The following is a 63,038-nucleotide window of genomic DNA, read 5'->3' as shown; positions in this document are numbered from 1 at the left end:
TATATAAATATATATAGATAGATAGACTAGTGTGAGTACGTAGTTTCGCAGGGACGAGATTTTAGGGACCTTGGGAATAATATGTTACTAAGTTTGGATGTACTGGCAATTGTATACAAGAACTGTAACCATTCTTTGTATTCCTTCAAAGAAATCAATAAAGGATATTGATTGATATATCTTTCATTATTTGTTGTATGTTGTGTTATAACGTTTCTTGCTAGAGTGAAGCATTAGACGAAGAGTTCTTATGAACACTAGCTCATGATTATTCACGGCTTGTTATATGTTTGTTATCTTTCGTTGTTGCTGCTTAATTTGTAGCATTACTCTTCATTCATTATTTATCGGAACTCCTTGAATTTTTAATAAGGGATATTTTCATTTCATTACCTCTGTTATGTCTTTATTTTAGATTACAAGCCAGCATTTTCTTACTTTTAATTTGATCCATGCCTTTTCATTATATTCTAAAGAACACTCTATCTAGCGAGGAAATGAGAATCGAGACAAGCAGATCCTATGAGAGTAAGTTTGAGCACGATTACGACGTTCAGATGCACTATTATGATTCACCACCCAGACAAGTTGGCCAACAAAGAATCCCACCACCTTACCTAGCATGCTTGCTCTATAATAACCCAATGACAACCATAATTGTTATTCAGTTAATTTCTTTGTATTCTATTAAAGATAAAAGGAGTAGAATTGAAAGAAAAAAGGAGTAAAAACAAAGAGTGTAAACCGTAATAAATACATAGTACAGGGTGTGAAACATATACAAAATGTTGCACGTCTCACGGTGGTAAGGAAGCTACATGATCCGAGCAATCCCTGCCGTAGATTGATGCATGAATTTTTAATAAGGGATATTTTCATTTCATTACATCCGTTATGTCTTTATTTTAGATTGCAAGCCAGCATTTTCTTACTTTTAATTTGATCCATGCCAATTCATTATATTCTAAAGAACACTCTATCTAGCGAGGAAATGAGAATCGAGACAAACAGATCCTATGAGAGTAAGTTTGAGCACGATTACGACGTTCAGATGCACTATTCTGATTCACCACCCAGACAAGTAGGCCTACAAAGAATCCCCATCACCTTACCTAGCATGCTTGCTCTATAATAACCCAATGACAACCATAATTGTTATTCAGTTAATTTCTTTGTATTCTATTAAAGATAAAGGAGTAGAATTGAAAGAAAAAAAGGAGTAAAAACAAAGAGTGTAAAGGTAATAAATACATAGTACAGGGTGTGAAACATATGCAAAATGGAGCACGTCTCACGGTGGTATGGAAGCTACATTTTCTCGTTGCGAAATTGAACTCGTAAAATCATCGGGATATCTGGTCCAACTTCTTCCCCAAAGATAATCTCAGTTTACTTTTGACTTATAATTCTTATTACTTGACCATATATAGCTATGTGTGTATCTGGGACACATTAAAGTTGGGCTCGTTTGCTACGTTAGTTGAGTAACAGAAAATACATATGACCACGTCTAGCATTCAAACCTTTAGACCAAACCATGCAAAATCAAACAGACTACGTACTTCTATTTAGATCCCCCCTCCTTTGTCTTATTTCTTATCATATCTACTATTACCATTTACAAGCTTAGTGCTCCAACTCAATCGAGAGACAGACAGAGAAGGATTGAGGATTAGTTCTTTGCTGATGATTAAGATGGGGTTCGTTAGTGTCAGAAGAGAGTGGTGTGTACCATTGTTGCTTGTTATCTTGCTCGTTTCGCACTCGCAACCTCTACTAGAGGCGAGGCCTCTCGAAGAAAGCCGAAGGTGGGCGGAAAATAGCGATGGTCTTCTGAGTTCCTTGTCGAATAACCCCGTGCCGTCATCCGGCACTTCGCAAGGGACGAATAGCCCTAGCCCTCCCGGTGGATCGAGCTAGCTTACTTGATATGAGTGGAACTCGCTTTGTTAAGTATATAATGTCTCGGTTTTGGGCATAAAAATTAAATATAGTTATTGTATTATCTAACAACTGTTTGATTATAGAATAAATGAGATCTGTTCTCTTTTAGGTCGTATTTTACCTTTACTTCTGGCATTGTCCATAAAGTTTGATCGATCACAATAGAATTAAAAATAAATTACTTGGATCCATTTCTCTCTCTCTCTCTTCTCTCTCTCTCTATCTATCTCTCTCTCTATATATATACACGCACTAAAGAAAAAATTATTTATTACGTGGAAAATATTTGAAGAAATGTCATATCTTATCTCTAAATGGAATATAATTGTGTTTTAATCTAACCCTACGCAGACGATCTATCATCTCTTGAGATCATCTTCACCTTTTAGAGACTAATGGAGATCATCCCCCGACTTTAGGCGAAATATGTTAAATCGCTCTTAACTCTACACTAGATCCGAAAGAGTTATATTTTGAGGATCATTGAGGTTTAAAAACTTATTAGAGATTGAGTCATAAAAATCAGCGAATGATCTCGTAACTTCTTGTAACTATTACAGGTTTTAGTGATTAGTTTAAATTTCAATTTAGATTTGTTGTTTTTTATTTGGTTTGAGATTTTTCTAAGTAAAAATTTATGTTCGAGATTGTCTTTCATGCTTTATTTTTCGTATTTATTTTACTGATAGAACGTGATAGACCCATCTCCTAGGGTATATATATATAAGTTTTCTCTCGTCTCTCCTAAACCCACGTGATTGTCACGTAGATAGAATCAACAGAGTTTTCACGTGATATGTTAGTTAATATTTCTATACAATATATGAGATAAAAGCCTAAATTTTTAATATATAACTCAAGCAAAAAGAAGCTTAAAATGCCACAATCCATAAGAAGCTCCATGATATATATGTATACACCCCATCTGATACTAATTCCTACGTAGAGACTATAATTCATCTAACTTATTTTACAAGATAAAATAAATAGCTGAATTATAAATGTTGAAACTCTACCATCAAAAAATCGTTTGGCATGTGCAGCAAACATAATAAACAATCTTTTAAAAACTAGTGCTTCATGAGCAGTAAGCCCTTCCACCTGTAGTAGCATTGTGCTTGTAAGGTTTTGCCAACTCACTATTTTCCAATAATTCGACAACTTTCAACATTGCTCTTTGTGGCTACAGTCAATTGTTTCTTTAGCCATCCTTTTGCTCTCTAAACCTGTATAGTAAAAGCATTCAAAATTATATCTTTTTCACACACACACACACACATATATATATATGTTCGACAATTATTTAGATTTGGCTATTGAATTTGTGTAAATAAGATATTTTTTACTCTTAAATTAGAAAGATTAAGTCCTTACTAATGGACTAACTAGTAACCTTACGCATTTAGTGACAATTGAATCTTATTTTTATGGACGTAGGGTTTCTCAACTTGTAAACATCCTTGTTCACAAGATTAACTTATATAAAGCTTCTCCCAACTTGTACTACTGCATTTAAACTTATTAGGCAAGTTATAATTTACCTGTTATGATTTGATTTAACCTAAACTTAACTTTTGTATTTTAAACCTGAGCATATAACTTTCCAGCAGTCTAGACCAAATTGTAACCATAAACAAATTGCTAAGATGACTAAACTACTTTTAACATTCTCAAATTAAATTATATTTTTGTGGGGATATATAATCGAGTCTTTTCGCATGGATCTTTGTTAATCACTGATTAATAATTGCAACTTGATGTAGAACTCATAATGATTAAATGCTTAAGTTATAAATATATAAAAATAAATTAAAATTATGCCAAATCATAGGAGGATAAACAAAATGGAGCACGTCTCACGGTGGCAAGGAAAGTAGGAAACTACATTTTTCTCCATGCGAAATTTAACTCGTAGAGAATAATCAACAACCCAGAGTAACAGTCCATCGGTATTTCTTGTCCAACTTCTTCCCCAAAGATAATCTCAGTTTACTTTGAATTATATTATTTATTTCTTGACCATAACTATGGTCTATGTAACAGAAACTATGACCAGGTCTAGCATTCAAACCTTTAGACCAAACCATGCAAAACTAAAGAGACTACGTTCTTCTATTTATATCCCATCCTCCTCTGTCTTATTTCTTATCATATCTAGTATTACAATTTACAAGCTCAGTACTCCAACTCAATCAAGAGATAGAGAGAGAGAAGGATTAGAATTCAGTTCTTTGTTGATGACCGGGATGGGGTTTGCTAGTGTTAAAAGAGATTGGTGTATACCGTTGTTGCTTGTTATCTTGATCCTTTCACACTCGCAGCCTCTACTAGAGGCGAGGCTTCTTGAAAAGAGCGGGCAGTGGGTGGAGAATAGTGAGAGCCTCCAGAGTTCTTTGATCAAAGCCCCTGTGCCACCATCCGGCACTTCGCCTAAGACGCACAGCCCTGGTCCTCCCAGTGGATCGAGCTAGCTTACTTGATCTGAGTGGAGTTCTATATTATATAGATAATAATGGCTCAGTAACGAGCAAAGAAATTAAATGAATTATTGTATTCTCTAACAATTGTTTGATTATAGAATAAATGAGATCTGTTCTCTTTTACATTTTACTTTTACTTCCTTTTGGCAGTTGGCACTAGTCCATAAAATAAAGTTTGATCACCGTAGAATGCAAATATATATATACTTTAATGGAATATTCTATTTTATCTCTAAAAAATATATAATGGGGTTTTAATTTAATCATAGGCAAGCAAATCTATTATCTCTTGAGATCACATTTCGAAGGCTATTGGAGATCACCTCTTTGTTTTAAACGGAGCATGCTGAATCACTCTTAATTCTATGCATCTGCATCAGATCTAAAGAATTATATTTCAACAATCACTAAGGTTTAAAAACCTATGACAATGGCAATTATAGGAGTTATTCAGTTAATACTTTCAGAATTCTATTAAAAATACAGGGATAGAATTAAAAATGGTTCAAACACGGGTTGTAAACCGTAAAAACTACATACTACTACTGAGTGTGAAATAAAGACAAAATGGAGCACGTCTCATGGTGACAAGGAAGCTACATTTTTTTCGTTGCTAAGTTAAACTCGTAAAACCGCAATCTATATACATATCTGAAAAATAATCAAACAAAATTAGACTATGGGTTTGCTACGTAGTTAGTAACAGAAAGTATGACAAGGTCTAGCATTCAGACCGTTAGAACAAACCATAGGAAATTAGAGAGACTACGTACTTGTATTTATTATCCCCCCCCTCCTTTTGCCTTATTTCTTATCATATCTAGTATTACCATGTACAAGCTCAAGAGATAGAGATAAGGATATAAAATTTAGTTCTTTGTGATGACCAGGATGGGGCTAGTTAATGCTCAAAGAAATTGGTGCATAGCATTGTTGCTTGATATCTTGCTCGTTTCACACTTGCAACCTCTAGTAGAGATGAAGGACTCTCGAAGAAAATTGGAGGTCGGTGCCGAGTAACGAGAGCCACTTGAGTTCTTTGATGAAAACCCTGTGCCACCATCAGGCCCTTTGCCGGGACGGACAGTCGAGAGTACACTAACCCAAGTCAATGTGCCACTCATCCATAAAGTTATGTGTGCTACTTGAGCCTATAGGATCTCGACCCAAGCCTCCTTGACCTTACCATCCAACCAATGGGCACGTGAAGTACTGGAGCCCAAGCACGCATGTAGGCTCAGCTCAACTAGACCCCATTGGCCGGCTTGTTCCACATCTCCTCCACCGTTCTATGATTCCTCCTTCTCATCCACCTTGAGAAGCATAATGGCCGAAGGCTGCCTTTTACACTTGTGGTCAAGTGTAAAATGCTTATCACAATAAAATCAAGGAAATTTTGCATATGACACTTTGCCCTATAATGGAAATTACGGTTTACACCTTATTTTTTTACTATTTCTAAATCGAGACCTATGATTTAATAAATATGTATAGAAAATATTCTACTATTAGATCTATTAGTTAAACTTAACAAAACCCTTATGTTAACTATATTAGAAAGATTATGAAAATAGCCTTAACTAAATTATACTTACCAACCTATACTTAACTCAACCAAACTCAATCTAATCTCGTCTTACCCAATTCAACCCAACCTAACCTACCAACCAAAAGGTATTTTAGTTTTTTTTTAAAGATTAAAAATTTAACAGAATATTCTCATTTATCCAAATAGTTTGAGTTCAAATCTAATATAGAATATTTTCTGCATATATTTGCTAAATTATAAGACTTAATTTGTAAATAGTAAAAATATAAAGTGTAAATCATAATTTTGTTTAAATATACAGTGTTATATGCAAATTTTCCTAAAAATCAAAGGCTCTTGGCCATTTGGTCAACTATCTCCGCCAAGGTAAGCCTCCTATAGTTCACTCCCCGTGAATTCTCTCACTCTGTCAAGGGTGTTCATGGTGGTGCCTACGAGATGAGTTGTGCCTTGATGGGAAGCCCAACTGTAGGGCCTACCTAGAGTACTATCGTCCCGTTTAGGGCGCTCTTACAAATGGTTCTTCCTTTTGAAGCCAAGCTAAGGCTTCAATACAACCCTTGGAGATGCTTGAGTTTCTCTTCCATCATGGCACCACATGAGAAGGCCTTAAGAAGGGTCCATGGCCTTCATATCCGCTCAATGTTGGACTTGCTCCAACGAACATACTACAGAGCTACAAATAGGTCTAGCCTTGGTTCGGTCCGAGATGCATTTGAACTCCTCCTAGTAGGCTCGAACCATGATCCACTAGCCTACAATAGAGCCTCCTGAACTCTATGGGACTGAACCGAGTACACATAGTCATGACATTGGTTCACTAATACATGTAAAGGTGCCATTGGTTGCATCCCTTGCTTGCCTGGTTCGATTTGAACCTAAGCCATATTAGGCACTGGGGTTTTAGGAGCCACCCATAGTCCGTTGGATAAGCTGGGATCAGGTAGTGTGGATCATTGGACGTCGTGCCTTAGGAGGTGGACTGGGTCTTGCCCTAGGGGCACGTGCTTTTCCTATGGCACGATGGCCACAATTGTAGCCACATCCTCCTATGACGGTGCAACGGGTAGCATGGGTGCTACCAGTTGTTGTCCCATGTTTCCTGCGATAAGAGCCATCATTTGTTGCATAGTATTCTCCAAGACCTCCTCGTCTTTCTCATTTCTTCTACCATGGCAATAGCCCACTCCGATGTTGGGATCGTCTCCTCTTGTGGTGAGTTGTCCATTGGTGACAGAGTGCCATCGGCGAAAGACTCCCTCCTTGCTGACTTCCCTTGTGGCGTGTGCGAACATGCTTCACGTGTGGGCCATTTCGTCAAGAAGCATTGGCTCTAATACCATAAATGTAGTGGTTTGATTCGCGAGGAGCAACCGCTACGAATACTTGTGCGCAGAAAGCTCTCAAAATCAAAGCTTGAGAGGGTGGCCACGCATGCGGGTGGGAAGGTAGTGGTCAATGACGGAGTTAAGCTAGGGTAGGTGGAAGCTATATTAACAACTACTCCCAATGCAATAAAATAGCTTCATTCATTGAATAATGATCCAGTAGAGTGCACGCCACAGCTTTTATGGGCGGCTACCCAAATGAATTATAGAGACTCAGTTGATTAACTTGATTGGACTTGACTAGGTTGCCCCTTACTCGATGAACTTGGGTGCAACCCACACCTACTCTACCAAGTATGAAATACTGGTTAGACCCTTGGGTCTAACTAGTTACAATTGACTTAACAATTAACCAAAAAACTAATAAAATAAAATAGCAGGGTTCTTATTATAAACTGCAGCATTGAACCCTCATTACCAAGCTCCGGCTTGGCTTGGTCAGACCATAACAATTACACAACTCACCACCGAATCACCTGACACGTCGCATTTTCTAGACTCCAACGACTACACCTCCATTATCCTACCATTGCCCTACCTCTAGCATCTCGACCACCACCTTGCTGATGAAGGATCACCTAGCCTAATTCTTCTTAATTTCTCTTCCCAAGTAGTACACAATTTTAGGTTTTTTCTTTATTAATTATGTAATTTGTGAGATTCATTTCCTTGGTATTATAGAGGTTATGATTATTCTTTGAAACCCTACTATCAAGATATTCGTTGAAACCCTACTATCAAGATATCTTTTACCATGTATATCGTACATAATAAATAACCAATCACTTACAAGTCTTTCCACCTATAGTAGCATTGTGCTTTTAAGATTTTGCCACCACAATATTTTTCAATAATCCTACAACTTTCGATATTACCTTCAAGTACTTCTATAACCCTCATCTTTGTTACGTGAACCTGCATACTAAAATCATTCAATATCATCTCTTTTCTCTCAACCTTCTTCGTAGCATTCATTTTTCAACCAAGATTATCCATTAACTATTCTATATATCTACGTGACAACTATTTAGAATTTACTTTTGAATGAAAAAAATTCTTCCGCATAGATATGAACTTTCTTGACTCTTAGTAGGAAAAGATCTAGTAATTCTCCGTAAGATGCATAATATCTAAATCTATAATTTTATTGTCTAAAAGATACATTCTTCGAAAACTTATATAGATAGGCTTTTTTAAACATTGACCTAAAAGACGACATATATGAAAAGTAAATAAATTATACAATAACCAACTTGCTTTGCATGTACAAGTCCTTGTCAACACTAAACTCAGGCCCTTCCTCCTCACCAAACGACAGACGTGGACCATAAAGCATTATCATTAATAATAATTTTGCTTTCATGATAAACATGTGGAAATTCTCTTTCTTACCTTTTGGATCATAAACTTTGTCGTCTTAATATCCGTGTGGAAATATTTTCCACTCTTTGTTGATGCAAGCCAAAGATTGTCAACTCTATAGGGCTCAACCAAATAAAATAATAAGTTGGTTCAGACTAAACTGGACCCAAACTAATACAATAAGAAAATAAATAATTTCAAATATTGACTCAAATAGACCCATGGACTCGGGTTAGTTAGAACTCAATCTTGACCCCGACCGTGATAGTCAAACATTAAAAAGAACAGGACTAGAATTAAAAAATAGTTAAAACACGGGGTTAAACCGTAAAAAATACATAAAACAGGGTATGAAATATATAAATATAAAATGGAGCGTGTCTCACGGTGGCAAGGCAGCGTAAACCGCAATATAGATGGGATGTCTGGTCCAACTTCTTCCCCAAAGATAATCTCAGTTTACTCTGAATTATAATTCTTATTACTTGACCATATATAGGTTACGTGTCTAGCTGGGAAACGTTAAATATAATTACCCCTTTTACTGTATACAATTACCATACCTCCTCACTGACTGACGCTTTCTTCTTTAACAGCCAAACAAATGAAAACATTGGCACGGCAGAATCAATTTCCCGCATAAGAACTTCAAAGTTCACAGCTTAATTACTTATCTAGTTTAGTGCAAAAAATAGTTGATAATGAAAATTATAAAGACATTCGGGCTAAGAAGATCTTTCTGTTCCACCAGTCTGAAATATCCAAAGTGTCAAAACAGTGGCAAGGAGACTATATTTTCTCGTCGCGAACTTAAACTCGTAAAAACGAAGTTTTTATCTAGATAATAATGAAAAATCCTGCCCTAGCCCTCCCCGTGGATCAAGCTAGATTACTTGATCTGAGTGGAGCTCTACGTTAAATATATATTATTGGCTCGGTAATGGGTAAAGAAATTAAATAAAGTTAATATATTCTCTAACAATTCTTTGCTTACAGAACAATTGAGATCTGTTCTCTTTTATGTCTTATTTTATCTTTACTTCCTTTTGGCACGCGCGAAGTGTGTGTATTACCTAACGTATTCCCTCCCCTCATCTACTTTTTCATTTTACCCACCCGTCCATGTTCTTCTCCTTCTACACTCCACCTTCACTCTCTTTCTTCTCTAGAGCAACCGACGCCGGAACCGACAAAGCCCCAACACCGGAGCTGAGCCGAGCTGTTCCAAGGCCCCAAACCATTCTTGGTAAGCCCATTACCCTCTCATGTAGTAAATTTAATTTTTTGGTAGCTATCTTCTCCACCTCACCTTCATCGGAGAATCCCGTCGGTCAGCAACTTCGAGTCATTTTCTGAGAGTTCCGTCTAGTGGTCTAGGAGAGGTGGATGCCCTTCTTAGTGAAGGGGGGAAACCTCCATTGCCGCCGGCCATGGAGTGCACCCAATCGTCCTGTTGGCCACCCCGATCGATCGGTAGGTTGATCCCACTCCTTCCGTTGAAGGCGTAAGAATAATCTTCAAAACTCCACCACCTTGGGCTTGAGCTAGTGCTCCCCATTGCCGCCGAGCTCGAGTTCCTCCTCTTTTCCCTTTTCTTCCCTATCTTTTCGGTCGCTATCCACCATCGGGTGATAAGTGTTGTCACCGTTCCCCCTAGCCTCGAGGCTAGGCCACTGACACCAATAGTCACCGGCGATAGCCTTGCCTCCTTATGAGCTGTGGTTGGATCGCAGCCCACAAAACCCATTTCGGTGTGGGCTGCAGGTTGGACTGCAGCCCACAAATTATATGATCCGGATTTAATCGAATCAATTCACAGGGACATTGGACTCAATTAATTGAGTCTATATATCTTTTAATTATTTCATGATAAACTTTTTAGGCAAGTCAAATTTAGTCATTTAAGGCATTATGGCAAATCGAAATAAGTCATAACAGCCTTTAAGACAGGTCCAGTTAAGTCAAGTAAGCCTTTAAGGTAAGGCCAATTAAGTCTGTAAGCCTTTAAAATAAATCCTATATCAAGTTGTGTTAGCCTTTAGAGCTAGTCCTAGTGGGACTCATTGTAACGTACCTCTATATATGGAGGGGTTGAGCTCTTTGTTAAGCATCCAAGGATTGAGAATTAATTGATTTTAGTTATTTTCTTATTACCGTATTTACCATTTTATCATAGTCATTTAATCATCTTTATCTTTTTAGAAGTAGATCATAACCGTAGAACCTCTAAAGCTTCCAACCCTAGCCACCACCTTCCTCCAACAACCATCCTACCTTACGGCCAACCACCACCACCCTTTGGCTGTCTGTTATTCTTCGACGACCACCGCAACGTCGGATATTTACCATTCTGACCTATCTCCACTATTTTATTTTTAGCTTTTCATCTCGATCTTCGACTTAAGTAAAACCAGAGCCATTAGAACCCAAACTCACGAGGCTATCATTACTAAACTTTCATAATTTTCTTACGTTCGGATCAGTCCAAATCTAGTTCGTAATAAAAAAAACCCATTTTTGTGTGGGCTATGGGTTGGACTGTAGCCCACAACGCCAATTCTCGGTGGGCTGCGGGTTGGACCACAGCCCACAAAACCCCTTGTCCTACTGCATTGGGCCCTATCCCAATCTAGCACACCTCTTGGGCACCAGTAGTAAGCTAGGCTGAGCCTAAAGCCCAGCCTAGGCCTATCGGTGATGTTTTGGCCCAATAAGTCTCATTTCCCTACTTTTACCTTTTAATTAGCCTAACCACCTCTCTAAGAATAAATTCTTGTTGCCTAAATTGTGTAAATTTTAGGATAATATGGAACTCAATCTTAGGAAACCCTTTGACTCATGTGATTGAGCAAGATTTGAATTCTACCCTAGATAACCCCTTTTAAATAATATTAACTAATATGGTGAACATGGTAGAATTAATGTAGAGACAAAATATATCTACCTAGACCTAAGAGTTAAACCTAAATTATATAATAAGGTAATTAATTTTATTAATTTGCTAATCTTATGTATAACAACATCGCATGAGGAGGATGTGGTATCTCGAAGAAGCTAGCTAGTTGAGAAGAACTAGAGTATTGTGGATATCTCTAGGCGAGTAGATCTTATATGAGTCTAGAATGAATCAATTGCTTGATAATATACTTTTCATGATGTTATAATATGATATTGCTAGTGTATGCATTTAGTGTAGCCATTGTATATCCTTGCATAAAACACTCTTGTGTATATATTTGTGATGAATGTAGAAATCATGATAACTATGACATGACTTACATATTAATAGAAACTACACCACTTGTACTTATCATTAGCTAGTCGAGTTCTGATTAGGCAGCGACCTCTACTCACTCAGCCCAGGGATAAGGGTGGAGTGTATCGTGTAGTACTTATACTATTAGTGGCCTATACTTGAGGTCGTTAGCCTGAGTGGCATTTAAATAATTACACTATCTCGTTAGAATTAGATTATGATGATAGTAGGAATATGACTATGAGGTGATGATATATCTCTAGCAATACCCGGCGACGCAGGGTCATTGCATCCATTAATGAGCTAAGGGCTCTTGACTATTTCACTATGGGAGGTGATGATTTAAGATAGAGTAAGATATGGGCTTAAGTCTGATGGCCACAAATAACTAGTCACATATAGCATCGCCATGGATATTTGTGTGATATTACCGTTATATCCCTCCTCGATGTATGAGATGACGAATGAGCATGTGTTTGTGATATAATAGATAGCTCTTGGTTGATGGCTCAATGAGCGTGTAATGATAATTCATGATTAAGATTATCTAGGAGTATGTGATATCTAACCCTCTATGACTCTGTGTGAATATGATGAAAACTATCCATTGAGACTTATGCAAACATGTGAATGCTATGATTGAGATTGTGTATGAGAGAGATTTGTATCACAACTTTATACTTGTGTAAGCTTATCTTGATATAACTAGGAGTTTGCATGTTCAAGGATAGTACCATGCAGTCCCTATAGTTTGCATTCATGACGTAATTCATTGTAAGTCATTTGGATATGCCTATTTTACTATTAGCAATTACGGGCATGCATCGGATCATGATGACTATAACATGCTTATTTTATTATTTAATTAATATAATATTATATATATATATGCTAAATCACTTAGTAAGGCCTTTTAATATTATTATTTTTTAATAAAAAATATATGTTTATAAAACTCTCATCAATATCTTTATAATAAGACTAATATTCAGTAGTTTCACAAATAATTTTAAATTACTATTTTTTTAATTAAAAACATCAAAATTATATTACATAAAATAAAAATAAAATATTTAAAAAAACTTAAATAATTTAATATTAGACTCATTTTAAAGATCTCGATGAGAGCATTCTAATGGTACTATTTTTATTAAAAATTGATTAGCAAAATTAATTATATATTCAGTTTAATTAATTAGATTATTTAATAAATGATACGGACGGAATTTAAAATTCTAAATGAAGCTTTTGTAGGGCAAAATTGGTATTTCTAAAAGTTGAATAGTATTGGAGATCGGCTACAAATTTTTAGATGGGGCTCCAAATTAGCTGGCTCCAAATTTGGAGCTCGGTTGGAGCTCCATCGGGGTCCAAATTTAGAGTTTTGGAGCTCGGTCGGAGATGCTCTTAGCGCTATAAAATATTCGATATAAGTCTGAAAAATAATTTATTTTAATAAAAAGTAAAATAGAAAAATGTCATGAGTGCACCCGTCACCATCCAATTTAACTCCACTTTATTCTAATATACCGCGTCTTCTTCCTTTTATTGATATTAATCCAACCCAATTTGGTGATATATAGATATGTATATATATATTCATTTATAATGTACAACAAGTACTAAAACTGTAGGGTAATATATGAATACAATTATGATATAGTACAAAGAGAATCCCAACTTGTGACATTTGTTAGCTTAAAAAAAAAACTCATTTTTCACAACAATTCGTTAACCATCCAATAGATATATTAAAAGCATACAAGGAAGAAGAGAGAGAGAGAGAGAGCAACGTTTCTTTGATGCAAGTGCCACATTTGCTAATAGGGAACAATACTAGAACAAGGTATTAACACTAAGGGTACAAACAAAATACAAGAAGGAAACACGAATATGGCATATTCATAGATGCAAATGGCTTCGGCTTAGCTTGTGGCTCCTTCGTGATCTAGTGGTTGTAGAAATATCTTTGATAAAGAGCGTATATATAGTATCTGTCGTCGTCCAATTGAAGTCTAATTTGGTCTCATGCTGTCGGAGCAATTTCTTCCTATAATTTTTTGTTAATTCGGAACGGTTCTTTCTATAAGAGAGGGCGCAATTTGAAAGAGAGGAGGTCAACGGCAGCAGCACGCAGAAACGATCTATTCCAATGTCTTTTTCCTTTTATAATATGCACAAATTGGAAGAGAGGAGGAGAAGTCACCGCACCGAGATGTTTTCTTCCTTCTATAACAGGGCACGATTTGGAAGAGAGAAGGGGATAAGGTGAAAGATTGGAAAGAGGCAATTCGTGGCTGGGTACTAGAGATGGAGATTTTGTCGAACAGGATCAAGAGGGAGGAGCTGAAACTTGGGGATCACATCTATTCTTGGAGAAAGGCCTACGTTTACGCCCATCACGGTATCGATATAACTTAGGTTTGTTTGATTGATCTTTTCATCATTAGGGTTTTCTCCGTCTACATTGCTCACCCAGCTTTAACTTGAATTCCAAAGTAGGAGTAGAATGTGATCGTTGTTGCACTGGTACCAAATTAGTTATTAGAGCACTCATGATGTCTTTGAAACCATGTTTGAAAGAGTTACCTTTGTTGACATATGCGATGAAAGATGCTAAGCAAATCCACTGCTCATCATTGAGATGTTCTGAATTCAAATATTATATCAAGGATTACATGGAAGCATGAAATTAGTCAACAGTTGTAGCATTTCTTCATTGAGATGTAGCATCAACTTGCACTATGCTGCAGCACGTAGCGTGCCAATGGCCAATTATATACTCTATGTAGCTGTAAGTAACTCTATCTATGCATGACAACAAGACAGACAATTTCTGCTCTACATATTGTTAAAATTCTTAACAAGTTTCAAATATCTTTGAGCAGTTGCTTATTTCCCTTTGCTATTGAATACAACGTTATTCTTTGGATGCAACTGAGGAATGACATAGTCTAGATGAGAATCTATCTAGAGAATTTCTTGATCTTGAGACATCAATTGAAGATTTGAAACATGTAACCAGAAAGATTCCCTAGAAGAAAACAAAAGGATATGATGCAAAATTGAAGAAGCATCTCGAACAAGGTAAAATAAATCAGCCTTTCTGGAATTAATTGGTTGAAACAGTTTATGTTTTAAGAAAAAGAAATCCTCAACTATCCTCAACACTTTTTGTTTCAGAAAAAAGTGAAAGAAAGAAAAAAATTCAACATGAATTTTACAGATCTCAGGATGTTAGGGAAACAATGCCATGGCTTTTCTAAAATCATCTGTCTATCATGGTTTGTGGGTAATAATGTCCTAATTTTGCTTACATAGGCTGTGGAAGATGGATCCGATTTTTGATAGAGGTGAACAAGAGGACAACAAATTGAATTTACTAGGTATTATGAGGACAACCAAATTTTCAAGGGAAACCCTATACTTATCACAAGTCACAATCACCTAATATCTAGTACTGGCAAGGAGTTAAGTTGGAAACTATACTATCTCATGCTAAGAGGAATCTTGAGCTATTGTTAGATTGGAGTATTAGCGGTGAAGCTTTAAATCATCAGCTTTTAAAAGTTACAAGCATGAAGAATTCAATTTGTTTCTGTTAATTTAGGTGCAGGAACTTAGACATCTTTTCAATATACCATTATGGTTTACTCCATACGTCAAACAAAGAAATCACTTAAAGTGAGAAGTTGTGTGCTAAAACTGAGGCACTGTCCTTTAAATTATGATTAGATCCATACAAATTTTGTTGGGCAACCTCATGGTAAAATTGCACGGAGATCTATGCTTGTAAGTTCAAGGAATCCACCCTCTGAATGAAGTTATTTAAACCTAATGAGGCTTTTCAGTTTTAACTTTGACTTTCTATGTTATATTTCTTCATATTTCGTTTGCTTGGTCCCATGGCATCAGTTTCATCTTTGGTTTGTTCTATCAGCTTCAAATTTCAGCCAAAATTTTCATTTGATATTTTGTAAAGTTTAGAAAAGTGAAAAAAATTAAATATCCTTGAAAGCAATAAATTTCACCATTTTGACACCTTAAAGTGCAAACCAAATTTTTTGTGTAGCAAAGATCTTTTCTTTTACATTCCAAAAGAGCCTAACAAAATTGTGTATCTTTTAGGTTAATTTCAACTAGCTATCCAGTCTATCTCCAATTTGACTCACAAAGTAATATCTTTATCTCCAGCTTTGCTTCTTGAATGTCACATCCTATCTTATGCAAAGGAGGTGTCCACTAATCGCTCTTAGCTCTACTTTCTCAAACCCATAATTCATGTGAACCATTTTCAAAATGCTCCTAAAGTGTTTCATTGCTCACTTTGATTAATTAAATCTTTAAGAGGTTGTTATTTGACTACTTATTTCTTTCTACATATACTTCATATCCCTAGCTTACATCAACTCTCTCTTTTTATTTTGACTCATGAAGTAATATCATATTTCATCATTTCCAGCTTTATTTTAAATACATCACACCTATTTAGAAGACGCGTCAAACAACTGCTTTACTTTCAGCATGTCCAGAAGTCCATGTGGTCTGATCTTCAGAAAGCAGAAGTTATTCTATCGCTTAGTTTAAGGATAATTATTTCTTGCTGAGAAAGCACTCTTCGAGTTAGAAGGATGGTCGAGAACAGTTTGTGGTATGTTAGACATAGTCTGTTCTTACAATTATTTATTTTTCTTGCTGCTTATTGACCTTCTTCAGCACGTACTGAAAAAAAAAAACCCTCCAACAATCATATTTTTGGTTCTGAGCCATACCTCTTCAAGTGACAATGGCTGATTTTTATTTCTTTATTTGATTTTTTCTGTATATTAGGGATATATGTTGGTGATGGAATGGTCATTCATTTTACTAGGGAAGGTGGGCAGGAAACTGGAACAGGAACTATATTAGACTTGGTTCTAATTAGCTCCTTGCCGAAGAATTTGGGTACCGTCTGTGAGAGATGTGGTGATCAAAGTAAACGAGGTGGAGTGATGAACTCCTGCCTTGGTTGCTTCTTAGCTGGATGTAGTCTCTACCGTTTCAACTACTCAGTCTCCCCAGCTTTCTTCCTTGCTAAAGCTAGAGGAGGAACCTGCACTCTTGCTGCTTCGGACCCCACTGATATCGTCCTCCACCGTGCCAATTATCTACTTAACAATGGATTCGGCATGTATTGCTTATTCAAGAACAATTGTGAGGACTTCGCCATATACTGCAAGACAGGTTTGCTTGTGGAGTCTGCATTCGGTCTCGGACGAAGTGGGCAGATGACATCCGTGGCTGCAGCGATCAATGCAGTAGCATATTCACCTCTTCCTTACTTAGTAGCATGTATTGCATTAACCGATATCTATCTGATATTGGATTTTGGCGTGATGTTGTCAAGATTCCTGTTGAGTTGCTAGAGACTTGCAGCCGTAGCAACAACAGCAGTAGCAGCAGAGGCAGTGAGGGAAGCTAGCGTTGCTGAAATAGACTCCTGGGCTACATAAAAAGTGACTCTTGATGTCAAGATTCGGAACACTACAGTTTTATCTTTTTATTTAAAGTCCGCGTCTGAATGTTTGGTGATAAGCAGAAACTGATCGTCTACTCCGTTGAGTGTCTTAATTTGCAGTTGGATTCCACCACGGTATTATATCAAATAACATAAAACAATAACATTCATAAAAGTAAGTGTTTAAATGACAAATTCTGAAATTTGAGTTTCTCTTTATAAATTTGATAAGCTCTTATTGGAGAGAAATCATGAATTCTTTAGTTTAGTCCAACAAACTTCTACCCCATGCTAAAGCTTTTTGGAAAGCCTCCACCAGGAGAACTGTATGAATGAACATTATATATATATATAATTTTTTACTTTATTAATTAAATAGTAATTATAGAGACTTGTATATAAAAAAAAGATTGATTAATAGAGACTTGTATAGAAAAACAATGAATGTTGTTATTATATTTACGAAAGTTGTTATTATATTTGCGAAAGTTGTTACTATATTTACGAAAGTTGTTAATATGTTTCTTCTTTTTCTTAATCTATTTCACTACTAAAATTGCTAAGAGCATCTCCAAAGATAGAGCAAGTGCTCAATGAACTCCAATACACCGGGCTCCATATATATTAAAATAATAATATAATATATATTATTATATTAGCTATTTTAAATTACTTCATAGATCATCTTAGTGTTATTATCTTTTAATAAAAAATATATGGTTAGAAAACTCTCATCGAGATCTTTAAAATAAGACTAATATTCAATAGTTTCAGAAGTAATTTTAAATTACTAATTTTTTAATTAAACGCATCGAAATTACATTATATATATTTCATGTTTGATGTATTTCATATCTAATGTATTTTAATTTTTAATATTTACATTGAGAATAATTTTGAGTAATTATATTTTAGGACACATAATTTATTAGACTCATTTTTATAAATAATAAAAAATTTAAAATTTAAATTAACTCAAAAATAATTTAATATTAGACTCATTTTAAATGTCTTGATGTGATCTTTCCAATGGTATTATTTTTGTTAAAAATCGATTAGTAAAACTAATTATATAATCAGTTTAACTAACTAAATTATTTAATAAAAGATACAAATAAAATTAAAATTATTGAATATAATAATTATTGGGCAATTTTGACATTTTTAAAAAGTTGAAATGACAAATGTAGTCGGGCTCCATTTTCATGGTGGGGCTCCAAATTTGGAGCCCCACTATTCCTAGCTCCAAATTTGGAGCTAGGTTTAGAGCCATATTGGAGCTCAACCGGGCTCTAAATTTGGAATTTGGAGCCCGGTTGAAGTTGCTCTTAGACGATGAAATGTGTATAGAAGAAAAAAATGAAAGTTGTTAAAAGAGAACAAAATATAAATTTTCACCACTATCTCTGATTAATCTTTTACTTTATTAATTAAAGAGCGACTAGAGAAACTTGTATAGAAAGAAAATAATTAAGGCATAGAAGAAAAAAAAGAAAGAAAAAAAAGAAAGAAAAAGAAGAAGAAGAAGAAAGAAGAAGACTTGTATAAAAAACATATAAAAAATAGAAAAAAGAATAAGAAAAAGAAGAAGAAAAAAGAAGACTTGTATAAAAAGTGTAAAAAAAAAATAACGAAAGAAGGAGCAACAACTAAAATTTTATATTTCATTGTCTTTTAAGAACTTTTATTTTTTTTTCTTATATACACATTTCATCGTATTTTAACAACTTCAGTGGTAAAGTAAATTAAGAAGAAAAAACAACAACTAAAAATAAGAAAAAGAAGAAATATATTAATAACTTTCGTAAATATAATAACAACTTTCGTAAATATAATAACAACTTTTGTAAATATAATAACAACTTTCGCAAATATAATAATAACTTTAGCAAATATAATAACAATTTTCGTTGTATTTTCGATACAAGTCTCTATTAATCATTCTTTTTTTTATACAAGTCTTTATAATCGCTCTGTAATTAATAAAGTAAGATTAATTAGAGATAATGGTCCGAATATATATTTCATTATCTTTTAACAACTTTCATTTTTTTCTATACATATTTCGTTGTTTTTTAACAACTTTAGTGGTGAAGTAGATTAAAAAGAAGGAGCAACAACAAAAAATAAGAAGAAGAAACATATTAACAATTTTCATAAATGTAATAACAACTTTCGCAAATATAATAACAAATTTTGTTGTTTTTTCTATACATTTTCTATATATGTATCTATTAATTTTACCTTTTTTTTTGTACAAGTCTCTATAATCAATCTTTAATTAATAAAATAAGAGGTTAATTAGAAATAGTGGTGCGATTTTATATTTCTTTGTCTTTTAACAACTTTTTTTTTCAATATACATTTTATTGTTTTTTAATAACTTCAATAGTGAAGTAGAAAGAGCAATTAGAGACTTTATAAGAAGAAAATCAGATATTAGAGAGCGATTAGACTTGTACAAAAAAATAATTAAGAGATAAAAAAGGAGCAGTAGAAGAATAAGATGTTGATGAAGAAGAAGAAAATGAAGAAAATGAAGAAAATGAAGAAGAAAAAGAAAAAGAAAAGGAAAAAGAAGAAGAATAATTACCAGCAGCATATGAAGTAGAAGATAAAAAAGATGATAAAGAAGATAAGTACGGGTTATTTTTCTCTCTCTTATAGTGTCCCGTAAATAATAATAAGGCACTAAGAGCAACTCCAACCGGGCTTTTATTATTTTTAAAATGAGTCTACTATTTATTATTTATAAAATAAATATGTTAATTATTATTTAAAATAAATGTATTCTAAAATATAATTACTCAAAATTATTTTTCAATGTAAATATTAAATATTAAAATACATCACCATAAGTATTCAATCAATGTATTTCAAAACTCAAAATGACCATCTTTATCTTAGATCTTCCTATATTGGATAAGGAATCGTTGAAATCGTTCATTATTATTAGTTTCCAACTTTTCAATGACTAAAGGTTGAGTAATTTTGATATTTTTAGTAAATGACATATAATGCTTATTTCGATGTTTATTTCGTATAATATAATTTCGATGCGTTTAATTAAAACCTTATTAAGTCTTGTTTACCAAAACAATTACTCTACACGGTTGTACTGGTAGTTAAACGAGACCGAGTGTACCATTCAAAAGAGTCCAAAATTTTGACTTCAGATTATAAGAAATCAAACCCTACAATCTAAATTCTCACAATAACCTCTTCTTCCAGACTCGATCACATTTGAGAATTAAGATGGCGGATCTGAACAAGGGTAACTACTGCACAAAACTTCTGATACGTACGGGGTCTCAAGCTTTCAAGTTCTTGAAGCCTCAAGGCCATTGAAGAAAACTCGGCATGGACTCAAGATGTGGTTGAACTCCTGAGTTCTCTTACGAATTCTTTGGTGCCGACCAGCCACTAGTTATCACCCATGATCCGAGCAATCCCTGCCGTAGATTGATGCATGAATTTTTAATAAGGGATATTTTCATTTCATTACTTCCGTTATGTCTTTATTTTAGATTGCAAGCCAGCATTTTCTTACTTTTAATTTGATCCATGCCAATTCATTATATTCTAAAGAACACTCTATCTAGCGAGGAAATGAGAATCGAGACAAACAGATCTTATGAGAGTAAGTTTGAGCACGATTACGACGTTCAGATGCACTATTCTGATTCACCACCCAGACAAGTAGGCCTACAAAGAATCCCCATCACCTTACCTAGCATGCTTGCTCTATAATAACCCAATGACAACCATAATTGTTATTCAGTTAATTTCTTTGTATTCTATTAAAGATAAAGGAGTAGAATTGAAAGAAAAAAAGGAGTAAAAACAAAGAGTGTAAACAGTAATAAATACATAGTACAGGGTGTGAAACATATGCAAAATGGAGCACGTCTCACGGTGGTAAGGAAGCTACATTTTCTCGTTGCGAAATTGAACTCGTAAAATCATCGGGATATCTGGTCCAACTTCTTCCCCAAAGATAATCTCAGTTTACTTTTGATTTATAATTCTTATTACTTGACCATATATAGCTATGTGTGTATCTGGGACACATTAAAGTTGGGCTCGTTTGCTACGTTAGTTGAGTAACAGAAAATACATATGACCACGTCTAGCATTCAAACCTTTAGACCAAACCATGCAAAATCAAACAGACTACGTACTTCTATTTAGATCCCCCCTCCTTTGTCTTATTTCTTATCATATCTACTATTACCATTTACAAGCTTAGTGCTCCAACTCAATCGAGAGACAGACAGAGAAGGATTGAGGATTAGTTCTTTGCTGATGATTAAGATGGGGTTCGTTAGTGTCAGAAGAGAGTGGTGTGTACCATTGTTGCTTGTTATCTTGCTCGTTTCGCACTCGCAACCTCTACTAGAGGCGAGGCCTCTCGAAGAAAGCCGAAGGTGGGCGGAAAATAGCGATGGTCTTCTGAGTTCCTTGTCGAATAACCCCGTGCCGTCATCCGGCACTTCGCAAGGGACGAATAGCCCTAGCCCTCCCGGTGGATCGAGCTAGCTTACTTGATATGAGTGGAACTCGCTTTGTTAAGTATATAATGTCTCGGTTTTGGGCATAAAAATTAAATATAGTTATTGTATTATCTAACAACTGTTTGATTATAGAATAAATGAGATCTGTTCTCTTTTAGGTCGTATTTTACCTTTACTTCTGGCATTGTCCGTAAAGTTTGATCGATCACAATAGAATTAAAAATAAATTACTTGGATCCATTTCTCTCTCTCTCTCTTCTCTCTCTCTATCTATCTCTCTCTCTCTATATATATACACGCACTAAAGGAAAAATTATTTATTATGTGGAAAATCTTTGAAGAAATGTCATATCTTATCTCTAAATGGAATATAATTATGTTTTAATCTAACCCTATGCAGACGATCTATCATCTCTTGAGATCATCTTCACCTTTTAGAGGCTAATGGAGATCATCTCCCGACTTTAGGTGAAATATGTTAAATCGCTCTTAACTCTACACTAGATCCGAAAGAGTTATATTTTGAGGATCATTGAGATTTAAAAACTTATTAGAGATTGAGTCATAAAAATCAGTGAATGATCTCGTAACTTCTTGTAACTATTACAGGTTTTAGTGATTAGTTTAAATTTTAATTTAGATTCATTGTTTTTTATTTGGTTTGAGATTTTTCTAAGTAAAAATTTATGTTCGAGATTGTCTTTCATGCTTTATTTTCCGTATTTATTTTTATTGATAAAACATGTTTGGCCATGTTTTAGTGACAATTGAATCTTATTTTTTATGGACGTAGGGTTTCTCAACTTGTAAACATCCTTGTTCACAAGATTAACTTATATAAAGCTTCTCCCAACTTGTACTACTGCATTTAAACTTATTAGGCAAGTTATAATTTACCTGTTATGATTTGATTTAACCTAAACTTAACTTTTGTATTTTAAACCTGAGCATATAACTTTCCAGCAGTCTAGACCAAATTGTAACCATAAACAAATTGCTAAGATGACTAAACTACTTTTAACATTCTCAAATTAAATTATATTTTTGTGGGGATATATAATCGAGTCTTTTCGCATGGATCTTTGTTAATCACTGATTAATAATTGCAACTTGATGTAGAACTCATAATGATTAAATGCTTAAGTTATAAATATATAAAAATAAATTAAAATTATGCCAAATCATAGGAGGATAAACAAAATGGAGCACGTCTCACGGTGGCAAGGAAAGTAGGAAACTACATTTTTCTCCATGCGAAATTTAACTCGTAGAGAATAATCAACAACCCAGAGTAACAGTCCATCGGTATTTCTGGTCCAACTTCTTCCCCAAAGATAATCTCAGTTTACTTTGAATTATATTATTTATTTCTTGACCATAACTATGGTCTATGTAACAGAAACTATGACCAGGTCTAGCATTCAAACCTTTAGACCAAACCATGCAAAACTAAAGAGACTACGTTCTTCTATTTATATCCCATCCTCCTCTGTCTTATTTCTTATCATATCTAGTATTACAATTTACAAGCTCAGTACTCCAACTCAATCAAGAGATAGAGAGAGAGAAGGATTAGAATTCAGTTCTTTGTTGATGACCGGGATGGGGTTTGCTAGTGTTAAAAGAGATTGGTGTATACCGTTGTTGCTTGTTATCTTGATCCTTTCACACTCGCAGCCTCTACTAGAGGCGAGGCTTCTTGAAAAGAGCGGGCAGTGGGTGGAGAATAGTGAGAGCCTCCAGAGTTCTTTGATCAAAGCCCCTGTGCCACCATCCGGCACTTCGCCTAAGACGCACAGCCCTGGTCCTCCCAGTGGATCGAGCTAGCTTACTTGATCTGAGTGGAGTTCTATATTATATAGATAATAATGGCTCAATAACGAGCAAAGAAATTAAATGAATTATTGTATTCTCTAACAATTGTTTGATTATAGAATAAATGAGATCTGTTCTCTTTTACATTTTACTTTTACTTCCTTTTGGCAGTTGGCACTAGTCCATAAAATAAAGTTTGATCACCGTAGAATGCAAATATATATATACTTTAATGGAATATTCTATTTTATCTCTAAAAAATATATAATGGGGTTTTAATTTAATCATAGGCAAGCAAATCTATTATCTCTTGAGATCACATTTCGAAGGCTATTGGAGATCACCTCTTTGTTTTAAACGGAGCATGCTGAATCACTCTTAATTCTATGCATCTGCATCAGATCTAAAGAATTATATTTCAACAATCACTAAGGTTTAAAAACCTATGACAATGGCAATTATAGGAGTTATTCAGTTAATACTTTCAGAATTCTATTAAAAATACAGGGATAGAATTAAAAATGGTTCAAACACGGGTTGTAAACCGTAAAAACTACATACTACTACTGAGTGTGAAATAAAGACAAAATGGAGCACGTCTCATGGTGACAAGGAAGCTACATTTTTTTCGTTGCTAAGTTAAACTCGTAAAACCGCAATCTATATACATATCTGAAAAATAATCAAACAAAATTAGACTATGGGTTTGCTACGTAGTTAGTAACAGAAAGTATGACAAGGTCTAGCATTCAGACCGTTAGAACAAACCATAGGAAATTAGAGAGACTACGTACTTGTATTTATTATCCCCCCCTCCTTTTGCCTTATTTCTTATTATATCTAGTATTACCATGTACAAGCTCAAGAGATAGAGATAAGGATATAAAATTTAGTTCTTTGGGATGACCAGGATGGGGCTAGTTAATGCTCAAAGAAATTGGTGCATAGCATTATTGCTTGATATCTTGCTCGTTTCACACTAGCAACCTCTAGTAGAGATGAAGGACTCTCGAAGAAAATTGGAGGTCGGTGCCGAATAACGAGAGCCACTTGAGTTCTTTGATGAAAACCCTGTGCCACCATAAGGCCCTTTGTCGGGACGGATAGCCTTAACCCTTCCATTGGATCAAGCTAGCTTACTTGATCTGAGTTGAGCTCTCTGTTATATATATATTAATGGCTTCGTAACGGGCAAAGAAATTAAATGAAGTTAATGTATTCTCTAACAATTGCTTGATAAGAGAATAAATGAGATCAATTTTCTTTTACTTCTTATTTTACCTTTACTTCCTTTTGGCACTTGTCCATAAAGTTTGATCAGGAGAGAATGTAAAAATTATATATATATGTGGAGAATCTTTGAAGAGATACGAGTCATACAATCTCGCCCCTAAATTTAAGTTCCACCCAAAGGTCCTTGAAGTTTAATGTGATCGGACTAAGTTCTTGCATCCATTGAACCCAAGTATGATGTCTGCCTTCTTTAGTGTGAGAGGGTATAACTCCAACTCAAAGGCCTTAGATTTGTACCTTTGACTCCTCCAAATTTTCCTTGCATCCATAAGATCATTCCACTACCTATAGCCACTTCTAACCTAACAGTCGAGAGTACACTAACCCAAGTCAATGTGCCACTCATCCATAATGAAAAACCCCTAGACACACGTATGTATCTAACCTCTAGGCAATGATATTTCTCGTTCGCTTAAGTAAAAGTCGGAAGAAATATTAAAAACGAAAGTAGAGATGAACGCCAAGATTTTAACGTGGAAAACCCAAACGGGAAAAAAACCACGGATCCAAACTCGGATCAAAACCAATCACTATGATAGTAGCAGTTACAAGACTGACTCACAAAACAACCCGTCGATCCAAACGACTTTGTTCCTCTCAGTCTTGATCGCTAGAACCCACGATTCACTGCTTCTTGTGATTGAAGTCCAATCTCAGTAGCCCTCGAGATTGATCTTTCGTCTAGATAGCCCTTAAGAAGAAAGATTAAGATTTGTAGATGCGAAGGGCCTTCTTTGTTGAAGAACCGATGTAGCCTCCAAAAAGTCTCCTTGAATAATCTTCTTCAACTCCCCTAGGTTAGGGCAACACTATCATTATATATGATCTCCAAGATAGAGCCAAATCCAAGTCATAATCGTACTCACGAAAATCCAATAAATTGCAAACTTCATAGGTGCGTTCGAACGCGGCCCGAGTGCGTTCGAACGCAGCCCGAGTGCGTTCGAACGCGGCCCGAGTGTGTTCGAACGGCCTAACTTAATCTCAGGTGCATTCGAACGGGCCCAAGTGAGCTTGAATTCTTCAGGTTGCGTTCGAACGCGTTTGTGAACGCTGCTCTCGGTCTGTGTGAACGCAGTACCCGCGTTCGAACGCGTTTGTGAACGCGGCTCTCTATCTTTGTGAACGCAATGCCCGCGTTCGAACGCGACTCTCTGTCTGTGTGAACGCAGTGCCCGCGTTCGAACGTGCTTGTGAACGCGGCTCTCTGTCTGTGTGAACGCAGATTTCGCGTTCGAACGCGTTTGTAAACACGGTGAGAACGCGACGGTTTTTCTCCAATGATCTTGCAATTCTTCACACCAGTGATATTCTAGACTTGTGTAAAGCTCATATACATGAAAAAATACACTTAAAATATTTTGTACAAAATTGCCAACAAATAAAAAACCTAACAATCTCCCCCTTTGGCAATTTGTGACAAAACACCTAGGTTACAAGATATTACAATGACTTCAAACGGAGCAATCAACAAGTCTAGAATATTTTGCACATCAATCCCTACAAGGAAACATATACCAATCCAAGATCAAGTGAAAATAACTTGAAATAAAAAAATCAAAACACAAGTTATCACAAGAGCAAAAATTTAAACAGACAAAGATTAAACACACGTTATCACAATTACTTCAAGTTAAGTTCAAATGCCAACGACACTAAGACAAAGCAAAGTTCAACCATCAAGTAAACTCCACTAAACTCCCCCTATGCCCATACTCCCCCTACACACCTAGACACCTAAACACTGAGACACTCTCCCCCTTTTTGGCACAAATGCCAAAGACTAGGAACTCGGAGGAAATTGACGATGAAGAATCGTCAACACGGAATCAAGTACAGTTCCCTGACGGACTTGCTCAGTACGTAGATCATTCACCGCGGAATGGAGATCCTGCACTTGAGTACTAAGTTGATCGAACCGATCCGAGTACGGTGGTAACTCCCCCTCAATGGGAGATGAGTCATTGGCAGAGCTATCATCAGAACTGTCGAGATGCGATGACCGACCAGCGGCGGAAGAGGATGGTTTGAGAGGAGACGTCTGGTCGTGAGCTTGACTCCGCTTCAGAGTAATCCAATCCAATGGTTTCTGCGAAGTAAGAGAAGGTTCCGAAGCATCTACTCGCACCCCACTCTGAGTGCACAAATTGGTAAGAAAAATACCAAAAGGTAATCCCTCACGAGGTGCTTCTTTCTGTGCAGCTGAGAGAATCGAATCATAGATCACTACAGCTAAGTCAATAGAGACTCCCGATAACATGGCATGAAGAAGGAACGCACGATCCAGACTAATGCTGGAATGTCAAGTCTTGGGGGTGACATTGTACAGACAAAAGAGGTGAAGCATGCGAGCCACAGATGTCAACCTTGCATGCGGCATCATGTTACCTTTCCAAGGTTCCCCTTTGATCAGGACTGTACCGGCATAGTCATTTATATCAGGGAGTGGAGCAGACGTCAGATACTGAAACTCACCATCAGGCAGACTCAGTTCAGCATGAATAACATCGGAATCCAGGTATATAGATACACCACGAACAGTAGAACGTATACAGTGATCGAAAATCGTGGCATTACTAAAGAATTCTCGAACAACTTCCACGTAAGCAGTCCCGCTCATCCGACACACTGATAACCATCCTCGTTCAGTAAAGATCTGTTCAATCCCCAACTCAGAAAAATCAGATATAACCACGGGTCTTTCACAGATAACAGGACGAGTGCCAAAATAATGCTTGTAACGACCCGCAGCCGTTGTTGAAGAAAACTTGGTAGCCAAGGATGGCGAGGAAGGCGGCCTTGGTTTCTTGGTCACCGTCGTTTTCTTAGGCATTCTTGAAAAGAAAACACGTTTCAATATTCAATACATGCCGAAAGAAACCAAAAAATAGCAAGAAATCCAAAAAAAATGGTAGAAAACATGAAGCCCCAAAAGGAAAAACATCTTGCACTTGAAAAACGCTAAGATATCACGTTCAATCTCACAAGAACCATCAAGAGTTTAACATTAACGTGATCAAAAGTTGAGAACGCACAAATCACCCAAGATCAAGCATGTTTATTGAAAAAAAAACTAAGAAAATAATGGATGATCATACCTTGCAAATGTGGGGAGAAACTCAAAATTTTGGTTGAAAGACACTAGATACGGAGGAGATCTACCCCCAAAAAGGATTTGAAGTGAAAAATTCGATGAAAAACACCAAGATCTTGAAGATTTGAGAAGGGGAAAATGAAGGGTTTTTAGGGTTTGGAGAATGGAAGATGAAACCCTTGGGTTCGAACGCAATATTTAAAGAACCCACGCGTGCGTTCGAACGCACCAGTCCGCGCGTTCGAACTCAAGAATCCTCGTTCGAACGCCCTTTTTTTTTAACTAAAAACAAGTTAAAAATCTTTTTGGAGATGCACTTCTAGAATTCCAAAATATATTCAAGACATAGAATATGACAATCAAATGAAATAAGTCATACAAGATCAATCAAATCATCAAAAACATATTATAATCAATTCGAATGCATCACTCAAAATTACATTAATCTTGATTAATCATACGATATGCATATGCAAGATGAGCATAGATAACATGAACCAATCTTCTTAAACAAACTTTACTATATAAATAATGATGCAACACAGTAGTCAAACCGACTTAGTATAGAAATTTTGCACTTTTCGACTTATTCTCCATAACACAGCAGGAATTTTTCCTGTATTTATTTTTTATTGAAACATATATGTGCAATGATGGCTTTCACACATGAGTAGGTAGCCCTTTTCTTATAGTACAAATCAAACGATGTGCAAGAAGAAATTCACATATATCATTTTTTTTCAATTTGCAAATAATGTACTGAGTCAAACTGGACTCGAAACAAGACGGCTTTCACACTAACTCATTGTAGCCCTTTACATTGATCTTTTATAAAAATATATTTGATAACTAAGCATGAGGTCAAACTGTGCAAATCAAAGTTAATAGAGAGCTATTTAAAAAAAAATATTCGTGATATCATGCTCACACAAGAATACACATACGTTATGAGACATTAAAAATTTATTATTATAGAAGTCGAGGGAGTGACAAAATCAAAATTGAAACAATATACTACAAGATGACAAAATTGACTATAATAACTCATAATCAAGAGAAAAATCATATTTTTATGTCAAGAGTATATTATTGAATCTAGGAGTGCATCAATTTTTTTTATGACAAAAACTCTCGATAAATCTGAAACTAAAACCAAAGAAAATTTCAGAGTAAATGAAAACCTAAAAAAAACGAAACAAAAGAAACTCGCAAACTAAAAAGAACACAAATCCCAATAAAATCAGTCCAAAGCACAAATCCCTAAATAAGTACGAAGATACTCAAATCTCTGTAAATCCAAAGGTTTTGTAAACAAGTCACCCAACTGTTTCTCCGTCTTAACATGTTCTAGTGCTATTGTTTTGTCTTCAACTAACTCGCGTATAAAATGATGTCGGATATCAATATGTTTTGTACGCGAGTGTTGAACAGGATTTTTTGATATATTAATAGCACTCATGTTGTCACAATAAAGCACCATAGTATCTTGTTCAATGCCATAATCCTTGACCATCTGTTTCATCCATTATAACTGAGAACAACAACTTCCTGCTGCAACGTACTCGGCCTCCGCAGTAGATAAAGATATCGAGTTTTGTTTCTTACTGTGCCAAGCAACCAGATTGTTTTCAACATAAAAACATCCACATGAAGTACTTTTTCTATCATCACATGAACCTGCCCAATTAGAATCCGTGTATGCCGATATGATAGCACCCGAGTTATAAGTAAACCAGATACCTAAATCAACTGTGCCACTGACATATTTTATGATACGTTTCATAGCAAACAAATGTGACTCCTTGGTTCAGACTGAAACCTAGCACACACACCGACACTAAATGCAATGTCAGGTCTACTAGCCGTTAAGTATAAAAGGCTACCGATCATGCTCCTATACACTGTCTGATCAACACTTTTTCCTGACATGTCCTTACCTAGTTTGGTAGTTGTACTCATAGGAGTTCTAGCATGTTTTGCATTTTCTAAACCAAATTTAATCACAAGATCCTTAGCATACTTGGTTTGAGCGATAAAAATCCCTCTCTCCAATTGAGTAATTTGAAGCCCTAAAAAGAACTTCAACTCACCAATCATACTCATCTCAAAATGACTGTGCATGAGATCAGCAAACTCCTTAGCTAATAATTGACTCGTCGCCCCGAAGACAATGTCATCCACATATATTTGTGCCACAACTAAACTCTTGTTTTCACGTCTAATGAATAATGTCTTGTCCACTCCCCCTCGAGTGAACCCCGCATCCACTAAAAAGGTGGTCAACTTCTCATACCAAGCTCTTGGAGCTTGTTTTAGCCCGTAAAGAGCCTTTTTCAATTTAAAAACATGAGAAGGAAATTTTTGATCTTCGAAACCCTTAGGTTGTTCCACATAAACATCTTCATTCAGGATACCATTCAAGAAAGCACTTTTAACATCCATTTGAAACAATTTAAATTTTAAATGATAAGCAATGGCAAGCAGTATACGAATAGACTCTAATCTAGCAACAAGAGCAAATGTCTCATCAAAATCTATACCCTCAACCTGAGTGTATCCCTGTGCTACTAAATTGGCTTTATTTCGAACTATATGGCCATGTTTATCACTTTTATTTTTGTAAATCCATTTTGTTCCAATAACGTTCACATTCTTAGGTCTAGGAACTAAATACCAAACATCATTCCTAGAAAATTGCTCTAATTCCTCATGCATAGCATTAACCCAAGAATCGTCTAACAATGCTTCCTTCACATTTTTAGGTTCAAAAGAAGATGTATAACAAGTAAATGATACCTCACTTTGGATTTGTCGTCTTGTCTTAATTGGTCCATTCACGTCTCCGATCACTTGTGACAGTGGATGATTTGATTTCACTCTAGCAGATGGTTCCGGTACGTTGCAGTCATTTTTGTTCATTTCAACTTTGTCCTCGTCCTGATTCTCAATTTCCAGATCAAGCTCCTTTCCTATTTCTTCGTAATATGTATCTGCAGAAACAGAAATAGAAGTAGCTTTAGTTAAGTCAGTCGAGGATTCATCTATCATAACATTAGCAGATTCCATAACAGTAGAAGTTTCAAGATTAAATACTCTGTAGGCTCTACTATTATTCGAGTACCCCAAGAAGATGCCTTCGCTACTTCTAGTGTCAAATTTAGTCAAATATTCTCGATCACGCAAGATATAACATTTACTACCAAAAACTCGAAAATATTTAACACTAGGTTTCTTACCTTTCCAGATTTCATAAGCAGTCATATTTGTACCTGGTCTTAGATAAACACGATTTATTACATGCACCGCTGTATTGACCGCCTCTGCCCAAAACCTTTGAGTAACCTTTTTAGCATAAAGCATAACCCTAGCCATTTCCTACACAACTCGATTTTTTCTTTCAACAATCCCGTTCTGTTGTGGAGTTATAGGAGCTGAAAACTCATGTTGAATACCAAGAGAATCGCAAAATATAGAAAAATTTTCATTTTCAAATTCTCTACCATGATCAGAACGAATCCTAACTAAGGTTGTAGATTTTTCATTCTGCAATTTTAAGCATAGTGATTTAAAAACTTCAAAGGTTTCATACTTCTCACGTAGAAAGGCAACCCAGGTATATCTGGAGTAATCATCAACCATTAAGAATATATAGCGTTTACCTCCAAGACTTTCAGTTTTTGTTGGACCCATTAAGTCCATGTGAACTAATTGTAGCACACGGTCAGTGGTATTTGACACGAACCGCACACTCTTTTTGACATTTCTTTTATCTTAGGTATTCCTCTTACCACTTCATGTTTGGACAGAGTAAATAATTCCTTGTGATTCACATATCCAAGACGTTGATGCCAAAGATCTGCAATGTCGAAAGACGCACTGTTACATTTCAGTTTATGTGAAGTTCCAACGACATAGCAATTATCAGATGTTCTAGATCCATAACATATAACATTACCATCATGATCTAGAATAGTATAATCATTTTTGGAGAATTTTACCTCATAATCTTCATCACAAAATTAACTGATGCTTAGTAGATTTGCTTTCAAACCCTTAACATAAAGAACATTTTCGAGACTAGGAATCCCTAAAGTACTTACCTTTCCTTTACCTATTACCTTTGATGAATTACCATCTCCGAATGTCACAACTCCCCCTTCATGTTTTTCAAGATTAGAAAATAACGACTTGTCACCCGACATATGTCTTGAACAGCCACTGTCTAAATACCATAAATCAAAATTTAAAGCTTTCAAGGCGGTATGCACAACATAACATTTCAAATCACTTTTCTTGACCCATATGGTTTTTGTTTTCATCCCATAAATGAAAGCAGTTCTAGGTTTTTGCAAAAATTTACAATGAGGTCGAATATGCCCTAGAATGCCGCAATGATAGCATGTCGGAACATACCCTTTTCTACTCACCTTTTGTCAAGGAGTGTGACTAAAGTTTACCTTTGGTGCCGTCAAAGATTCACCAGTTTGTAGATTCAACTTCAATTTGGAAGGATTCATCCAGGATTGCTTTGAAAATACGATTGATGGCTTCAGGTATTCTTCCTTTTGTATACCTGCAGAAACAAAAACAGTTTTATTATTATTTGAATTACCAGTATATCCAACACCATACCTGTCTTTTCCAGAGATCTGAGCTTTTAGAATCTCGTCCAGTTTGTTCTTCCCTTTTAGAAATGTAACTTCTTTATGCAATCGCTCTAGTTCAATTTCATCAGCCTTCATTTTATTTTTTGCATTGTCAAGTTGTTCAGAAAGGTCTTTGACACGTTCAAGCTTCAATTTGTACTTCTCCTCAAATTGAATTCTTTCTGGTTCAATTTCCTTGAGTCGTTGAAGTAGTCTAAAATTGCTTTTCTTGAGTTTAAACGACTCCAAGTATAAGTCATTATATGTCTTTTGAATTTCAGATTCATCTTCCTCAGCTGGTAGCATATCAAGATCATCTGTACTATCAGTATCATCAACAGAGTCAGTATTAAGCAGAGAAGAGGCAAAGGCTACAAAGTTTTCTTCGTCTTTTTCAGAATCATCATTAGATTCATCTGAATCATCCCAAGTAACTTTCATAGCTTTGCCATTTCTCTTAAGATGATTAGGACATTCTTGTGCGATGTGTCCAAAACCAGAACATTCAAAACATTGAACTTTATTCTCAGAATTCTTATTTCTCTATTTGACATTGTTGTTGCTACCACCTGTATTCGAAGTCACAGTATTCTTCTTTTTCACAAAAGTTTTGTTTTTTTCAAACTTTTCAGTATTAAACTTGTTTGGCTTCCGAAAGAATTTATTGAACTTTTTGACAAACATAGCCAACATCTCAACATCTAAATCACCTTCATCTTCAGACTCCTCTAAATTTTGTTCAACAGTGGATAGAGCTATCCCTTTGGACTTCCTCGGTTTTGAAAGACTGGACTCAAATGTTTGTAGATTTCCTACCAATTGTTCAACTTTCATAGAGTCAATGTCCTTACTTTCCTCAATAGCTGTAACTTTCGCCTGAAACCTTTCTGGAAGAGACCTAAGGATCTTACGGACAATTCTATTTTCAGGAATTTTCTCTCCTAGGTTGAAACTGGAGTTGACTATATCACTTAATTTTGCATAGAACTCATCAAATGTTTCATTCTCCTCCATACGTAGGGTTTCAAAATTAGTAGTCAACCTCTGAAGTTTCAAAAGTTTTACAGCCATAGTACCTTCATGAGTTGTTTATAAGATTATTCAGGCTTGTTTTGCTATTTCACAAGTAGATATTCTTCTAAATTCTTCCGAGGAAACACAACTAAAAATTACATTTATTGCTTTGCTATTCCAGCCAACTTTTTCATAATCTGTTTTATCTCATGACTCAATTGGTTTCTCAACTAACTCATCATTCACCATGTACATTGGTGGACTCCAACCGTTCATAATGGCCATCCAAACTCTCTCATCTATAGACTTCAAATAAGCTCTCATCCTAGCTTTCCAATATCCATAATTTGATCCATCTAGAATAGGAGGTCTAATAGATGAGGGTCCATCTCTATGAAAATCTATGCCTATTTGATCTCTCTCAAAGGGTTAGAGAACTCGCTCTGATACTAATTGAAAAACCCCTAGACACACGTATGTATCTAACCTCTAGGCAATGATATTTCTCGTTTGCTTAAGTAAAAGTCGGAAGAAATATTAAAAACGAAAGTAGAGATGAACGCCAAGATTTTAACGTGGAAAACCCAAACGGGAAAAACCACGGATCCAAACTCGGATCAAAACCAATCACTATGATAGTAGCAGTTACAAGACTGACTCACAAAACAACCCGTCGATCCAAACGACTTTGTTCCTCTCAGTCTTGATCGCTAGAACCCACGATTCACTGCTTTTTGTGATTGAAGTCCAATCTCAGTAGCCCTCGAGATTGATCTTTCGTCTAGATAGCCCTTAAGACGAAAGATTAAGATTTGTAGATGCGAAGGGCCTTCTTTGTTGAAGAACCGATGTAGCCTCCAAAAAGTCTCCTTGAATAATCTTCTTCAACTGCCCTAGGTTAGGGCAACACTATCATTATATATGATCTCCAAGATAGAGCCAAATCCAAGTCATAATCGTACTCACGAAAATCCAATAAATTGCAAACTTCATAGGTGCGTTCGAACGCGGCCCGAGTGCGTTCGAACGGCCTAACTTAATCTCAGGTGCGTTCGAACGGGCCCAAGTGCGTTCAAACGCAACAGCTTGAATTCTTCATGTTGCGTTCGAATGCGTTTGTGAACGCTGCTCTCGGTCTGTGTGAACGCAGTACCCGCGTTCGAACGCGTCTATGAACGCGGCTCTCTATCTGTGTGAACGCAGTGCCCGCATTCAAACGCGCTTGTGAACGCGGCTCTCTGTCTGTGTGAACGCAGTGCCCGCGTTCGAATGCGCTTGTGAACGCGGTGAGAACGCGACGGCTTTTCTCCAATGATCTTGCAATTCTTCACACCAGTGATATTCTAGACTTGTGTAAAGCTCATATACATGAAAAAATACACTTAGAATATTTTGTACAAAATTGCCAACAAATAAAAAACCTAACAGATCAGGATTTAATCGAATCAATTCACGGGGACATTGGACTCAATTGATTGAGTCTATTTATCTTTTAATTATTTCATGATGAACTTTTTAGGCAAGTCTAATTTAGTCATTTAAGGCATTATGGCAAATCGAAATAAGTCATAACAGCCCTTAAGACAGGTCCAGTTAAGTCAAGTAAGCCTTTAAGGTAAGGCCAATTAAGTCTGTAAGCCTTTAAAGTAAATCCTATATCGAGTTGTGTTAGCCTTTAGAGCTAGTCCTAGTGGGACTCATTGTAACGTACCTCTATATATGGAGGGGTTGAGCTCTTTATTAAGCATCCAAGGATTGAGAATTAATTGAGTTTAGTACCCTAGGCTTCGGCGGAAGGAGGGAAGAACGGATGACTCACAGGTAGAGCGCGAGGTTGGCTTACTTCGGCGAGACTCTGATGATGCGCGCACTGCATTGAGTATTTTCCAATGAAGAGAAACAAAGAGAGGAGAGATGGCAGTGGGCGGGAGGTAAAGATATAGAGACAGAGCAATGAGAAAGTTTAGTAAATTAGGTAAAAATTTGGCTAGTAATTTGGACAGTTTCGGCGAGGTCGGTATCACGAAGTGGGGACACTTGCACTTGCAAGTCACGTGCATATATTTTCTTTTCTTTTTTTTAAGAACAAATTTCTGGGTGTCACATTGAATCTATATTGCATAGCTACTCTAAGATCAACGAAGCTTTATCACCACAATGTTCGAGCATCAACTTTTTTCTTGGTTTCTCTTTGAATAATCTCTCCATCTTATATCATAAGAAATAAAAAGACGAGCAACAATTATCTGTTACTTATAGAATGAAAAGTTTATTTTGATTTATGGATAAGTAAGAGATAGAGAAGAAAGGGTAAGTCATGACAGTCCTTTAGATAAATTAAATTATCGATACTTTTAGTCATATTAACCGGTACTTTAGATCATACTAACTGATATTTCCGATTAATTTATAGAATAATACAACTTCGATCTAACGAGACAAATTAGAGATTAGTATTAAAATATAAACAAATATTTCTATATCTATAGCCATAGAAAGGGTAAGTAAAATTAGTATAATTTCAATATTTAAATTAATATCTAAACCTACATAAATGTCGGATTAAATTAATGCCGTAATCATTTGGTAACTATAGTGTTTGACCGCTCGGAACCAGATTCAGGAGTTCTGCATGTCCTCAAAAGCACATATGATTTGATTTCGAAGTCAGAAGCAAGAAATCAGGAAAGCGAGAACACGGTGAGTATTATCTTATCTCATAGTACCTCCCCAAATTAGGAATATTATTTATACTAATTATAATTATATGTGCATTTGGAACTTTAGTCTAGCATATGATTTGATGTTATTATTGCATAAAGAGATTAGATCGTGCTATTTATATTCTTCTCTGGACACTCATTCTAAATTATTTATCTGATATCTTTGAGTTTGCATAGTACTGGAGGAAGTAATATCGTCCTCTCCAGCTTCTTCTTCTTCTTTTATTTCCTTCAATATGCCACTACCTAGTGATAATGGATTTGGCACGTACTGCTCTCGTTCAAGAAGAAACTGCGAGGACTTCGCCATATATATATATATATACTGCCAGACAAGTCTGCTTGTGGGGACTGAATTCGGTTAATTTCGGACGAATAAGTGGGCAGATCAGTGCATGCAGCAACATCTTCACCTCTTTGTAGTTCGGCAACTGGTGCGCCTGGATTAATAACAGTGTAAGCCGGTGGCTTGTACTGCGCTGGCCGATATGTATCTGATATTGGCATTCGGCGTGATGTCAAGATTCATGTTGAGAGGATAGTTGAGCAAAGACAGCAGCAGCAGTAGTAAATGGACTCTGTCGCTTTGCCTCTATAACTGCTCTCTAATTGTTGTTGGCCATTATACTTGCATTTTTTGAGTCATTAAGTCTTAATACCAGTTTGTTTATTATTTTTTCGATTGTAGACAAGTTTGCGACATCCCTCATTATCTATCATGTATCAGTCATTTGTAGCTTTTCGATATTATGAATGGGATCTTCACTATGCGTGGGCTTTCCCCTCAAAAAAAACTTGATTTCAAATGGTCGGTTTGCTCCATTATTGTGTTAATTTGCTGGTGGGTTAATTTGCTCCATTCTTGCTTCGTTAAACTTCTTTTAGATGAAGACAGTCGATTTGGTGCTTATTTTTACCAACTCGGCACGCCAGCGGAGCTAACGTCTGCAAAGTCATGCATACGATAATGATTGATTCTAATTAATTCTAGTTTAATTGTGTTATTACCCTACTTTCTCTCACAAGAAAATACGTAGGTTGCTCTAGATTCTAGAATAGGAAGCCAAGATTTGATTGCAAGCATATAATTACCCTTTTTACTGTATACAATTACCATATCTCCTCACTAACTGACGCTTTCTTCTTTAACAGCCAAACAAATGAAAACATTGGCACGGCAGAATCAATTTCCCGCATATGAACTTCAAAGTTCACAGCTTAATTACTTATCTAGTTTAGTGCAAAAATTAGTTGATAATGAAAATTATCAAGACATTCAGGCTAAGAAGATCTTTCTGTTCCACCAGTCTGAAATATCCAAAGTGTCAAAACAGTGGCAAGGAGACAATATTTTCTCGTCACGAATTTAAACCCGTAAAAACGAAGTCTATATCTAGATAATAACGAAAAAATCCTGCCCTAGCCCTCCCGGTGGATCGAGCTAGATTACTTGATCTGAGTGCAGCTCTACGTTAAATATATATTAATGGCTCAGTAATGGGATTAAATAAAGTTAATATATTCTCTAACAATTCTTTGCTTACAGAATAATTGAGATATGTTCTCTTTTACGTCTTATTTTACCTTTACTTTCTTTTAGCACGTGCGAAGTGTGTGTATTACCTAACGTATTCCCTCCCCTCATCTACTTTTTTCATTTTACCCGCCCGTCCCTGTTCTTCTCCTTCTCCACTCCACCTTCACTCTTTTTCTTCTCTAGAGCAATCGATGCCGGAGCTGACAAAGCCCTAGCACCGGAGCTGAGCCGAGCTGTTCCAAGGCCCCAAACCATTCTTGGTAAGCCCCTAACCCTCTCATGTAGTAACTTTAATTTTTTGGTAGCCATCTTCTCCACCTCACCTTCATCGGAGAATCCTATCGGCCAGCAACTTCGAGTCTTTTTCTAAGAGTTCCGTCTAGTGGTCTAGGAGAGGTGGATGCCCTTCTTAGTGGGCTTCGAGCCTTTTAGTGAAGGGGGGAAACCTCCATGGCCGCCGGCCATGGAGTGCACCAATCACCCCGTTGGCCACCCCGACCGATCAGTAGGTTGATCCCACTCCTTCCATTGAGGCGTAAGAATAATCTTCAAAACCCCACCACCTTGGGCTTGAGCTGGTGCTCCCCATTACCGCCGAGCTCGAGTTCCTCCTCTTTTCCCTTTTCTTCCCCATCTTTTCGGTCGCTATCCACCATCGAGTGATAAGTGTTGTCACCGTTCCCCCTAGCCTCAAGGCTGGGCCGCCGACACCAATAGTCACCGGCGGCAGCCTTGCCTCCTTATGAGCTGTGGTTGGACCGTAGCCCACAAAACCCATTTCGGTGTGGGCTGTAGGTTGGACTGCAGCCCACAAATTATATGATCCGGATTTGATCGAATCAATTCATGGGGACATTAGACTCAATTGATTGAGTCTATTTATCTTTTAATTATTTCATGATGAACTTTTTAGGCAAGTCTAATTTAGTCATTTAAGGCATTATGGCAAATCGAAATAAGTCATGACAGCCCTTAAGACAGATCTAGTTAAGTCAAGTAAACCTTTAAGGTAAGGCCAATTAAGTCTGTAAGCCTTTAAAGTAATCCTATATCGAGTCGTGTTAGCCTTTAGAGCTAGTCCTAGTGGGACTCATTATAACATACCTCTATATATGGAGGGGTTGAGCTCTTTATTAAGCATCCAAGGATTGAGAATTAATTGAGTTTAGTTATTTTCTTATTACCGTATTTACCATTTTATCATAGCCATTAGATCATCTTTACCTTTCTAGGAGTAGATCATAACCGTAGAACCTCTAAAGCTTCCAACCCTAGGCACCACCTTCCTCCAACAACCACCCTACCTTACGGCCATCCACCACCACCCTTGGTCGTCTGTCATTCTTCGATGACCACTGCAACATCGGATATTTACCGTTCTGACCTATCTCCACTGTTTTATTTTTACCTTTTTATCCCGACCTCCGACTTAAGTAAAACCAGAGCCATTAGAACCCAAATTCACGAGGCTATCATTACTAAACTTTCATAATTTTCTTACATCCGGATCAGTCCAAATCTAGTTCGTAACAAAAAAAAAAACTATTTCTGCATGGGCTACGGGTTGGACTGTAGCCCACAACGCCAATTCTCGGTGGGCTGCGGATTGGACCACAACCCACGAAACCCCTTGTCCTACTAGATTGGGCCCTATCCCAATCTAGCACACCTCTTGGGCACCAGTAGTAAGTTGGGCTGGGCCTAAAGCCCAGCCTAGGCCTATCGGTGATGTTTTGACCCAATAAGTCTCATTTCCCTACTTTTACCTTTTAATTAGCCTAACCACCTCTATAAGAATAAATTCTTGTTACCTAAATTGTGTAAATTTTAGGATAATATGGAACTCAATCTTAGGAAACCCTTTGACTCATGTGATTGAGCAAGATTTGAATTCTACCCTAGATAACCCCTTTTAAATAATATTAACTAATATAGTGAACATGGTAGAATTAATGTAGAGACAAAAAAATCTACCTAGACCTAAGAGTTAAACCTAAATTATATAATAAGGTAATTAATTTTATTAATTTGCTAATCTTATGTATAACTTTACTTGTATGAATTATTAAGCACAACATCGCATGAGGAGGACCATGGTATGTCGGAGAAGCTAGCTAGTTGAGGAGAACTAGAGTATTGTGGATATCTCCAAGTGAGTAGATCTTATATGAGTCTATAATGAATCAATTGCTTGATAATATACTTTTCGTGATATTATAATATGATATTGCTAGTGTATGCATTTAGTGTACCCATTGTATATCCTTGCATAAAACACTCTTGTGTATATATTTGTGATGAATGTAAAAATCATGATAACTATGACATGACTAATAAAAATAAAAACTGCACCACTTGCACCTATCATTAGCTAGTCGAGTTCTGATTAGGCAGTTGCCTCCACTCACTCAGCCCAGGGATAAGGGTGGGGTGTATCGTGTAGTACTTATACTATTAGCGGCCCATACTTGAGGTCGTTAGCCTGAGTGGCATTTAGATAATTACACTATCTCATTAGAATTAGATTATGATGATAGTATGAATACTATGAGGTGATGATATATCTGTAGCAATACCCGACGACATAGGGTCATTGCATCCATTGATGAGCTGAGGGCTCTTGACTATTTCACTATGGGAGGTGATGATTTGAGATAGAGTGAGATATGAGCTTACAATTGGGGTCCTTAGTCTGATGGCCACAAATAACTAGTCACATGTAGCATCGCCATGGATGTTTGTGTGATATTACCGTTACATCCCTCCTCGATGCATGAGATGACGAATGAGCATGTGTTTGTGATATAACGGATAGCTCTTGGTTGATGGCTCAATGAGCATGTGATGATAATTCATGATTAAGATTATCTAGGAGTATGTGATATCTAACCCTCTATGACTCTGTGTGAATATGATGAAAACTATCCATTGAGACTTATGCAAACATGTGAATGCTTTGATTGAGATTGTGTATGAGTAAAAGATTTGTATCACAACTTTGTACTTGTGTAAGCTTATCTTGATATAACTAGGAGTTTGGCATGTTCAAGGATAGTACCATGCAGTCTCAATAGTTTGCATTCATGAAGTAATTCATTGTAAAGAAAATGCCTATTTTATTGTTAGCAATTACGGCCATGCATTGGATCATGATAACTATAACATGCTTATTTTATTATTTGCATTTATTACATCGTTATAGATCATGTGGATTCTACTCGTAGAGCTGAGTGCTCACAACCTTTTAGTGAAATTATTTCAAAGTTAGAAGAAACGGATGAGGATAGCGATGAGTAGTTGTCTTTACTTCACTTTAGAGTTTATATATTTTTGTTAGTTGCATTAAGCCTCTGTGGGGGTGTTATGATTTGAGATGTATTATGGAAATATATATCCTTGAAGGCTTGTTGCGGCTTATGGAATTTGTATCCGGACTTATATTTTTGCTTGAAAATATTTATGGTATAGAACTTTTATTTTATATACCTTGCGAAAATATGTTACTAACATGTCACATGATATACCATGTGAGGATTCACCCATGTAGTAAATGTGTGTATATAGAGATTTGTGTGTTTCGTCCCGGGTCAACAAGGTATATATCTAAATCATATATTGCTAGACCATATATAGCTATGTGCCTAGCTGGGAAACATTAAAGTTAGGCATAGCATTCAAACCGTAGTTGAGTAACAGAAACTATGACCATATAAGCTATGGTCATATATAGTATTAAAGTTTGACCATATATAGCACTCAAACCGTTAAAACAAATCATGCATGCAAAATTAGGGAGACTACGAACTTGTATTTATATCCCCGTCCTTTGCCTTATTTCTCATCATATCTAGTATTACCATTTACGTGCTCCATCTCAATCAACATATAGAGATAAGGATTTAGAGGTTTTTTGTTGTTGACCGGGATGGGGCTAGTTAATCCTACAAGAAATTCGTGTATACCATTGTTGCTTGCTATCTTGCTCGTTTCACACTTGCAATCTCTGTTAGAGGCGAGAGGTCTCGAAAAAAATGAAAGGTTGGTGCCGAACAGTCAGAACGTCCTGAGTTCTTTGATCAAGGCTCCAGTGCCGTCATCCGGCGTTTCACCGATACATAATAGCGGGAGCGTCCTGAGTTCTTTGATAAAAGCTCCTGTGCCGCCATCCGGCGTTTCGCCGATACATAATAGCGAGAGCATCCTGAGTTCTTTGATAAAAGCCCCTGTGCCACCATCCGGCGTTTCGCCGATACATAATAGCGAGAGCGTCCTGAGTTCTTTGATAAAAGCCCCTGTGCCACCATCCGGCGTTTCACCGATACATAATAGCGAGAGCGTCCTGAGTTCTTTGATAAAAGCCCCTGTGCCGCCATCCAGCGCTTCACCGATACATAATAGCGAGAGCGTCCTGAGTTCTTTGATAAAAGCCCCTGTGCCTTCTAACCCTCCCTCGCCTCCAAATGGACTTATTGTCTCTTTTTGTGATATAAGTAAATGCTGAGGCGCCTCTTAATGGGAGTGAAGCTAAGAGTTTACCTATCCAATTTGGGGCTAATGCATCTTCTCCTAAAGATGTTGCGGCCGAATAAAACAGTGCATCTTTATCTGCAAAGCTTAATATGGTCCTCACCCCTTAAACGTTGTTTAAAGTTTCACGAGCAGGTAAGGAAGGAGGGCTCCAGTTAATACCCCACATATAACTCCATTTTAAAAAGGATTCAGACGTCATCATTCAATACAGAGGACCATGACCCAAAAAGTTTATAAAGTAGTAGCGTGGAATGGAAATTTATTCTCATTAGAAAGTTTCAAGGCCGTCCCTTGTTGTTGGCCAACCTAATCAAGGAAATAATGAGAAGATGAAGCCGACTGAAAACCCTACAAGTCCTAGACATTGCAGCAAGTTTTCTCACTTTTAAATTTAGTTTTGAAGCTGATATGATTAACGTTTTTACAAGAGAGCTCTGGACCTTTAGATGTTTAGTGTTAAACTTAATTTATTGAGGGCAAAATTTTTAGCCATTGATAGATGTTATCAAATCGGCTCCAATCTAGGTCCAATTCTAGGTTAGCCTGCCGATCGATTACAGGTCAGAAGATCTGTTAGAGGTGGCCTCTAATATTAGTCGTTTTATAAAGATCGATGCTTATATTTTTGTCTCGGGTGAGGGAAAACTTCGCACGGGTCTATATAGAAATTGATCTTTCAGCCCCTTTATTAGGCGAAAAAGATATTTCAAGCCGTGGCTTACGTAACCCTTCCCAAGGTGTGTTTTTGTTGTGGGAGGATCATTGGGTGTTAGTGATGTAGAGAATGGGGGTAGGTTAACCCCAAGTAAAGGTATATCGAATGATAACTTTAAAAAGGGAAACAACTTTGCTACAGCTAGTCAAGATTTCTTTGGTCCTTAGATTAACGTTCAAAAAAGAAAGAAAAAAAAAATCTCACAACCAGGGTGGCGTACCTGCTACCTCTACTCATAGTGAGGGCATGGTGACACCGAAGATGTAGACCTCACAAAAATTAAATACTTATATAATAAATACATAAAAATAAGGGCCAAATACATTTTACCCATTTGTATTTATGCTCAAAATCAGTTTACCTTCTATACTTCGAAAAGTATCAAACTAATCCTTTTATTTATAACCAAAGTAAGATTATTAGTTTTTCTGTTAAATTAAAACCAAGCATCATAATTATTTTAGTAATTGTACTGCATTATATCAAAATTTGCACGTCTTCTCTAACAAATACGATCGAAGTATTTTAGTCATTTTTAGGACATTCAGTTAAGTTTAACAGAAAAACTAACGATTTCACTTTAGTCATAAGTTTAGAGACTGGTTTAACACCTTTTAATCACAAGTGATAAAGTGATTTTAGGTATAAGTACAGGAAGTAAAATGCATTTAACCCTAAAACTAAATTAAAGTTAGACTAAATTATAGGTGTGTGTACTTGAAAACTAAGAAAGCGAAAGATATAGAGTTTGACCTCTTAAGAAATGAATACTTGACTAATAATATTAATAGAGCTGCTAAATTATTATAATTTAGTCCATTTCAAACTAATATATTAATATGAAGTCAAGATTATTTCCTTTTTTTCCCCTATGAGATGAGCAAGGTAATTTCATTTGATAGCCTACAAACATTCTCGTTTTATACTTTTCCAGTATCCAAATCTTATTAATTCTTGTTTACCGAACAACTACTCAAAACGATTCAAGTGGTGGTTAAAACGAAGTATACCAATTCATAAGAGTCCATTATGTTTGACTTCAAACTTCAAGAAATCAAATCATACATTGTAAATTCTCACCATGAACTCTCCTTCCAGACTTGATCACATCCGAGAATTAAGACGATGGATTTGAACAAAACTTCTGATACATACGTGTTCTCAAGCTTTCAAGTTCTTGAAACCTCAAGGCCATTGAAGGAAAGTTGGCACGGACTCAAGAAATGTCGAACTCCTGAGTTCCATTATAAATTTGTGGGCGTCGACCAAGCACTAATCATGTTGTGCACAAACAAATTCAATAGGAGTAGCAATATATTAGGATAAATCAAATATTAGCAAAGCTAACATCACTAATAGAAAATTCATAATTAAGATGTTATGCATAGAGATCTTCTAATACCCAAGCTATTCATAAATAAGGACTCTAAATAAATGCAAACTACAAGAAGAAAGAGAGACAAGATTTACATGATTCGACTATATACCTAAATCCATGGGGCGTAAAGCTTCAATCCACTAATCCATTGTAAATAGTGTAAATACAAAGGATTTTTCCTCTCCAAACTCTTTCAATACAATGGTGGCTCTCTCTTAGGTTTCTCCTTCTTTTTTTCTCACACACCACTAATTGTAAAACCTAACTTATCTATTTATAGAGCTGACTTGAGGTTGAATAAAACCCATAGAGCGTTCGAATGCTTGTTGGCCCGTTCAAACGCCTGTTGAATGCCAAAGTGGAATGCATGAGGGTGTTTGGATGTCTATAAGACTGCTCAAATGCCTGCAAAGTGCAAATCTTCTCAGGCTTTGGGGTTCGAACGCCTCCAAGGCAAGTTTGAACGCCTCAACACATTTAGCCAAGAACATTAGTCTACAGCAAGGTCGTTCGAACAAGGTTTTTATTTGAGCCAATCTTTACTAATTCTTCACCTTGGCGAGAACGTCAAGACTTCAAACAAATTTTTCTCTGCAACTACAAAGTGATTGCAAATCCTAAAACGCACCGCCTGCAAATTCGTGTCAAAATACACCAAATCTAAACAATGAAATATTGCAAGAACTCCAAAGAGCTTTAAATGATCTCCACCATTGCAAAGTGCGTATGCACCCTCCCAAATCTGAAAAGAATCAACTATGGTGAGACTTCAAAGATGCCAAACAAACTGTCTCTACCAATGCAAAGTGAGTGAGTGCACCACGCTAGCTCTAAATAATCAAATATGCACCTGCTGTGAAAGGTCTTTACTTGTGCAATTCTCCAAATGCTCTTGATTCAAGTTAAAAGACTTTCTAAGAGTTACAACTCTTTTAGAGACGGCATTATTCAAATTTGGGCTTCGATATTTATGACCCTTATTGCTAATCACAGTATTGTCATACAAAAAATATAAAATTTATATTCTAAGAGTCTTTTATCAAAACCAAAGTACCAAATGTAATTTTTAGAATTTCATCTTACCTTGTGATTGTAAAGCTAATATCACCATGGACAAAGGATATTGATTGATATATTTTTCACTATTTGTTTTATGTATGTGCGGGAAATATTTTTCACTACTTGTTGATGCAAGCCTATAATCAATAAAGGATTTGTTATTAAGTTGCCTAAAAGAGCTCTTACGAACGATCACGACGACTATAGGAGCTATTCAATTACTTTCTGGTATTGTATTAAAAATACAGGAGTGGAATTAAAAAATGGGCTAAAACACGGGGTGTAATATATATCTACAAAATGGAGCACGTCTCACGATGGCAAGGAAGCTACGTATATAGCTTGACCATGTATAGCTATGTGCCTAGCTGGGAAACATTAAAGTCAGGCATAGCATTCAAACCGTAGTTGAGTAACTGAAACTATGACCATATAAGCAATGGTCATATATAGCATTAAAGTTTGACCATATATAGCATTCAAACCGTTAGAACAAACCATGCATGCAAAATTAGGGAGACTACGAACTTGTATTTATATCCCCGTCCTTTGCCTTATTTCTCATCATATCTAGTATTACCATTTACGTGCTCCATCTCAGTCAAGAGATAGAGATAAGGATTTAGAGTTTTTTTGTTGTTGACCGGGATGGGGCTAGTTAATCCTACAAGAAATTCGTGTATACCATTGTTGCTTGCTATCTTGCTCGTTTCACACTTGCAATCTCTGTTAGAGGCGAGAGGTCTTGAAAAAAATGAAAGGTTGGTGCCGAACAGTCAGAATGTCCTGAGTTCTTTGATCAAGGCTCCAGTGCCGCCATCCGGCGTTTCACCGATACATAATAGCGAGAGCGTCCTGAGTTCTTTGATAAAAGCTCCTGTGCCGCCATCCGGCGTTTCGCCGATACATAATAGCGAGAGCGTCCTGAGTTCTTTAATAAAAGCCCCTGTGCCGCCATCCGGTGTTTCGCCGATACAGAATAGCGAGAGCGTCCTGAGTTCTTTGATAAAAGCTCCTGTGCCGTCATCCGGCGTTTTGCCGATACATGATAGCGAGAGCGTCCTGAGTTCTTTGATAAAAGCCCCTGTGCCACCATCCGGCGTTTCACCAATACATAATAGCGAGAGCGTCCTGAGTTCTTTGATAAAAGCCCCTGTGCCGCCATCCAGCGCTTCACCGATACATAATAGCGAGAGCGTCCTGAGTTCTTTGATAAAAGCCCCTGTGCCGCCATCCAGCGCTTCACCGATACATAATAGCGAGAGCGTCCTGAGTTCTTTGATAAAAGCCCCTGTGCCGCCATCCGGCATTTCGCCGATACATAATAGCGAGAGCGTCCTGAGTTCTTTGATAAAAGCCTCTGTGCCGCCATCCGGCGTTTCACCGATACATAATAGCGAGAGCGTCCTGAGTTCTTTGATAAAAGCCCCTGTGCCGCCATCCAGCGCTTCGCCAATAATCCATCCCCATGGATCGAACTAAATTACTTGATATGTTAAATATGTAATTGCAGAGTAACGAGCAAAGTAATTAAACAAAGTTATTGTATTCTCTAACAATTATTTAATTACGGAATAAAAGATATACTTTCTCTTTTGGGTCTTACTTTACCTTTACTTTCTTGCGGCACTTGTCCATAAAGTTTGATCACCATAAAATGTAAAACAAATTACTTGGATCCATCTATATATATGTATTAAATAAAAAATTAGTCATTTGTTTGACGCATCAATTTTCTTTGTAGTAAAATTATTATTATTTTTTATTGCTTTATCTTTAGGATGTTGAATCTATAGTAGTATATAGCAACTCCAAGATCAACGAAGCTTTATCACCACAATGTTAGAGCATCTACTTTTTTCTTCATTTCTACGTCTTATATCGTAAGAAATAAATAGAAGAGCAATGATTATCTGTTACTAATATAATGAAATTTTTATTTTGATTTATGAACCAGCTAAGAGATGGAGAAGAAAGTAAAGAGTCTAATTATACTTAAAAAGCTAAACGGTAACCGGTACTTTAGTCATATTAAGTGGTACTTTTGATTATACTAACTGATACCTTTGATTAATTTTTAGAATAATACAATTTCGATAGTCACGAGTCATTTTAGTCTCCTAACTTTTCTCTGCTCTTATGGAAGAACCTGTATTAAAATCTGATATTCAACCTTTTTAAAATTCATAAATAATTTGTATTAATGCCAGTAAATTTTCTATTGTAATAATTTTATGAATAATTTTAGAAAATATGAGTCTTACTAATTTGTGCATTAATTATAGTAGGTCGGAGGTATTTGTCCCTCCTAGGCTCCATAGAGGAAGGTTTTCCTTTCAAGTATCTTGAAGCTAAAATCTCACCCCGACAATTGCTCTTTCATAATTATGAGGATTTTCTCTCTAAAATTGATATTAAATTTACAGGATAAAAAAGAATCACACTCTCGCAAGCGAAGCGTGTCACTCTTATGAACTCCGTGTTAAATTTGATACTTGTGTATTTGCTCTCATCTTAGACCTCTTTTGCGATAATGGATTGAATTGTCAAGCTTTCATGTAAATTCTTATGTGATAAGTCTAACCATACCAGAGGCCTTAACTTAATTAGGTTGGACAAGGTTATTAAGTTTAAAAAGAAAGGGGGTCATGTAATAGGGATCACTGGATTGCTAGAGTGTCTTTGGTCAAAAAAAAAAAAAAAAAAAAGGCCCATGACATTCTAAATAAGGATAATTTATCTTGGGCAAATTTTGCTATTGCTAGATATGGTTGTCTCCACCCTTGAGGAATGCTACAAAAAGCTCTTGGAGCTACAATTTGATCTTCGACTCTATGAAGGTTGTCAAGGGATCCATAATGGCTATTACAAATTTGTGAGACAATTTGTGGGTAGGTCACATTTCTATTAATAGGTGACCCCACTTTTGTGAACATTGATAAGATCAGACATAGTGAAAAAGTCAGTGAAATCATATGGAATGGGACTTAGGATGTTGATCAAATTTGCACTAAGTTTGGCATTAATCTTAGTGAGAAAATTTTTAACATCTATCTCCTTGAGATGGATAAATCAAACATCTCGGTAGGGGCCCCTATCCTAGTGAGTCGGCTACGGCTAAAAGTGTCATTGCTCTTTTACATTATCCTACTACCAATGAGCATCCGTGGAAGGGGTGGAATTATCTATGAAAATTAAGCATGTCGCCTAAGATAAAAATGTTATTATGGAAAGTTTGCTAGGGTAGAATTCAAACGGATGACATTCTCTTTCAATTGAGCCTTATCTCTGACTAGGACCGCCCAAATCTATTTTCCATATTTTTTATTATTGCACTTTTGCTACAAATCTGTGGAATGCCTTTGGAGAAAGGTTTCAGGTATAATTGCTCAATGTGGAAACTTGGGGAAATGAAAATTGGCTCTACAAGGATGAGGTCTGGTCGTAGTAAATTAGGTTTCGTTAAAGTTGGTCTCCGCTGACGTTCACTGCCAGATCTAAAAAAGAATAAATAAAGTGCTTTTTAGCAACCTAAAAGAGTTTGCAAATAAGGCTAGGAAATTATCGATAAATTTAGCCACCGATTAATTTTGAACAAAAGTCATTAATAGTTACAAAACAAACCGCACTTAGCCCCCAAAAATTGGTGATTTAATTTACCTAATAGATGGGTGTAAATCAATAAGTGGGATCTGTTTTGTGGCTAGGCTACTTAATGGTTTTTCTATCCTTGTAGGTTGCTAGTGTTGCAGTCATTCTTGTCGTGGCAACAAGTATTCAATCTGCTATTAAGATAGTAGTGAAGTTGAGCATTACCAAATTATGGATAAAAGCTGACTCGTAGATTATAACCAAAGTGCTGAATGGAGTTACCCAATCACATAGGAAAATTAGAGCTATCACTGAGGACATCTTACACTCTTTTAAAAAAGCTCTGACGATATTAGAGCATGGTATTTATATATTCGCCTCTCTGGACACTCATTCTAAATTATTTCTCTGATATCATTGAGTTTGCATAGCACTGGAGGAAGTAATATCATCATCTCCAGCTTCTTCTTCTTTTCTTATTTCTTTCAATATGCCACTACCTTTTCCACTACTCCGTCTCCCCAGCTTACTTCCTCCATCGTGCCAATTATCTCCTTGGTAATGGATTTGGCACGTACTGCTCGTTCAAGAAGAAACTGCGAGAACTTCGCCATATATATACTGCAAGACAGGACTGCTTGTGGGTACTGAATTCGGTTAACTTCGGACCTCATGGCATTCATGGTTGCTGGGATCAGTGCAGTAAAACATCTTCACTTCTTCGTAATCTGGCAACTGGTGCTCCTGGATTAACGACAGTGTTAGCCGGTGGCATGTACTGCATTGGCCGATATGTATCTGATATTGGCATTCAGCGTGATGTTGTCAAGAGGATAGTTGAGCAAGACCTGCAGCAGCAGCAGTAAATGGACTCCGTCGCTCTCTAATTGTTGTTGGCCACTATACTTGTATATTTGAGTTACGCATATCTTCCTAGCCTTTTGATATTATGAATGGGATCTTCACTATGCATGGGCTTTCCCCTCAATAAAAAACTTGATGTCTAATGGTCGGCTTGCTCCATTATTGTGTTAATTTGCTCAATTTACTGGTGGGTTAATTTGCTCCATTCTTGCTTTGTAAACTTCTTTTATAGATGAAGACAGTTGATTTGGTGCTTGTTTTTCATGCCTTGAGCTAGTATTCCAATAGGTTGATAAAGTATCTCTTCTCAGGCCGGCCCTAATATACCAACTCGGCACTACAAGTGCCAGCAGAGCTTAGGTCTGGAGATCCATGCCATAATTCTTGATCTAATTAATTCTACTTTAACTGGGCAATGGGTTATTACCCTACTTCCTCTCACAAAAACTTGATTGCAAGCATATAATTACCCCTTTTACCTCCTTATTAATAGACGCTTTCTTCTTTAACAGCCAACTAAATGAAAAGATTGGCAGGCCAGAATCAATTTCCCCCATTCGAACTTCAAAGTTCACTGCTTACTTATCTAGTTTAGTGCAAAAAATAGTTGATAATGAAAATTATAAATACATTCAGGCTAAGAAGACCCTTCTGTTCCACCAGTCTGCAATATCCAAAGTGTCAAAACAGGACATCTGGGTAGGTAATATATATGTGATACAAGAAAAATACTGATGAACTGTAGCTATCCTATGCAATTGTTCATGCATCATCTCTTAGCATTCCACTGCCAGGAACCTTCAACCATCAATAGAAAAAATAAGACATATATATAGAACATTTCTGATTGAACTAGTAAGAAAGGGGGCATCCTTTATCTTCTTTTAGTCTTGAGTCTTGATGTGGAAGCCTTGCCAAGAATATTGTATTTCATAGTGCCCTATGATATCCTTCAAATCCCTAATCCGCCAGCATAATCTCGGAGATATGAAGTGCAGCCTGGGAGCAACAAATGCTCGCTTTTGGTTATTGAGTAGTCACTTATAAATCTCGTCAGAATCAGGACTGCACATCAAGCTCTACTATGAAGAGCATCTCCACAATTCTGAAAAGGCAGTATTTCTTCACCTAGTTAGTTGTTTGGACATTCCGATGCTCGATGCCCAGTTCTGCCACAGTTGAAGCAGGCACCTCCAAAGCTCCTGTTACATCATAGGATGCTAGCTCAGAAATCACAGACAATCACAATAAGCATGTATCTTTCTGTGAGGTACACAAAAATAGATAATCAGCTTAGGTGGCATTCATTGCAATAGCTTTTGGCAAATCACTGCCTTCTCTAACTGTAACATAAATTATACTAAACATATTTTTTTTGGAATAATGTCCAAATGAACTTGCAAGGTTCCTCAGTTAATCTTTCAAAGACAAATTTTCCAAGAAATCATGCCCTTTAGCAGTTGGTTAAGATTTCATATTCTAATCAAACTCTCAGCTTCTTGTTTTTAAAGTTTATGTGGTTATGTACAGGAAGAGTTGATAGTGCTAGAATGTTAGAAAAGAGAATGGGAGATAACATTATGCATTGTACTGCTAAAGAATGACCTGAATCACTGTCAGTCACATTTTGTGAGAATTGACTTACACTGTTTTAGTGTGGCAGTTAAGGTGATAACCACTAAGAATCAGTTGCCAAAAAGACTTCCAGTGACAGATAAAAATCAGGCGGTATTGGTTTATTATGGACCAGAAAGAGAAATTTCATAAGATGAACAGAATCTTGTCTTAATTTTACTAACACCTATCTGGCAAGTTAGGTGAAACTCCAATGATGAACTTACTGCATTAAGCACATCACACAGAAATGTCATCAGTTTGATAGAAAAAAAATTCTGGAACCACCAAAAAATTTGTAAGCAGATCCAGAGATAATTTATAACCATCATCACTACCTGTCCCTACTCCCGAAGGATGACGACCTACTTCCAAAGGATGATGACCTGTTAAATCTTCTACCACCAATTGGCGCATCATCACTACGTCTGGACATTCTAGACCAGCTATTGTCAGTTCTGTAGCTACTGCCACCACGGCGAAAACCATCATCACTATCGGAGTCCCGGCCACCCCAGTTTCTAGAAGATCTGGAACCACGATCTCTGAAACCACCTCTGGAACTTCGGTCCCGATTTGAAAACCGACCATAATTGTCAGTCGGAGGACCATCATCTTGCAAAGCAGGCAACTGCACATAGTCCATAGAAAAAGCACATGTATTGATCAGCTTAGCAATTCTGTAAGTATCTCTCATGTTTGTTGTATGTACCACTCAACCCAAAGACAAGGCAAGAGAAGAGCATATAAGAAATGTATTCTAGAAGACTCTTTCCTTGAGTATTAGATTACCAAACAGGTAAGTCCAAATGAATAATTTACCTGATTCTTTAGTATTTTTGCAGAGAGACAAAAACAATGTGAAAACAATACCTCAACAAACATATCTTATGAGGCAAATTAATATGTACCATTGATAAATGGTATCACTTTACATAACTTATCTTGTCAGACATGAGGCAGGGTAGCATACAGTTACGTAAAGTTTTGTATTATAACCAAAAAGGTAGAAAGAGGAGAATAAAAGGTCAAAATTACCTTTGTGACCTTTGATAAGGTGTTCCCAGGTGGTAACTGTTTATTCAGTAGTTCTTTTGCAATTTCCTCAGGTAAATCAAAAACTGCTCCTTGGACCTGCAACAGAGAAAAATAAAAAGTAATTGCTCAAATATATAAACAGGAATGCAGCGATACAGCTAAAGTACAAAACAGATGGTTGTCATTTTATTAGAAACATAAGAATGCATGTAAGCATATGATATGGCAGAAAAAGATGGTTGTTGTCATACTATGCAGAAAAAAACAATAAGACTAAAGCATCAGAAGTATTAAAGTAATAAATTTTCTGAAAGCAGAAGAGAAGATTCAAACAAGTGAACAACAATGGGCAGGCATAACCTACACGAACTTGAGCTATCCTGACAAAGGGCCAGCATTTTTTCACAATTATTCACAATACTGTTATCTTTTTATATCATGCTAAATTCTGATTTAGTCATATACATAACATTATGGATTAAGGGTTCTCTTTGTAGTCGTTTACAACAAATGAGAAAGTTATATCATTCTACCTGGCATCATGTGAAGAAAATTAAGTTGGATGTATTATTGAATTTCCATCTTTGACATATAATTCTTTTTCTTTTAAAAAGAATTTCTTGGGCAGTACTCAGAAGTTAGAATACATGTTTGAGAATCTAGTACAGATGGATTGAGCACAAATCTATCTTCCTCAAAATAGTTAAATTTCTGTGTCAGCTATAGAATAAAAACATGAATTAGACATTATAGCAGATGTTATTAGGTAAATATTGTGAGATATTAACCAACAGATACACACCATTTCATCTGCAACTAAGTATATTTTGCCAACTTCATCAGCAGCAGCAGGATAAACATCAGAAAGAAACCCTGTAACAGATCTAGCAGAAAAGAAACCTCTTGAATACCCTGGTTCCCGTTTTAATTGCAATGTCACCCATCCCTGCATATGATATAACTGAAGATCAGAATTTCTGAGAAGACACGCAAAGATAAAAGCTAAATATGAGAAAAGGCGTATGGATGCACATATAAATAGACAGCTCCCAACATGATCCTGAACCAACTAGTTTAGGGTTCTGGAACTTGATTGTTCAAGTAGAATATAGCTCATATCAGTTGGAGAAAGTCAAAACAATTTATACGGCAACTGAGAAATACTAGCTAAATCAGGCTTTAGGTCCAAGAATGCCAGAAGTTGCAGAGGAACCATATAAACTAAAAACCAGACATGCAGTTACTTTTTACCTGCTCATGACTGATGAGAGAACGTGAGGAAGGTGGTTGAGAAAATCCACTCAAATGTGCCAAGGCAGCAGCAAGAGCATTTGACCCTAGATCTTCGGTCAATCTTTCAGCTGTAGGAAGAAAGTATTGTATTGATTCTGGGTGAACACCCTGAAGAGTAGCAACAACTTGCTCTGCAGAAGACTCCAACACCTCATGCATCTGCGGAGGGCTTATAAACTCAAACCTGCATCCTACATCATGCTCAAGGGACTTTACAGTCCTTCTCTGTCTACTAGTAAACATCAAAATTGCATTGCCTTCTTTTCCAGCACGTCCTGTACGACCAGAGCGATGCACAAATGTTTCAGGGTCATTCGGCAGTTCGTAATGAATAATCTGCACAAGGAAGAACCTTTTAAGATATTTGGTTGTTTACTCCAGAAGATCATAAAAGGAAACTAAAAAATGTACTTCCAAAAATGTACTCCAGAAGATCAAGTTAGCAATATCCAGAAATACTGAGGCTACCATATCAAAGAAAAATTCAATGATGAGCCTTAACCATTCCTAGCAATCTTGTAATCAATGTGCCGATTGACAGGGGTTTGAATTATGCTTAGATCATGTGAGACTAATCAGGTACTTGAAGGGGCAATCTAGGAAAACAAGAGCATTCAAAGGCCCAAAGGACAATGAGATTTTGCATCTAACTTTAAAAGATACTTGTAGGTTATGTTAGCACTAAAATCAGAAAGGTTATATCAAGTGATTGTGGCATAGGTAAATGGAAAATTAAGTAATAAATAGAGAACCTACTAGTTTTTTCCACAGCAAATATAAGGGATTTAACTTTCTCTTGCTCAAATATATCCTAAAGGTATGTCATTCAATCACAAAAGTAGTAATCGTTCTGCTCCGATTCTCCAAGTTCATTCAGGGAATTCATTCATATAAGCATCCATTATATATCATTATCACCTGCTATTCTTTGTTATGTTAACTTCTTCATCTCTCTAAGATATGTTTAGGTGGGACAAAGTGCAGCTTGGACTTCTAGATTGGTATACTTCAAAAATTATACATTACGTACTAGCAGATATTTTCATCCATGTGGCATTTAAGGGCAATTTCATCTTTTATGCACTAAATCAGCCTGGCTTGATTTCAGCAAGCACATAGATATGACTCCTTAGTTCATACACTCTAAGGAACTCATTCAAATATGCATCCATTACTATATTATCCGCTACTGTTTGTTCTGTTGACTTCTTCCTCTCTCTAAGATATGTTTAGCTATGACAAAGTGGCTCAAACTTGTAGGTGATATTTGAGGGCAACTTCAAATACCATAGTATGTTTTAGCTATGACAAGATATGTTTAGCCAAGGTTTTATTATAAAGAGGCTTCAATCAGAAGAAAAATATAAGAATTTGATAAGAGGATATAAATGAAAATTAGTGCCTACGCAACCTAGCAGCCAAAATATACTCAATCAAAATGGAGTTCACACAATCTGTTATCCATGAGAAATGATCTAAGTACATTAGCCCCATGTCGGGTTATTGTAAAACTACCAATGACAAGAAATTCTAAGAAGCAACAAGACCATGGAGTGTGCCAGACATCAAATTTGTGGAGTGAAAAATTCCACTAATCACTACTATAAGAGGTGTGAAGACGTAAATGGATGGTACACTGGAATTGATAATACAGGAGATTTAATTAACAGAAGGCACAAGATCTAAATTCATGGTAAACTGAAAAGCTGACAATTAATCAGGTATATCAGGTTAACAGAAGTACGAGTTACACCATAAAAATGACATGGTAAAAAAGAACTGAAGCTGCATGTGTATAAGAAATCTAAGGAAACCATAAACAGATAAAACTTCACATTAAGAAGATGAAAGTCCAGGGATACAAAAAAAGATGTTATTAGAAGAAACTGAAGAGATTAATAAATGAAAATTAACTACAGTTAAAAATTGTTAAAAAAGATATATAAAGTATCCATTGAGTTGAGATATCTTACTTATCCTATATCCCCACTTTAGATAGCATAGATATTGATACAAATTTTAACACATCATATATTTGATGAATAACAAAAGTCTGGTTTACGGATCACTTCTTTTGAAAAAGTTACGAAGTAGACTCTCCATTTCATTGAGATACTTTTCTACAATTAGTCAATTATTAAGCCTTAGTCATTTCACTTTACCAATATCCTTCTGCATAAACTTTTAACGGGTGCAGGTAAAAGGCAAACTTACATCTCATTACAAGGCCATTAACAGTTAGAAGCCAGAAAAATGTTTTATAGTTAGAGAGCAACCAAAAACAATATTTTGTATGGAATCCAAAAGTGGAATAAAGATAAAGATGAGAAAAGCAAAATCATGCATGACACAAAAATAATGCAGGCCAGCTTTTAGATAAATTGAGGAACCTTGTGCATATATCTGGATAACTATGTTAAAATTATATAAATGAATGCCAAAGGCCTTATAGCCCACAGAATAAATTTGTTTAATGCAATAAAATGCCAAATTCATAGCTTAGTCAATTAATGAGATCACTTTGTACCAATAACCTCCAGGTGAGATATATGTTCCTACTGCGTAGTAAAAAAAAATGAAGAAAAAAAAGTTCATAAACATTTGTTGCAGACAGATTATCTACAGCTTGATAAGTGACAAAGGCAAATAAGACAGAAGACCAACCTCCCAGTAGAATAATCAGAATGCAATGTAAAAAACCAACAATGAAGCAATTACAAGAACCTACCAAATCAACATTTGGTATATCAAGACCACGAGCAGCAACATCAGTTGCAACAAGCACAGTAAACTTCCCTTGGCGGAAGCCATTTAATGTCCTTTCTCGCTGATGTTGAGATATGTCACCATGAAGTGCCTCGGATGCTATAATGTTAGTTAATGCCAGTGATACCTCATCAGCATCTCGTTTTGTCTGAGTGAAAACAATGGTCTTTCCACCCTTTGCATATACCTGAGAAATAAAATTTATGGCCATAAGAACACAAATAACTTAATGTTAAATGACAATTGGAAATACTCCATATGAAAGAAGCTCCAGCATTTTCCTCTGAAGCTGGAATCGTCCATTGCCTAAAACTTGTCATTAAGTGGGCATATAAGTATGTATTAACTATTAAGCAACAGATATATAGCATAGAGTTAGCAAAACTAATGGAGAAAGGGACTAGAATACAACAACAAAAAATAAAAACATGAATTAATATGAAACAAAGAAAAAAAAAAGGAATGCAGCAAAATACAGTTTATTGTATTTCAAATTTTCAATATACAAGTTACTATTCAGAAAGGATTCTGCAAAGCCAGATAAGAAAATGATTCCTCCCTCCAGACCAAATTTCGGATTGAAGTCCAGCGAATTTACAAAATTATATTTTGAATACTAAAATTTATGTGCAAGAAGAGAATAATTAAGCTGTCAATAAAATTTATTAAGTCAATGATTTAGTAACCTATAGATAAGGCATCATAAATGCTGGAAGTTGGAATGATAAGACAAAACTAAGAAGTAAATAAAATGAAAAAAAATGTCCATGTAGTAGACATACCGTAATTAGGTCACTGAGGATTGTACGTTTTGAACTTGCAGTTGTTGGTATAGCATAAAGTTTAATTCCTTCAGCAAGCTTTTCATCTTGATCACCAACCTAGATATAACATAAATAAACATAAAAAGACTGGCAAAGATTACCGTGGAATGAACAAAAAATGAACAATATATATGCACCCGTGTGTGTGTGTGTCCAGCACTGTCTTACAACAATTGGATTACTAATTAGACAAACTGACATAGTAGCAAATGTAGGAGATGATATGAAGATACCAATAATGAGAAGCTTTTTTCTTTTATAATATGGATGTGAGAATCATGAAATATTGGACGCACATGAACAATTAGTCATCTAAATCAGATAGTATGTTTTCCATTTTTCTAATTCATACTAAGTCTAACACAAACCAATTGAAAGCCAAATTTGGAATGGCAGTAAAAGATGTGTTAGAGGAGAAGTTTTGGGGCTAAAGATGATCAAGAAACTTATCCCAGACAGAGATACTAACGTAAGGGCTAAAACCACAGGATAATGAGGTAAAAGACAGAGACCATAAATAAGGCAACAAAGTCCTGGCCACGGCAGATGCATTAACAACGATGATGAGGAGGCCATCGAATCATCAAAAGCCTCCAAAGGTAATGAGATACAGGCAGCATAGATTGGAAACGGAAGATGTCAACTGCCTAATGCTCAGAGGATAACAGGGTAAAAGTAAAACTCAAATGCCATAGATCAACAAAGAGACTCCAATAGCTGTGCAAAGACGAGAAGAGGAAAGTGTGAAAATGAAAGAAATAACCATCTCCCTTCTTAAGGTTCTCATTCTCCCATCTACTCATTCTTAATGTCTCTTACCTTCCCTCCCTAGCATATGCAATAATACAAATAGCTGATGCCAAATGGCTCCATGATGTGTAATCTGGACGATATAATTGAATCTAAAGTATGGCTTAAAACTGAAATCAATGTAATGACTTTGGTACACCATAAGCGAAAGATTCCACTAGCTATGCAAACACAAACCAGTAGTGGCACAGGATCACATCTACTGCCTCATTGTCTGTGTTATAGTTGGCTCATCATCAGCCTTTTATTTGGCCTAGCCAGGTCTGTGGAGTAGCTGTGCAACAAATAATATTATGCTTCATGTTTTGGGGAATTTCAACTCATTATAAGGCCTTTGTGACTAATTGTAGCACAATTCTAAGCCTAGTAAAACCTAGTCAACCTCATTCTACTGATGTGAAACTAAGTCAGGCAACTAAGGGAAGTTCTTGTCGACCATTATAGATGCCCATTGACGGATGCTGAAATTGCTGCTTGTAGACCAACAGTAGATGAACATAACAGCTTGGGAAAGTAAAAACTAACAATTCACACATGTCGACGGTTGATTAGAGGTATAAATATGAGTGAGGTGTCAAGTCTGGTATCAATTTGATTTACAAGTGTAGGTTATTACAGGTTTGTCACTTTTTGGGTACCTTTTGACTAACCCCAAGTACTTAATTTGGTTCATTCCATATCAATCAAAGTAACTATGACTAGTTTATATTTTATAGGTCTCTAGATTTGTAGAAAGTGAACCAACAAGGTATACCTAGAATCAAGTTCCTCAACTAACCCTAAACTAGCAAATTTCAGCCCCTTTACTAATCAGTAGCCACATTTTTCTGCCCCATTCCGAAATGCTTTTGAAATTTCAGCTGAAAAATGATCATTTGAGCTTAGTTTCGACTTTTTCAGCTGTTTCTAGAGCCTAGAGCAAGAGCTTGTACGAGATGGGAGGAAGCAGAAGCTACAGTCCTTAGCAAGAAATCTGGTAGCCACACCACCTCCAAATGTGCGAGAGCTTGCAAGGGTACTGTCGCATATGCTGCATCGGGTATTTCAAAAGCTGACAGAAGACATGCACCCTCAACACCTCACCACCATCCTGCTTCTTGACACCTAATAACATTGATTATGTTGTCAGTCAGAATGAAACACCTTCAGTGGTTAGCTAGGCTCCACCCCTTGGGCTCCTTTCCTTTTGGCCAGTCCAGCAGTAGAGCATTAGCCTCTCTACACCAGTGCTTCTAATTTCTGAGTGTTTTTAACCAAGAATGGGATAATTGAAATGTTCATTTCTTCTATTGTCTGTTGATTCCATTAATTTTTTTTTTCTTTTCTCAACCATATCAAGAGGTTACTCAACTACAAATATGAGAAATCCGCATTGACCAAAAAGCCATAGCTCATCGTTGAAGGAACTTTCTAAATCCAATCTAGATGCTTGAATAACTATCAACTCCCAAAACAAAGGAAAAGAAATAATCAAACTACAACAATGGGTTCAAAATCTGGCAAGATGGACTAAGATAGAAAGTCTCTTCCCTCCATTTCTCACAGAGTTTTCTGCCCTTCTGTTTAATACTTCAATCCAACAATCCTTTCACTATGTAGGAAGGAGATACAGGTGTCGTCCAGCACTGGTCTAGTGTCTATCCTACAAATAAATATTGCTGAATGCCATCGAGTCATTATCCAACAATATTTTTTCTTGTTAAGCTAACTTGATGCAACATGATCCAACTATATAGACTTAACTTGAGGAAAAGTAATTGGTTCTTGTCCATTAATAAAAATGGATCTTAATAAACATAGAAGGTTAAAATTTGAAACCACATATGCTCCAAATAGACTGTTTCAGTAAATATCGATGAATGATGGAAAAGGATAGATTTTATTCAAACCCATTTAGTTGGAAGAGAACTAGGAAGTGCTTAGTTATTATTGCTGTATTATCATATAAGTTCCAATATAGCCTACTTTATATTCATAGTGTCATAACTTGTGAATACGAAAATCTATAGTCAACACTAATCATTGGTGGAATTTCCTGCTCAAACCCAAAATAAACAAATCAACCATTATCGTTCCAACTCCCGTTATCCAAGTACCCAAAGAGTAACTTATGTGTACCTAAGCCATAATTATGATTCTTCATTTATTTAGATCAACTAGATACATGTGAAGAAGTTTAAGTCAACTAATTGAAAATCCAATATATATAAATATGGAAACAACTCGCTTACTATACTGTCCATACTTCTCAGGTATCTATACAATCATAGACCAGTTTTGTCATAAAAACAAAAGAAAAGTGTACTTCTTACATATTCACAAAGCCATGGATCAATTTTGTTAGAAACATGGAAAGAAAACTTTTTTTAAGTAATAATTGTTATGATTCTTTTCAGTAATGAATGTTATAGACATTGATTATTATCATAACAAGACATCATCTACATATCTAACATTAAGACCCAATGCTAAGTAACAGATAAATGTCTGAGCAAGAATAAAACTTAAGAAGATAAGCGTAAGAAAGTACCAAGTCTATTGTCAGAGGATCATTTAGGTATCTCCTAGCCAACTTCTTCACCCAACCTGGCATTGTTGCAGAAAAAAGCATGTTTTGTCTTTCTGACGGAAGCTTTTCAAGTATTACTTCAACGTCCTCCTCAAATCCAACAGCAAGCATCTGATCAGCTTCATCAAGAACCAGATACTTAACTTCTCCCAACCGAAGACTATTGTTTTTAATTAAGTCAATGAGACGACCAGGAGTTCCCACAACAACATCAACACCACGAGAGAGTGCATTTTGTTGGATATTATATGAAACTCCTCCATAGACACATACAGTACTAAGATATGGTGCTGACTCCTTGATTTCCTTCTCTACTTGCTTGGCCAATTCTCTAGTAGGTGCAAGAACAAGAGCTCGAGGAAGACGACCTAAACGCCTAGTTCAGAAAAGTAAAATAAGACAGATAAGAATAGCCGGTGATTATTTGATGCAAAATGTGTGGATATGGTTGAGAAAAAAAAACCTTGTGCTTCGTCCTTCATCCTCCTCGATAAGACGCTTGATGATGGGAATTCCAAAGGCCAACGTCTTTCCTGTTCCAGTCTTCGCTCGTGCAATTAGGTCACGTCCTTCAAGAGCAGGTAGCAACACAGACCTCTAGAGAAAGCAAACCATGTTAAGAATACCTCTTGGTGATGCCAGAAATTATATAACATGCCAAGCTAACGACTGATGATAAACATCAAAAGATCTAATTAGTAAAATATAGAGTGGAAGGCGATGGCAATCAGAAATTCTTGCAGTGAACGACGTGACATTTCACCATCCCCTAAATTATGACATAACCAGTCAATATCAAAGGCGTACAAGAATGATTTGCAATATTAGAACAATAAATGCTGTCCACCGGTATCAAACCTAATGCATAAGAAGCTACCAATATAATTATATTACAGTTGTCGTATAAACTTTATTGAACTAGACCATAAAATGCAAGGTGCGGCGCGAGGTCATAGAAACAGATATATCAAACAAAAAAAAAAGGAAATCAAATTACAGCACCTAAGATAGATGAAATGACAAAAATAAGCTTTCATTGTGGATATAAATAATTGAAATTGGTATTTGCTAATAGAAAGGAGGAGTCTTGATACTTTACGAGATGAGCATTTCTCTTCAGAAATAATGACTACTCTCATCGTACCTGAATGGGGAAAAGGTGAGTAATCCCACGCTTCTCGAGTGTACTGACGAGCTGCTCCGGCAACCCTAGATTGGAAATAGCGAGCTCTTCCTCATCCCCATCAAATCCTTCCCCCTCCTCCGACTCGTACGAGTCCGAACCATACTGCTCTTCCCGGTCATCCTCCTCCTCCAACCCCAAGCCGAGCCCTTTGAACGCCTCCTCGCTGAGCACCGAATTAGGCGAGGCGACAGCGGAGGGGAAAAACAAAGGGCGCCGCCTCGCCGGCCTCGAGCAACGGCAGGAGCCGAAACCTTTGTCGGCGGTGGAAGCCTTAAAGGCGCAGAAGTGAGGCCTCTCGGAGGGAGAAACCCTTCGAGAAAGCTCAAGAGGGGGCGCCAAGTGTAGGGATGAGACGCCGATGAGGGAAGCCATGGAGGAGTAAGAGGCGAAGAAGGGGATAGGAGGGGCTTTGATAAGGCCGCTCTCGCTACTGGGAAATGTATGGCCTTGCAAACTTCCACCTCGTTTGTCTGAAAGCCAAAGACTTATAGATAGGAGTTTAGAATAGAGGGTTCATTAAGCCAAAAGAGAGCAGTAGATATTTTTAGGCACTCCCATGGCTTTTACGATTTAATTGCATTTAATTTTTTAATTTATCGTCTAATATTAAGGACATGTACCTTTTTTTAATTACTATATATTTTATTATAATGGAATGCCATAATTTACATAGTAAGTACACTAAAGTC

The 63,038-nt window shown here is 36.4% G+C and overlaps 2 protein-coding genes across 3 annotated transcripts; one reads left to right on the top strand and one right to left on the bottom strand.

Moving 5' to 3' along the window:
• Positions 1-13,950: 13,950 nt before the first annotated feature.
• On the top strand, positions 13,951-17,595 carry LOC140776401 (protein LEAD-SENSITIVE 1-like). 2 transcript variants are annotated; one of them, XM_073120104.1, is made up of 3 exons: positions 14,088-14,133; positions 14,218-14,383; positions 16,810-17,595. In XM_073120104.1, exons 2-3 carry the CDS (start codon positions 14,290-14,292, stop codon positions 17,382-17,384), a joined length of 669 nt encoding a protein of 222 aa, XP_072976205.1. In that variant the 5' UTR covers positions 14,088-14,133; positions 14,218-14,289; the 3' UTR covers positions 17,385-17,595. The 2 variants fall into 2 exon arrangements, with proteins under 2 accessions (XP_072976204.1, XP_072976205.1); XM_073120103.1 differs by having other exon boundaries at positions 13,951-14,383.
• Positions 17,596-50,831: 33,236 nt separating this feature from the next.
• Positions 50,832-62,823, bottom strand: LOC140775490 (DEAD-box ATP-dependent RNA helicase 3, chloroplastic). Its single transcript, XM_073118826.1, has 10 exons — positions 62,308-62,823; positions 61,627-61,760; positions 61,125-61,539; positions 57,743-57,841; positions 56,923-57,147; positions 54,153-54,530; positions 53,704-53,847; positions 52,902-52,997; positions 52,202-52,494; positions 50,832-51,451 (listed from the first exon to the last, which is right to left on the bottom strand). Exons 1-10 carry the CDS (start codon positions 62,719-62,721, stop codon positions 51,382-51,384), a joined length of 2,268 nt encoding a protein of 755 aa, XP_072974927.1. The 5' UTR covers positions 62,722-62,823; the 3' UTR covers positions 50,832-51,381.
• Positions 62,824-63,038: the final 215 nt, after the last annotated feature.

The sequence above is a fragment of the Typha angustifolia genome, chromosome 14 (assembly GCF_048772165.1).
Source record: "Typha angustifolia cultivar Huaian chromosome 14, ASM4877216v1, whole genome shotgun sequence".
NCBI classification, from domain to species: Eukaryota; Viridiplantae; Streptophyta; class Magnoliopsida; order Poales; family Typhaceae; genus Typha; species Typha angustifolia.
Note: the sequence above shows the minus strand (reverse complement) of the source record. Positions and strands in the feature narration are given on the sequence as shown.

Excerpts from the sequence above, each read along its gene's own strand:
- LOC140776401 (XM_073120103.1), top strand. The coding sequence starts at position 14,290 with ATGGAGATTTTGTCGAACAGGATCAAGAGGGAGGAGCTGAAACTTGGG. Across the intron at positions 14,384-16,809 it reads CTACGTTTACGCCCATCACG|GGATATATGTTGGTGATGGA; the intron begins GTATCGATATAA and ends TCTGTATATTAG.
- LOC140775490 (XM_073118826.1), bottom strand. The coding sequence starts at position 62,721 with ATGGCTTCCCTCATCGGCGTCTCATCCCTACACTTGGCGCCCCCTCTT. Across the intron at positions 61,761-62,307 it reads CTCACCTTTTCCCCATTCAG|AGGTCTGTGTTGCTACCTGC; the intron begins GTACGATGAGAG and ends TGCTTTCTCTAG. Across the intron at positions 51,452-52,201 it reads TCCTTCGGGAGTAGGGACAG|GAGCTTTGGAGGTGCCTGCT; the intron begins GTAGTGATGATG and ends ATGATGTAACAG.